Genomic DNA, 72,089 nt, shown 5'->3' on the forward strand with positions numbered 1-72,089 from the left:
ACATACAAGTATACAAGCTCAAGTATACAAAGCAATATTGAAATGCAATGCACCACATATAAGTATACACTTACAAGTATACTAAATAATATTGGAACAAGATATTTAATATACAAGTGTATATATATAAGTATATAATTAATATTGAAATACACGTAAATCAAGTATATAAGGCACAAACATGCTAAGCTAAAACGAAATAGGGACGAAACAAATATACAAGACACAAGTATACTAAATATAATCAAAATACAAGGAGCAGGTATACGAAGCACAAGTATACTAGATGGAATTTAATTACACGAAGCAAGTATACAAGTTCAAGTATCCTAAATGAGGTCTAAAAGAGACACCTTGCAATTAACTTTCAGTAATTGCACAAAGGGCCCTACACAAAAGGATAACTACACGAATGACCCCAAATGAAAATATCTTTTAAAAGATACTTTCTTAAAAACCCCAAGACAAAATATCTTCAAAGGATATTTACGAAAAAATCCCAAGAAACGAAAATGTTTCTGAAGAAACTCTTCATCCATGCTCCCGCGGGAAAAAGAAACAACGAACGAGCTTTTCTTCAAAAGTAAGGCTACGCATATCAAGGAAACCATATGGAATGAAAGCACTTGAGGTCAAAAATCAACTCCGAACATGAAAAGTGAGGTTACGCAAAAGAAAATATAAACGGAAAAGAAAATTCGTAAAAATGGGAAAAAGGAAAGGAAAGAAAATGATCGGGTCATTACAACTGACCCTCGTTAAAGAACTTTCGTCCCTGAAATCAGGAACATCCCAAGAAGAACCAAACAAGGATCGAACACATGGTCACACTAAAAAACAGAGCATAAAGTACTAAAGGATAACTCCAAAAGCCTCAAAATCAATGAAAAGACACAAAACCGCGAACCGTAAGACACCTCTCCAAATGAATTGACATACCAACCCAATGTCAACCACCCAAAGGAGACCAAGGCAACCACACGTCGAAACAAGGTACACGACCAAAAGCAACATAATAGCATGAATAGCGACTAGAACTCGCCCACAACATAACCAATGTGTGGCAGCATCGACAGCGTCTAATGCTCACCCACACTTACATTACTAGCTAGGTAACGTACGGTAGTATTGACGGCAATTAGCACTCGCCCACCCCACATAACTTGTACGGTAGCGTGATAGTTCAAGGCACCCATTTATCACCTACCCCCAACAAGTCTACTCGTGAAACCTTTTGATACAAATGACATCAATGTCTAAAAATGATCATTACCAAAAGCACCATAGAAACCAGGCATTCTGTGAGATTTAGGATATGGTCCAAATATGTCCGGCCAGACCATCCTGGCCAAATCCCAAAACTCTGACAATAATGTCATAGATACCGCTATGCTTAAGGCCTTAAATACTCAATACCAAAAAACTAACAACCCACAAGTCTCAAAACACCATTGTCAATAACACTAGTCACAAATCCAAAGCCTGACTAGTCTATACCCTTAAGTCAATAGATCAGACTTTACGAAATCAAATAACATCATCATCGCCCTAGTCACAATGACTCCCAACAAGACAATCCACCCAAAATCCTCCACGTCATCTTAAAGTTGACTTACTACAAGTTAACGCCTAGGAATCAAGACACCGGATCAAGCTCATAATCAGTGACAACTAAATCCTCAAAGGCATGAATCGACCACGTAGTTCACACAACACAATCTCGATAACCAAGGTCACACAGTGCAGGAATGACAAAAGGAATGAACTAAATAAAACAAATAGTGATAAAACATATATATATATGGTGACCATATCACGACTCGTAATAAATGAACATACTCGCAAAAATCAAATCAAATGAACCAGATCGCACCATACAACTAAACACATAATGTAAAAGGGCAATCAAATATGCTACCTATCATATAGGGGTCAAGCAACATAGACATGCTACACATCACTAATGACGCTAGCATGTTAAATAGATATAATATATATAATAAAAAAAGAAAAAAAAAAAAAAAAAGCATCATATACATCATCACATGAACTACCAGATAGTCACGTCCCCTAAATATGTTTCTAAAGCATGCTTCAAAAACACAAGGCATATAAACATGCAAGAGTGACTATACAAATAACAATCCCACAAAATCAAAAACAGGAAGGGATGAAATGCCTCTTAAAAAGACAATCTCACCAAAAGTGAATCCCTAAAACCCAGATGAGTCCAATCTCTCACCGTGAGGAAATGAATCATCTCCCAAAATGAACACTAAAGTTTCTGAAACATAGGGTCAATAAGTCTTTCCCAAGACTAGCTCATACCCAATATGGAATCCTAATGCCAAACAAAACAAAACAACGATGTAATGGGTAGTTCCAACACTAGCCATTACGAAACACCAACAAGAAAACACATCTTAAGATGTCGATGAGTTCGATGAGAACTCTATAGGATTCTATCGGAACCCTAACACACAACCCCAAGTCTTCCATAACAAGGGAGAGTGATGCAATTAATTACGAGAAACCAATCATACCCCAACCTTAGCTCATAAGAGTTATCCACGACAACACAAGAAGGATCTTAGGTCAACGCACCTATCAAATCCCTAACCATCACTTTAAGAAGATGAGACACGAGGACCTCGCTATTAAGTCTCATAAAAACAAACCTTCCAATCCCTAAGGAAAGACTCGAGTTAATCCCAACTCATTGTCCTATGACGTTAGAAACAAGACCCCAATGACGTCATCACATCAAGGTCACCACGAAACCCCAAGAGATGATACCAACACCTCAGACACTCTTTGACAACGTTGTGAAACCACAAAGGAAAGGAGATGAAACGGTGCCTTCCTGACCCATGTCTCATTCCACTAGACAAGGACTACGACTCTACGCTCACATGAGCTTTACTCACATCAACCGTCAGACCGAGGTCTCGAAGCACCCAACCAATAAAATAGAAAAAAGGTTCCGGACATAGGGTCCTTACAGAATGAATTTCTCTTACCCAAGGAAGAAACTTCGCAAGTGATAAGCGCCAAATATTGCATATTCAAGCACCCTTATTTGCATTAGTTAAGTCCATTATTTTGTTTTATTGTATAAATTATCTTCAGTTTCATGTCTTTGTGCACTTTCAGGTGTGTTCCTCAAAAAGAAATAAAATTGATGTTTTGGTGAGTTCTTGAAGATCAAAGCATGCTAGGCCAGGAATCTATAGTTTTGCCAAGTAAATATAGTCCAACGAACTCATGGACACATTCTGCAGAGCCCGAAAAGGAAGATGGAGTCATTGAGCCAAACCCAAGGCTAATTTCAAAAAAGTGTTTTGAGCCTAAATCATACCATAGCGGGCACCCACCAGCCTCACGCTAAAATCCTGCAGGCGCCAACCAAATTTCACTCGAGCATTGAATTGAAAAAAATGGGATTCCAGTAGCCTCCAAAATCCGTAGGGCCCCGCCAGTTCCTACGGGCACCTACGGGTTGCTGCCACAGCCCCAGGATGCTCCTTTGCCAGTGCGCGAAAGTCAGCCATGGCACCCTGCGCGCCCTCCATCCACTATAGGCGCCCGCCAAGCTGCAGACAACAGGTCGTGGGCTTCATTGTTTTACCCAATGTTGTCCCCTTAATTGAAGGGATGGGTGTGCACTCTTCTAGGGATTTCTAGCCACAAAATTAATAGAGATTGGTAGGATCTTTTGCTTATTTGAAGGGCTTGAATCATTATAAATCATTATCCAAGATTGGGAGGATTTTTTGAGAGAGAAATATTGTGTTCTTGAGAACTTTGTGTAGTATTTTGCTAAGAGGGGCGAAAATGGAAGGGCTAATCTTCTCAACCTCTTCGTCCCTTGCTTCTATGGGTAACTAACTCCCTTTCTAGGGAGTTGATGAAGCCCTTCTTTGTAAGCATGCTCTAGTTTTGTTTTAATTTGGGGAATGAAGTATGCATGTGATATTTTCATAATTTAGAGCTTTACACAAGTTGTAATGGATCTTAATTTCAATAGATGATTGTGTTGAACTTATTGTCTTGTCTCAGATTATATTTTCTTATGATTATATTGCTTACATCTTCATAGTGAGAATAGACATGAAATTATGAAATTATTTTTAATGGCATGATGTATGGAAAGTTTGATAATCCATAGCTTAGGGCCTCCCTTTGATGGATTATTCTTAGTTTTTAACTTCATGTGCTATTATCATATTGATTGAGGAGTTTGATAGTCCCTAGCTTAGTGAGCATGTCATAAGCTACACCCTAGTTTAGGCAGTTCAAGCATGTAAAACTTTGATAGATTATACTTACTTTTTAATTTTATGAATTTCTTGAAGATAATGTAGCAATCATGTATTGCTACATATCATGGTCATATACATAAGTTGTTCCCTAAGTTAATCGTAAGCAAGCATGTTTATATGGTCGGTGGTGGATTCACTTCCTTAGCTCTCTCTACATAAGTTCCTCTTATCTTAAATTCCTTCCATTTACCATTTTATGCAAATTTCATTTCCTAGTTCTAAGTGACAAACAAACCAAACCTTTTACACCTCTTCCCTCAAATAAAGTGATTTTAAAACCTTGATTGCCATAAACTTGCAGTCTCTGTGGTTGGACTTACCCTTATAATAGCCCTATTTTACAATAATTTGTGCTATTGCAAGTGTTGATTATTATTAGTAAATATATCGACCGACCAGCAAGACAAGAACGTATCCAAGGAATACGTTGGACTCCAGGAGATAATGCCGTACCATCAATCTCATCCAACCAAGATGGGACAACACGCAATGCCAAAACAAGACATAAAGATAAACAGTTACCAAGCAACACAACAACGGACTACGAACTCACACAAGTAATAAAGAACCACATAAGGCACGTTAGTGTATATAATCTAAAGTCATGCTAAGATAAACAAGCACATACAACATGCTAAAGCAGACAAACATATCCAACATGCTAAGCAGACAAGTATATCCAACATGCTAAGACAGACAAGCATATACAATGTACTAAAGTCGACAAGCATATACAGTATGCTAAGACAGACAAATACATACAACATGCTAAGACCGACAAGTATATACAACGTACTCAGGTAGATAAGCACAAACCACATGTTAAGACCGACAAGCATATACAATGTACTCAAGTAGACAAACACATACAACATGCTAAGGCAGTTAAAGTAAACTTCTAAACATACATCCACATATGTATGTAAACATGCGATCACATCTAACATGTTATCAAGAAGCAATTAAACACATAGAGGATGGCAACACAAGCATGATATGTACCAAAAACCTGTCGTCCTAAAGTTTTCGAACCTGGACACTCTGATACCACCTGTGACGACCTTGGATTTTACAACCCAGTGTGTCCTATGATGACCCGAAAGTTGACCCGATAACGAATCCGAAATGCAGAAGCAAAAATTAAAACAAGGTCTTTAGGGATATACAACATCCCTAAGACATAAAAGCGACCTTTCATGAAGTCATGGAACTCAACGAGAATGAAAACGGAAACAAGGGTTGAAAATAGACCAAGTACGGCCCCAAGGGAAAAATGGTCATTTTTGAAATGATATAGGTGCTACCGAGCACACCATTGGATAGACAACAAAAAATTAATAAAGATAGACTCAAGAATCGCCTGATTTGGAGTCCGGACGAAGGAGATATGATTATTTGAAAATGGAGCGTCAAGGCTGGCTAGACGGGGGCACCATGGGAGAACACTGCGTGCGTGCGCTGCAGCCCCCCTGGCATTGCCTATGGCCTACCTTGATTTTTAGGATTAAAATGCAAATTTAAGGGTCTAAACGACATTTTTTGGAAAAAAAAGTTGTGAAGTAACCCCCCCCCCCCCCCCCCCCAAAATCATGTTTTCTACATGACCATGCCAAGAAAAGTTTTTATTTTTCAAGTGAAATACTCAAAATGCCCTTTAAATTAGACTTTTCCTTGAAAAAGACTTAACAAGTGAGCGCCCTAGAAATCCAGATTTGCGACTGATTTCGGACACTCAAACAAATTTTTTTGAAAAAACACAAAGAAGAAACCCCCTTTAAAATCACATTTTCTATATGACCATGTCAAGGCCGGAATTTATTTTCCAAAGAAAAAACCCCAAAATGCCCCTAAACCAGATTTCACAAATAAAATGCAAAATGAGTCCATAGGAGGCACATTTCACCGAGGATGGAGTTTTGTGCAAAAATAAACATGCACGCAGACGTAATATGGATATTTAAGTGTGCTAGAATGGTCCACGATCTCAAAATACCCCCGATGCAAAATTTGACCTATCAAACCTTAAAAGCGTAAAAAATGCCATTTAAATGCAAAACTTGTAACCAACGGACATAGATGTATTCAAAAGACCGTTTGGCCCTTGGCCACACGTCATGCATATTAAAAGAGTCCTAAAGAGTGTGCTCATTCACACTTTACACAATCCGATTTGAATATGACACGCTAAAACCTCGAGTTTTGTAATATTACTTTTAAACGCAAAATACGATTCTAAAGTGCATAAATGAAGACAAAGTGGTGTTTGGCCCTTGGCCACACCTCATACATATAAAATGAACCTCAAAAAATAAATTTGCATACACAACGCATACCCCGAGGCAAAAACGACATATCAAAACCCTTGGTTTGATATTATTTCCTTTAAAGGTAAATTTCAACATTTAGTACATACATGAAATTCCAAATGAAGTTTGGCCCTTGGCCATATATCATACATATAAAATATGTGCAAAAAATGTACTTAGGTACACGTTATAAGTTTCAAGGCAAAAGTGACATTTTAGCCTAACTATGCATTACAACTTAAGAAAGCAAAATGATACATGATAACACTTGCATGCTCATTAAAATACATCAAAGTACTCCAAAATAAATAAGGTAACTTAGGGATGTTGCGCATCCCAAACTAAGGTATCCGTAACTGAAAAATATCCCAACAATTAGGGTGAGTAAACAAGTTACTCATAGGAAGAAGTTCATGCCTATACCCTAAAGTTTCAAGTATTATGCAAGTGTTCAATATAGATCATTACAATGGCTCATTCTTCCTAACGTGTATATTCCAAGGTGAACTAAGGGATCATCTCAAGCTACACAAGTAATTGAAATGAAAGACAACATACAAGTATACATGCTCAAGTAGACAAAGCAATATTGAAACGCAATGCACCACATATAAGTATACACTTACAAGTATACTAAACAATATTGGAACAAAATATTTAATATACAACTATACATACACAAGTATACAATTAATAGTGAAACACACACAAATCAAGTATACAAGACAGAAGTATACTAAGCTAAAACGATAGGGACGAAATAAATATGCATAACACAAGTATGCTAAATGAAATAAAAATACAAGAAGTAAGTATACGAAGCGCAAGTATACTAGATGGAATTTAATTACATGAAGCAAGTATACAAGTTCAAATATACTAAATGAGGTCTAAATGCATAAAGTAAGTATACAAATTCAAGTATATTAAATGAGTTTTAAATATATGATGCAAGTATACAATTTCAAGTATACTAAGTGAAATTTGAATACGCGAAACAAGCATCAAATCACAAGCTACAAGTAATCCATGATTAACAACTTGGAATTGAATGCGAAATTAAGTAATGGAAAAACTATGACATGTGGTCTCTAGACCAAGTTATTCTGGGTAATTACGACCCACGAGGTAATACCTAGTGCACACTTATGACATAGGGCGACTATTGTCTCCCTTACTAGAGCCAAAACCTAGCCATCACATATTTTATATCCTCACAAGCTTTCCAAAATCAACAAGTTCAAAACTTATATTTAAGTAAATAATACAAGAAACGACGTTCCGTGCACAAGTAAGGTTAAAGTCACAGAAACCATGTCCTAGAATTTCAAGTCTAAATAGCATACGAAATATCACAACTTCAATACGCGATTTATACATAAAACAAGAATATCATATAACAACTAACTTAAGTTACCATCATAAGCCACAAGTACTATATATGCTACAATTTAGTAACAAGTTTTCAAGGTAAACAATTGTGATATTCTAAATAAACAATATACCTATACAGGATAAGCTATAGAAGACTATGATATCATATATATATCATGCTAAGTCAAATTACCATTCTAGGAGGTCACAAGTACTAATTCCACAACAAGTTTATAACATGCTCACAAGGTAATTAAATGTATTATTTTACAAGAGATTGTCATTCCAACATGAAAAGTCTCTAGAATTAAGTAACCTAGTAAATGAAACAATTTACTTATGACAAGATATACATGCTTCCAAGGCCTTGAATTATTAAACATGTTATATAATGCATATAAGTTACAATTCCATAAGCCACTAATTATCATGATATCTCTACACAATATATATATATATATATATATAAGTTAGGCATGCTTTAAATCATGGAACAAGCTATACAATATACATATAATTTACAATTTAACAAGCTATACACATATATACACCAAACATGCTTTTAAATCATTAAACCCTAAGTCATTTCAAAGATTTTCCATCTATATACAAGACTATGATTTAACAAGCATATAAACAATATATATTAAGCCCCAAAAACACTATAACACTTAGGATATAAACATACAACAACCCCTACTTCAATTTGAGATGAAATCCCAAAAGCCACCAAAACGGAACCTTTCCAAATGCAACGCCACTTTAGGGTTATGACGAGGACAATGAGGGGAACTACAAGCCCTCTTACGGCAACACCAAAATCTAAACTTGAGCCAAATCTCAAACTAAAAAAATGGCCAAAATATGATTCCAATCGGTTGGAATCGAAGACCTTGTCAAGGCCGACACTTATGCCTTCAATGGCCAAGGAAGAATCAAAGGTTAAAGGGCTCAAATGGAGGAAAGAAGGAAGAAAAGAAATGGCAATAGTTGGCCAAGAGGGAAAAAAAATATGATTTTCTCTTCTTACCCCTCCTTTTATAGAATTCCAAAAAGTGCCTCGAATTGGTCCCGCACGTCCCCGAAAAGTGAAAACTATCCAGACGCGCTCAAATGGCAAAAGTCCGTGAACGAAAAAAGCACCTCCATGATAATAAAAAAATGCATAACGGAAGAAATGGCTTCAAAAACTGAGTCCTGTGTAGAAAGATATGCCCCAAGCAAGTTCGGCTGCAACCGGGGTCAAAAACCCTAAAACTAAGAAAAATGAATGGAAGACAATTCTAAGAGTACACGACTCGACGAAAAGTGAAAATGAATCCCGTATGAGGATCCAAGCTCAAAAGAGACACCTTGTAATTAACTTTCATTAATTGCACAAAGGCCCCTACATAAAAGGATAACTGCACAAGTGATCCCAAATGAAAATATCTTTCAAAAGATACTTTCTTTAAAACCCCCAAGACAAAATATCTTCAAAAGATATTTGCGAAAAACACCCCAAGAAATGAAAAATGTTTCTGAAGAAACTCTTCATCCACGTCCCCGTGGGAAAAAGAAACAACCAGCGAGCTTTTCTTCACAAGTAGAGCTACGCATATCAAGAAAACCACATGGAATGAAAGGACGTGAGGTCAAAAATCAACTCCGAAAACGAAAAGTGAGGTTACGCGAAAAAAAATATCAACAAAAAAAGAAAATCAGTAAAAATGCGAAAAAATAAAAGGAAGGAAAATGACTGGGTCATTACACACAGTCCTCACAAGGACGATACAACATCACGAAGGAGTAGTGTCGAAAACTATTTTCGAGCACTCAACACAACCCAAAGGGAAACAAAACCCGAACTCAAAAGAAACATCAATGGAAAAAGAAAATCCGTAAAAATAGGAAAAAAGAAAGGAAGGAAAATGACCGGGTCATTACACTAACATTGGTAACTAATTTATCTAAGCTCAACCACTCCAATACCACTAAAACACCACTGAAAATATTTTCATAACACCATTGTACATACATGTGTGTGTGTATATATATATATATATTTGAATATACACTTTTACACTTGTGTGAAAACATTCCAATAATTCCATTTTTTTTCTTACACACTCAACTCAACAATACAACATTAACATGGTTTTAGGACAATCCATAAACACGTTCTATAAAATACACAACTATATCATATGTGAGGTTTTAATAAAAATTAAATTTAATTATATTCCCAAAATATATAAAATATTCCAAAAGGCATGTAATTACAAATTTGAGACCTTTAAGGCCATAAATACAATGCTTTTCACAAAATAGATGAATTATAGTCACTTTACAAAAATAATTGTCACAACTAAGCATTGATTACAAAATATCTAAAAAAAAGGTACATCCGTTGACCCTAGCTACACATGTGAGGGTTCATCATCAACCACGTCCTTGCCGTGACCTGAAAAATAATAAAGGAAGGGGTGAGCACTGAGGCTCGGTAGAAGTTGCCTAAGGCATCAATTCTAGACTCCCTTGAGCCACAAAACATATAATAGGAATAAATAAGGAAACCGGGATCATGCATTGGGAATTCTTTTCACATTTATAACGTAAATACAAATTCCATCAACCACATAACATATTTCAATATAATCGCGCATAGGATGAAATGTAATATGCTATGTCTCCCACACTTGGTCTCTACCAACCCTAACTCACACCGAAAACTACTAACTGACTTTACTGAGTCGAGGTTGATTAGTTATCCTTGGCCTCTAAATTGATGACCATTTAGGGCCTATTAATCAACTTTACGCGTCCTAAATCGGCACGCATTCCCTCTAGGTCAAAGGTAGCACCGGACTCGTGAAATCCAGTTCGTTTTTATAAAAATCATTTCAAAACCCTTTTTCTCATTTCCTTTTTCCCACCATGCCATATAAATGCTTCATAAGTTGTCAACTTAACTTTAAACTCATCATATAACAATAATTGCACAACCATGGCATTTCCAATACAATGGTATAAACATGGCATTTCTTTACAAATTAACCACAACATGGTATTAATCATAGAAATCAACTACACACATATCATTTTCCGACACTATTAACTACATGCTCATCATATGAACCATATCAAGTTAACACTTAGCACTTTACATAGAATAACACATTTTTCAACACATATAAACATACTTTTCCATTCATTAACATGGTAACATCATCATATTCATAACCTTGCATAGAGAATGAAAATTAGAGAATTCAAAGTATAATACTCAATGAAAGACAAAGTACAAGGTCTTAGAAAACCCCTACGTCAAGATGCTTAGCCAAACAAACCCTTATGAAAAACTCTAATTTTGAAATCCTCCAAGTGGTAACAAGATTGGTCTCAAAACGTAGCCTTTGATGAGTAGAACAAATCTCTCTTCTTGGTCTAAGCATAAATCTCACTTCAAACCTATCAAATTATGGCTTGAAATGTGTTTGTATATAGTTGTAGAAAGAGAAACCAAAATGTTAGAGAGAGAAAGACGTAGTAGAGATTGAGAGAAAGAAGAGATGGTTGGCAAATCAAAGAAAAGGTGGTGTGGTCCACATCTTGCCAAGTGCTACTCTCTAGCTGATTACTACTTTAGGCCAAGTTACTATTTTGCCCACCTTTTTCTATCACAATGCCATGCAAGTCCCACAAAATATCTTCACTAATAAATAGATACATGCATATATATATGTGTGTAAAATGTCTACAATGCCCTTCTACACAAACGGCAAAATCGGGAGAGGTTTTCGAGCCCAAAAATTGTCTTGACTTTCAAAAAATTCTAAAATTAATCCTATTATTTATAATTGGTTTAAAATAATTAGAAATACACTTATAAAACTCTTGGCTCAAGAAAAAGACGTAAACAAACCTCAGGGTCTGCGTGGCATGCAAAAAGAATTGAATTAAAATTCAAAAAAATCCAAAAAATCTGGAATATTACAACCAACCGATCACGAGGATGAGAATCCTTGTGTAGCAAAGCCACGCTAACAATTTCCAAGAAGGAAATGAACACCATAGTCACGGTGCTCACCATATAACTGTCTCACAAAATCAACTATAATCACTCACAGTTATCCAACCAGACACGCTTTTCAAGGTAACCTACATACTAAACCAAGAAATCCCACGTTTTAGCATTAACACCATTACGTTTCATTCTGCAAATCCCTAGAACGCTATTGGCCCCAAACAAAGAATCAAACGTGGCAATCCACTAAGCCTAGGAGACCATCATTATCCTGAATCATTTCGATCAATAACTCACTTTCCTGGATCCCCAAGTAATAGGTATCATACTCTCACACCTTAGATACACTCAAAACCCCGTTCAATCTATAGTGTTATGCCAAAAAAAAAAAAAAAAATGTAATCCACGAATGACGTTGTATTCGTTATCATCAACAAACTCCAAGAAAGAAGTTTATACATCATCTGCCTTATTTGTGACTAACCACACACCTTTATAGCCACATACTACATGTATTACATAACTCTTTATCATCTAGCTCCAACTAGCCACTAAGCAAACCTATAGGCACACTTGCCAACTGAGCCATTCACCCAACTCAACGAGAGGTATACATAAATAACATATCCCTATCGTCTCAAAGATGGGAATCACTCCCTAATCAATCTCTAAAACAAGCCTTTACAAAAGAACAATAAAGGAATCCAATTCACAAAATGGTCACCCGACATTGATGCGACTCTATTCACTACCTAAGTCAATCCTCAAGCACTAGGATCAAACGAGTCTCTTTAATAGCCATAGCCAACATGCTTCATCAAACCACGTCAAGGTACACAAAACCTACATCCATAATCTCAATACCGCACTCATGACTCCATTTGTCTCAATCATGTCTAGTATAAACCTGCTCAGAGAAAATCGTCACATCAATTCCTGGCCACAAGTCTAGTATCCAATCCCCAAAATAATAGATCTGTCGCAAAATCTTATACGTCAATCCTAACTCCCACGATCACAAGACCTCACACACTAACGCATGAAACACGCACACAACATAAACATCATGCTATATAATACGCACTCATTCTAAGGTTATGCCCAATGCACCACACAATAAAAGCAACAAGAGGATCAAAATAACAGCACATCAAATATCTCAATCCACAAGCTAGGGAACCCATACTGTTTGTTTGATAAGAACCAGCTCATATACTAACTCGAGAACAACCAAACTTCCTACCTACTCAGGTCACAACCAACACAAGGTCAACATCACAAGTACCCTGCCATAATAGTAACTATTACATGCTCGTCCATACATATGTATCAATCATAACATATATCTTGATACAACTTTGTAGTGACGACCCTGGATTTTTTAACCCAATGTGTCCTGTGATGACCCGAACTGGATCCAAGATGCGGAAGTTAGAAATAAGACAACGGTCTCCCAAGGCACAACACACTTCTAAGACCCTAAGATGACCTTCCCTGAAGTCACAGAACCCAAAGGGATAAGTGCGGAAGCAAGAGATCGGAAAGATAACAATTAAGCCCCCAGGGGCAAAATAGTCATTTATGAGAATATAGATTCAGGTGCCACCAAGTGCACTGCTGGAAAGAAAATGAAAAACCAATCAAGATGGACTTAAGAATCGCATGATTCGGAGTCTGGACGAAGGAGAAACTACAAGGCGAAGAAAAATGAACACTTAAGGCTAAAAGGGTAAAATGGTAATTCTAAACTGAAATGAGTACCCCTGTGTGCACCATTGGATAGAAAATGAAAAATTAACAAAAATGGACTCAAGAATCACATGATTCGGAGTCCGGATGACAAAGATATCAAATCCTGAAGTCGAAAGAAGGGAAACCCTATCCCGGTTCGAACCAAACTCTGACACTACCACACTAAAACTTGAATAACTTGAGTTACAAATGGAATCTAAGGCTCTAATTGGTACCATTGGAAACTTATTTTGACGCGGTCAATTTAGACTTAAGAACGGACTAATTTGGAGTTGAAATGAGTGAGATAGGACGATCCGAAGTTGGAGGTACAGGGTCCTGAAGCAAGGCGGGCGCCTGCCCAGAACCCGCGAGCGCCCGCCCAAATGGGCAGAAGAGACCTGGGTAGCAGAAATAGTGTTTTAGCAGAAAAATGAGTTTGTAACATAGTTTTTGAGGTCAAGATGACATTTTTCGAAAGAATGTCGTGAAGAAACTCCCCCTAAAATAACATTTTCTATGTGACGAAGTTGAGAACGGAATTTGTTTCCCGAAGGAAATCCTGAAAATTCCCTTAAGCTAGATTTTTCAAAACTAATGTGAAATAAGTCCATAGGAGGCTCAAAACACAACCGAAAGGGTTTTTCATGGAAACGATCAAGCACGTAAACGTAAATGATGATTTTGAGCGCGCGCGAATGGTCCGTGGCTCCCTGAAATGGCTGAGTCAAAATTTGACCCCCCAAACAAATGATTTCAAATGACCGTTTGGCCTTTGGCCACACTTTATACAAGATAAATAAGACCTAGTAGAGGTGCCAGAACACACTTTACACAACCTGATTTGAAAATGAACCCTTAAAGACTCGGTTTCCACTATTTTAGCCCAAAAATGCAATACATGAACTAAAATGCAAAAATGAAAACTAAATGGTATTTGGCCCTTGGCCACACTTCACATATGGCAAATGAATGCTAAAGGATGGATTACATACACAATACACGCACCGGTGCAAAAATGACATATTGAAACCCAAGTTTTCATGCTTTTCTCATTAAAGGCAAAATTCATCATTTTTCAATATAAAAGGATTACAAATGAAGTTTAGCCCTTTGCCACATATCATACACATAGAATGAGTATCAAAAAGTGTGTTTAAGCACGTATTACAAGTCAAAGGCGAAAAATGACATTTTGGCCTAATTACACAATACAACTAGGGAAGTGAACTCAAGGATGCTAACACTTGCGTGTGAACAAGAATACACTCAAATGAACTTCAATCCATCGAAACGATCCAGGGATATTGTGCAGCATCTGTACCTGACAAATCACCCAATAACTTCAGGGTGAGTAAACAAGTTTACTCGTAGAGAATGAGCATGCATCGACTCGATTTCTTTAGAGATTTTTACATTAACTTGAACAATTCAAAAGGGGTCATGCCACCTAACGTCTATGTCAAAGGTTAGACTCCCGGAGCACCCTAAGCAACCATAGAGTATAAACAACAAGAATCATAATACATGTACATATATGAAATAAATCAAGGTTGGGATAATCCAAGGAACTTGATAGGGAGAATACTTGAATATTGATCAACATGAATTGCAATATTAACACAATTAAGCAAGGTTTGGAATAATCCATACAACACGACAAGAAGGGCACTTGGATATAAGTTAACAAAAATTATATTATCTTTGCAATTAACATGATTAGAGCAATCCAATTAACACGATAGGACTAATACATGAAATCCAGGACATGGCATAATATCTATGCAATTAAACAAGATTGGAGCATTCTAATTAACAAGACAAGAAAAATACATGAAATCAAGGATAATACATAATATCTATGCAATGAAAAAAGTTGGAGCATTTCACATAACACGATAAATTTAAATCTTCAAGGAATAACAACTTGAAATTTAAAGAGTGAAAACAACCAATGTGAAAAACTCGGATAGCGCCCGGATTAAAACCGTACTCTTAAGATCACTTTAGGGCTACTAACCCATGGGTACATTTCCCCTGGTGCGCACTATAGTTGTAGAGGGACAATCCCCCCGTACTAAAACCAAGTCCTAGCCATGTCAATTCTTGATTGATATCCCAAGTCCCAAAATCAACAAGTTGTGCAAGTCAAGGTTGTATCAAAATACAAGAAATGCATTAACCACATTTCATGGACAACCAAGATTTTGGAACACACAAGTCATGCCCTAAGTTCTCAACTATGATGGCATGTGAAATGTTAAGAAATCACAGTGTGCATCTATATAGACTAGAACTAAGATATATAGCACAAGAAATCCATTGAAGTAAATATACCACAAGTATAAGATACGTGATTCAATTACTTACTAAGCAACACGTGTGTAATTAAACCATTCCAAGACAAATGTGCAAGTCTATGAAGTACACTAATAAAACTAAGATACAGGGGGTCTAGATACATGACAAAAATCTAGAAGCTTCATGAAATACAAGTTACGAACATGTGAGCTAAGTTCCATGCAAGGGAAATAATGAAATATAAGCTTCAAAACTTATCCGATTATTCTCAATTTGATACACGTGAAGGAGCTCATCAAGGGAATCATGAATACAAGGTTAGAAACTTAATCAAGTGTATAGAACCATTGAATGGATTTTAATTATTTCATTTAACTAAAATCTCTAGATTTTAAAATTGGTCCAAATGATCTTAATTTAATGTATATTATTAAACATGTCATAACTTGATTTAAGAGCCTATTACAAGTGAATTCCATGCAAGGTACGACTATGAGTATTAAACTTTAATAATAGAAAATAATTAAATGGAAGGTTTCAAAACCAAACCAAATATTCTAGATTTAATATATATGAAAGTACATGGCATGCACATCAATAATATCAAGTCAGAATTCAAATCTAGTGAATAGTGTACATGGAATAAATTAATTAATCAATTAATTAAATATTCTCTATATTTTAAAACATCTCCGATTACTCTCGAATTCACCTATGTTAAGAGCATGCTAGGGCCTAATATAATATACTAACACATATTTATTTCAAGCTAGTTAAGGCGACATGAATTAATCTTTTATTCAAGATAAATATTAAATAAAATCTTCGTTACTTATCCAAATGATCTAAATTTAATAAATGTCAATGATCATGTCAAGGGGTAATTTAATATTATGGTACATGTTTAAACAAAGCTATGAGTAACCGGGGAAATTAAATCTTACACAAAGAAATAATTAATCAAGGTTTCTAGATTTGATACAAGAACATGTAAATGAGTTGTAATAGCATCAAAATCATACAATATAATAAGAATATATACTATAACACCCCCTACCTCGATTTGAGATGAAAATATCAAAAGCCACCAAATGAAAACCATTCCGAATCCGACGAAATCGCGAAGTTTTGTCGGGGACAACACGATGAACATAACCCCCAAGGAAGCCCCACGAAAATCACAACTTGACTTCAAACCCAACTCACAAAATGGTCAGAAATGGGTTCTAACAAGGGTGAAAGGTGCGCGTCGTTAAGGCGAACACAAAATACTAATGCACGACAACATTTCACTCAAGGGAAATGGTTGGAAAAGAAGAAAGAAGGGCAGCAGCCATGGCTGCCATGGAGGGCCGGCCAAAAGAGGGAGGAAGATGAGAAAATTTTGACTTTTTCTCTTTAAGTCCCCTATTTACAGAAAAACCCTAAAAGCGCCCCGAAAGGGTCCCGCCGGGTCTGGAAAAGTGGATTTTAAGCAGACGTGCTCAAATGGCAAAACCCCGTGAACAAAAAAGATTTAAAATGAGAAAATACGAATAACAGAAAAAACGGCGTTGAAAAATGAGTCCCGAGTAGAGAGATATGCCCCGAACAAGTTCGGCGACAACTAAAGCCAAAAACCCTGAAACTGGAGAAAAATGGCCAGAAGGAAATTCTAAGAGTACACGACTCGACGAAATATGAAAATGAATCCTGTATGATGATCCAGGCTCCAGACGAGGTATTTTGCAATAATTTTCGTTAATTGCACAATGGCCCTCCAAAAAGGGTTAACTGCACTAATGACCCATAATGAAAATATCTTCCAAAAATATTTTCTTAAAAACCCCTAAAATAAAATATCTTTAAAAGATATTTACGAAAAAAACCCCAAGAATGAAAAAGATTGTGAAGAGTTGTGCATCCATGCCACTATGGACACCGAGAGCAACCAGAGTACTTTCTTACAAAAGTAAAGATACGTATTTCGTGGAAACCACTCAAGATGAAGGTACGTGAAGTCAAAAACTAACTTCGAGCACGAAAAGTGAGGTTATGCCAAAAACTGACAAAAGGAGATAAGACAGAATAGGGAAAAGGACGAAATAGTGAATAGTGTCCGAAAGTGAAAATACGGAAATGACTCGGTCTTTAAAGGAAGTTGTTAATCCGAACGAAAGAGTCTCAGAAACCATTTTTGAGCACTCGAGATGACACGATATAACAAAAAACAGAACTTGAAAAAGAAAATTAAACGGAAAAAATTTATCCGTAAAATTTCAAGAAAAAGGAAAGGGAGGAAAATGACCGGGTCATTACAACCTACCCTCCTTAAAGGAATTTCGTCCCTAAAATTCGGAACATACCGGAAAGAACAAAACAGGGACCGAACAAAAGGTCAAACCAATGACAGCTCATAAAGCACTGAAGGACTAGAGATTTCAAAATCAACTAGAATAACGTGAAACCACGAACTGAGACAATACCTCATACGAATCGGCACGTTAACTCAATGTCAACCACCGAGAGAATCCCAAGACAACGAAACATTGGAACACGATAAAAGAAAAGAGTGACAAGGCAGTACGAACAACAACCAGAACCCGCCTACACTTACTCGTCAGTAAGTGGTGTCTTCCCGGGCGTTCGCGCAAAACAATGCACAAAACTTTGAGTTTGGAAATTAGTGTCAAGTGAGCACCATAATTTAAATTTATAAACCTCTTAACACCTATACTATGTAGTATGAGTGAGAAGGGATCATCCCAAGAGATTGAGTTATCGTACTAGCTTAAGGAATCAAATTTAGGGTTAGTAGGTCAAGTGATCAAAATAATGGTTGGTTGGTTGAATTATGCTAGATGCAAATTAAACTAGAGTAAGTAATAATGCAATAGAGGGAATAAAAGATAGAGAGAGATCTTGGGGTTTAGAGATCACCACTAAGTATAGCTTTTCTACACCTTTAATGAACGATTAACGAGGGGAAGAACATATATTGCAATATAGTCTGTGTGTGTGGTTGTTTCAACAAGCATGGATGACGAATTAAGCATATATTATCTAAACAACATGGTGGATAACACAACATATCAAATTAAGCCTTTCTTTAAGCTCACAATCCAAACACATCACAAGGTTAGAGATACATGTTACTTGCTTTTCATAAGTATGGAACATCAACAACAAGCATGGATTGTCCTCCCATTTAACAACTACACTACAACTAAGTTAATGACATGAAATTAAACTAATTAAACTAAGGGAGAGGCACAATCCATCAAACAATGAGTATGAACCATCAAATAAACCACAAGAACATGACATTAAGCACTATGTCTTGACAATTATTAGATCTATAGCATCAACACACATAGACATGTATCAATAACACAAGAAATAGAGACAAACACATTAACATCTATTCTAGCATACATAGACATATGGATAGAATGAAATGATCAATTGGAATCATTAAACCATATAAATCATTGAAGAAACAAAATCTATATATATAAAAGTGTCAAGACATGAATCACAATACAAATCCCCTCAAAAATACATAAATCAAGAATTAGAAAGCATGCTTAGGGCTAACTCTAGCCCCAAGAGGATGTCTAGTCACTCATAGATGATGTCCTCCAACCTTCAAGGGCAAGCTCCATGGAAGAAATTTGCTCCTTGGTTGATGACGAATCTCTAATGGTGTCTCTAGCCTCCTCCGCTTCTTTACTTCCTCCCTAAGAGTTTTCTAAGGTATGGTATGATATGAGATAATACAATATGATCCTCTATGTTCTATGTTACAAAAAGTAATTCTTATCCTTATATAGGTAGGTCAAATGACACCCAAAATGAGCTGGGGTCGTACAGTAAATATTCCCCAATGATTGGATAAAGGACAACTTTTGTGAGCTGGAAATTAAACTTTTTCGCACTGGAGAAAGTTCGATCGATCGAACCTTGGACTTGGATCAATCGAACATGGCTGAGATCTATCGAACTGAAGTTGGATCAATCCTCAATGGCAACGCCTTTTTAGATAAAAACAAATCTGAGATATTTTGAAGATATTTTTGGGAAAAGGACAAAAGTGGTTGGTAGGGTGGTACAACTGGATAAGATCAATCATTTGGATAAGGACAAGAATGTTCGATCGATCGAAGAAGGAAGTTAGATCGATCGAACTTTTGAGATCTTTGAACAAGGACAAACATGTCTCAGATCTATCTTGAAGTGCTAAGATCGATGAAAGTTGGATCGATCGAACTTTTCATGAGATCGATCAAAGTTGCTGAAATTCCACCATTTGCTTCCTTTTGCTCTACTTTGCTCCTTTCTTTGATTAATCCCAGAAGTGCTTCAATTATGCTCTTATTTGATTGAGTTAGCTTATTTTAGGGATAAGTACCTAAAAATGGAAATAACACGAAATCAATACAAAACGGTAAAATAAGATAGATAAAGGTTCTAGAATACCTAAGCTTAATGGGTTTAAATACGCACTTTTCAACGCTCATCACACCCCCAAACTTAAATATTGCTAGTCCCTAGCCATGAACTACAAAGTAAAAGATTGAAATGAACAACTATAAAACTATGAACTAGAAAGTAATAAATGGATAACGCCACTTTCGTAGGGAACACGATTGCCCTTAGCATATGCAACAAGCCTTTTAAACCCCTAGGTTACCCCCAGTGGACGAGTGAAGTCTCGTGAGGGTTTCCAAAAATGATGCCCACAAACATTAAGCTCATTCTTTCTAAAGAGGCACAAACATCAAGCATTGAGAGAAAACTATCTCAAGTATGCAATTTTTCAAACATTTTCAAGCAATCTCCCAAAATTTCAACATTAAGCAAGCAAATATGGTCCTCCACACATCAAGAAAATAATCATACAAATCAAAACAACTCTAGAATCCTTTTTGAATGGACCGGCATCAAATATGTTGTTATCTAAGCCAACTAAAGAATTAATCACATCTTTACCCTCAAACTAGCACACAAATTTAGTACCGATTATCAAGACAAAAAGTGGACCTTTTATTAAAGCTTTATCGTTCTAGGTGCGCTTATTCTTTTCACTCGATATATATATATATATATATATATATATATATATATATATATATATATTTTATAGGATCAAAGATGGAAGCATAGTGCAATGTGTTGATCTATTAAGCTTTTTAGCAATTCATGAGCTCGAGCGTTAGGTCAATGACTCCCAAACCAGACGGCTTTAGGGCATTAGGCGTTCAAATTTAGTACTGATTATCAAGACAAAAAGTGGACCTTTTATTAAAGCTTTATTGTTCTAGGTGCGCTTATTCTTTTCACTCGATATATATATGCATATATATATATATATATATATATATATATATATATATATATATATATATATATATATATTATAGGATCAAAGATGGAAGCATGGTGCAATGTGTTGATCTATTCCCAAACCAGACGGCTTTAGGGCATTAGGCCTTTAAACACCCCTACGGACTTACAAGCTCAAATTAACTAGGCTACAAATCAAGACAACCTCCATCTAATCATTTCCCACTTCTCACCTTTTAGGAGAAGTCCTCACTTTTTATTACTTTTGCAACTTCTTTGCTTTTCTTTTCTTTTCTTTTTTTTTTTTTTTTTTTTCAAGTTCAATTATTAACCTAGAGTTTGGGCCCTCCACTTTTCGGTGCGAGAAATTCAGTGTTTGATGAGGCTAGAATCCCGGCTACTTAGTGAAAAGGGGTTGTTATCCACCCTTATCAAGAATGAAAGCTTCCAATGCACTACTAGCTCAATTGGGATATAACCAATTCAATAATCAACAAAGCATGTACCCCACAAACGAATGCTAGTGTGCGCCTGTGCTAGTGTAGAAGACTAGAGTGAATCTCAAAACAATCACAAAATTAGGATGATGTGGACCACAAGTGCAAGCAAGATATCAATCTTTCGAAAAATTTACTCATAAATGGCATCCGCAAGGCATAAAAAGAGTATTAAACTCTCAAGTCAAGCAATTTTTAAATTTTAAGCAATATAGTTCTCAAAAGATCAAAATCATAGCTAGAATGGATCTCCAATCTCAATCATGTATTTAAAGTTTAACTTAAGTAGAATGCAGTAAAAACACCTTACCCCCAAACTTAAACCGCACATTATCCTCAATGTGCAATGAGAACAATGAAAAAAATAGAAAGAGTATACCGTAGTGATGTAGACATGAAGCCCGATAGCAATCTAATTCGAAAGACGTCTCCCCCAAACTTGGAATCAACAACCTTCTTGAATAACCACACTAGCAAACTCACATCAAATATCAAATGGGATAAGAATAATCAAATCATGCATTCTAAGGAAATGTAGCACAAGGTGAAATAGAGATATGAGATCAAGCCCGATAGAAAAGTAGCATGACTACACATAAGGGCACAAGAGATTTTTTTTTTTTTTTTTTTTGAAACAAAATGGAATTCAAGAAAGTATGAACAATGATTGCTAAGTTTAACATCTCTAGCTAGACATAAAGTTGCTTTGAATAGATAAGCTTGAAATTCAAAAAGGGAAGAAAAAGGTCAAACCAAAAATTCTCAGATCGATCTAGGCAGATCGATCTCAAAAGATCTTTCAATCGATCGAATATACATGAACCTATAGAAAAGTTCGAACGATGAGACAGAGAGGTCTTTGGATGCAGGTGGATGCAGGCTCAAAATTTTTCTAAGTGTTGGAATTGAAGATCGATCGAACTTGAAGTTTGGATCAATCTAGGAACTTTTGATCAATTTAGAGAAAAAATCTGATCGATAGGACAGAGAGGTGATTTGGATGCAGGTGGATGCAGGTCCAAAATTTTCTAAGTGTTGAATGCAGGCATGATGTTCGATCGATCAAACTTTTCTTGAGATCGATCGAACAGACAAAAATTCTTCCATTTGCATTGCATCCCTAGATATCTTCATATACAGGGTCTATTAGATGTGCAACTTCCAAATGTCTTTGGAAGACCTGTCCCTCAATGTAGGGTTTTAGTCTCTGTCCATTAACTTTAAAAATGTTCCCCTTTTTCAAATTTTGAATTTCAACCGCCCCATGCGGTGTAACAGAGATGACTTCATAGGACCCTCCCATTTGGTTCTCAACTTCCCCGGAAAGAGTTTAAGTCTAGAGTTGAAGAACCAAACTTTTTGACTGGGTTCGAAAGACTTCTTCACAATATGCTTATCATGAAAGGCTTTAGTTCTTTCTTTGTAGAGTTTGGCATTGTCATAACCATTATGTCTCAACTCCTCCAACTCACTCAATTGTAACAACCGGTTCTCTCTGGCCTTATTAAGGTCAAGATTAAGCTTCTTAACCACTTACAAGGCTTTATGTTCCAACTCAACCGGAAAATGGCAAGGCTTTCCATATACAAGTCTATAGGGAGACATGCCAATGGGAGTCTTATATGCCATCCGGTAAGCCCACAAAACATCATTTAACTTTTGTGACCAATCTTTCCGGGTGGTGTTAACCATCTTCTGAATACGCTTAATTTCCCGGTTAGACACTTCTACTTGCCCACTTGTTTGAGGATGGTAAGGAGTGGCCACTTTATAAGTAACGGAGTACTTAAGAAATAAATACCTTAGGAATTGATTACAAAAATACTTTCCTCCGTCACTTATCATAGCCCTAGGCTTACCAAAAAGAGCAAAGATATTGGACTTGATGAATTGAATAACCACGGAGTGGTCATTTGTTTTGGTAGCACATGCTTCCACCCACTTAGAGACATAATCAACGGCAAGAAGAATGTATTGAAAACCATAGGACATAGGAAATAGACCCATAAAATCAATGCCCCATACGTAAAAAATTTCTACAACAAGAATGTTGGTCAAAGGCATCATATCTTTTTTCGACATTGAACCCATCTTTTGACATCTTTCACATGACATGCAAAAATTATAGGCATCTCTATGGATAGTGGGCCACAAGAGCCCACTTTGAAGAACCTTCAAGGCGGTCTTCTTTGCACTAAAATGCCCACTACATGCAAGTGTATGACAAAACACAAGGACACTTGGAATTTCGCTCTCCGAAATGCATTTCCTCACAATTTGATCCGGACAATAACGGTACAAGACAAGATCTTCCCAATAGTAATTCCGGATGTTGGCAAAGAAATGATTCTTTTCGTTCTTTGACCACGAAGTTGGAAGTTTGCCAATTGCCAAATAATTCACAATGTCGGTAAACCAGGGCATTTGTCCATTAGAAACTTGGAAAAGTTGTTCATCCGGAAAAGAATCACGAATTGGTGGACTAGGGAAAGGTTCTATTGATAACCTAGAGAGATGATCGGCAACCACATTCTTGGTGCCTTTCTTGTCCTTGATTTCAAAATTGAATTCCTGAAGAAGCAAAATCCTTCTAATCAGTCTAGGTTTTGTTTCTCTCTTTGTCAAAAGATGTCTCAAGGCAGCATGATCGGAGTAAACAACCACCTTAGAGCCTAAAAGATAGGATCGAAATTTATCAAGAGCATACACTACGGCAAGTAATTCAATTGAGCTCCCGAGAAAGTTTTACTTGCATAGTAGATGGCACAAAGAAGCTTTCCTACTCTTTGGCCCAAAACCACTCTCATGGCATAATCAGAAGCATCACACATAATTTCGAATGGCAATGACCAATTGGGAGGTTGCATGATAGGAGCAGAAGACAATAAATCACGCAATTTATGAAAAGCATCTAGGGATGCTTGATCAAAGACAAAAGGAGTTTCATTGGCAAGGAGATTGCACAAGGGTCGAGTAATTTTGCTAAAGTCTTTTATGAATCGGCGATAAAAGCTGGCATGACCTAGAAAGGAGCGAACCTTTCTCACCATTGAAGGTGGTGGCAATTCAGCAATAAGCTCCACTTTCACTTTATCTACCTCAATCCCTCTCTTTGAGATGGCGTGACCCAAAACAATACCCTCTTAAACCATAAAATGGCTCTTTTCTCAACTAAGAATAAGGTTTGTTTCACGACATCTCTTAAGCACTAGATCCAAATTTTTGAGGCATACATCAAATGAAGACCCAAAGACAGAAAAATCATCCATGAACACTTCTAGATAGTCTTCCACTATGTCCGAGAAAATTAATATCATACACCTTTGGAATGTGGCGGGGGCATTGCACAAACCAAAAGGCATCCGTCTATAAGCAAATGTGCCGAATGGACAAGTAAAGGTGGTTTTCTCTTGGTCCAATGGGTCAAGGGCTACTTGGTTGTACCCCGAATAGCCATCAAGGAAGCAATAGTACTGTTGTTCGGCCAATTTTTCGAGAATTTGATCAATGAATGGCAAAGGGAAGTGATCTTTTCTAGTGGCAGCATTTAATTTAAGGTAATCAATGCATACATGCCATGAATTGGTGATACGCTTAGAGATTTCCTCACCCTTTGCATTCTCAACCACGGTAATCCCCGATTTCTTGGGAACTACTTGAGTTGGACTCACCCATTTGCTATCGAAGATTGGGTAAATGATTCTTGCATCTAAGAGTTTGACAACTTCCTTTTTTACTACCTCTTTCATGTTGGGGTTAAGTCGCCTTTGAGCATCCCAAAAGGGTTTTGCATTATCTTCCATAAGTATGCGATGCATACAAATAGAAGGGTCAATTCCCTTAAGATCTGCCACACTCCATCATATAGCTTCCTTATTTTCTTTAAGCACATTTAAAAGAGCATCTTCTTGGTCTTTTTCAAGATTTGAAGAAATGATAACTGGAAGAGTCTCTTTTGGTCCTAAGAATGCATACTTAAGATTGGAAGGTAGAGTTTTAAGCTCAAGAGTTGGTGGAGAAACGAAAAATGAGACCGGTAGAGTGCTAGAGAGTGGAGGAAGAGATTCTATTAGAGTTTTTCAAGATAGAAAATCTAAGCTTGCAACAGATTCCATGAGATTGCTTACTTCATCCATTAATTTTTCATCATCAAACCCACAATTTCCATACAGTTCAAGAAGACAAGAAGCAAGAGGATTATCGGATAGAAGAGATGAAAGGTTATCCTCAATTGGTTGTTTCATGACCATGGTAGGAATTGATCCCTCAACAATCTCATCCAACACATCTACAAGACAACACTCGTCTTCATCCACGGGATGTCGACTTAAGTTAAAAACATTAAGCTTGACCATCATGTTTCCAAACGAAAGGTCCATAACCCCGGATCTACAATTGATTGTTGCATTTACAGTGGCAAGGAATGGTCTTCCCAAGATGATTGGGATGTGATTAGTGGGGTTGGCAACCGGTTAAGTATTAAGAACTACAAAATCAACTGGGAAGTAGAACTTATCAACTTTGATGAGGATGTCCTCAACCATGCCCCGATGTGTTTTGATGGATCTATCTGCCAATTGAAGCACCACCGAGGTTGGCTTCAACTCATTCAAACCTAGTTGGACATACACGGAGTAAGGAATCAAATTAACACTTGCACCTAAGTCAAGAAGAGCTTTACGAACTTCATGGTTCCCAATCACACATGAGATGGTCGGAGCACCAGGATCTTTGAACTTAGGTGGAGTGTTTTGTTGAATAATGGAGCTCACTTGCTCCGTGAGAAACACTTTTTTAGGGCTTGGTCCCTTACTTTTCCTCTTTTGTGTGCAAAGATCTTTCAAGAATTTTGCATAAGGTGGAATTTTCTTAATGGCATCCAAAAGAGGAAGTTTGATGTTTACTTGCTTAAAAACTTTCATCATATCATGTATTTTCCCTTCTTACCTCCCATAAGGCGAAGTTTCTTTTAGAGCATAAGGGAACGGAGCTTTTGGCTCATGAGACTTTGCAATTTAGGGAGATGATGGAGATAATTGAGAATTTTGGTTAGGAACATTTTCATTTAAGAAAGTAGGAGTGGAATTGGGAATTGGATGGGTGACAACTTTAAGTTGCACCGATTCACTATCTTCCTTTGGTAGTTCAACCCTATTGTCCACTTGCTTACCACTTCTTAAGGTGGTGATGGCTTGCACTTGAGGTTGGGAAGAACACCCCGATGTAGGGTTTGCTTCCACACAAAATTGGACTTTTGGATTCCTCTCGGGTTGACTAGGTAATTTCCCAATTTCTCTTGCATTCAATGCATTAGCTATGGTCCCAATTTGGGATTCTAGCTTTAATATGGATTGAGAGTGGGAATGCAACAAGTTGGTATTCCTTTCTAAGCTACCCAAGGCCACCAAAACCTTATCTTCAAATGTAGAATTGCTAGAAAGCGCATGAGGATAATAAGAGCAAATTTGCGAATCATATATTTGAGGATGTGAAAAGTGATTGGATCTTTGATGAGATGAAAAAGAAACAAATCCTTGGGAACCTCCTTCCCTTTTATGAGGTGGAATATATTTGCCTTGAAATTTTTTAGCTTGATGGAAATTCAAATTTTCATTCCACATTGGAACATATGCACTTGAGTAAGGGTAAGCGAATGTAGCATTGACTTATTCAAAGTGCTCATTGAATGCATGTCCATGGGGACAAGCGAAAGTGGTATGTAAAACACTTGAACATGTTATGCATGGCTCACTTAGATGAGCAGTATGATGAAAAGAAGGTGACTTTATAACTGGTTTTTGACTCAACAAGAATTGATCAAGTTTTTAAGAGAGAGTCTTAACCTCGGCTACAATTTCTAATGGATTCTCTATTTGACATACTTGCAAGCCTCTCTTCTTTTCTTTTGAATTATGGTCAAAATGAGAAGTATAATATTTTTGTAAAGAGTTTTTGCTCATTTTCTCAAAGAGATGCCATATGTCATCCTCATGTTTTCCAAAATATGATCCTCCACATGATGTATCGACTATGTCTTTATGAATGTCAAATAGGCTCTCATAGAAATATTGAACCACTTGCCATTTTGGAATGCCATGATGTGGACATTTGCTTAGCAAGTCATTCAATCTTTCCCAAGCCTCATGCAACCACTCCCCTTCCTTTTGAGAAAATTCTCTAATTGAAGCACGCATTACATTAGTCAAACTTATGGGGTAAATTTTTTTCAAAAATTCATTTTGTATTTGTGCCCAAGATGTTATTGAATTTGCCCCCAAAGTATTGAACCAATGTTTTGCTTTATTTTTTAGTGTAAAAGGGAAGAGAAGTAGCCTAAGAATTTCCTCCGGAACATCCATATATCTTACGGTGGAACATATTTCAAAGAATTCATTTAGATGTTTATAGGGTTCCTTATCATCTAAGCCATAAAAGAGTGGATACATTTGAATAGTCTCAGGCTTGATTTTATATTGATTCGCTTCAAAATTAGGCAACACAATACAAGTAGGTACATGATACGCATGAAGATTGTAATGATCACGAAGGACCATTGGAGGAATTGGAGCTTGAACTCCAGGGCCATGTTGATTGAGAAGGGGGTTTCGTATGAAACGTGGGTCTAAGTAGAAGCGCTGGTGTTGAGTATTAATTACCAGCACTTCATTAAAAAGCGCTGGTATTGGCGTAACGTACCAGCGCCTTTTAGAAAAGCGCTGGTATAGGGGTAATAATACCAGCGCTTAAAATCGAAGCGCTGGTATTAGGGTAATAGTACCAGCGCTTAACTTCTAAGCACTGGTATTGGAGTACTAGTACCAGCGCTTAGAAGAGAAGCGCTGGTATTGCCCTTCCCTCTAATTTTTTCCTTTCCCCCTTCCCTCCAATTTTTTCTCTTCCCTCCACTTTTTCCCTCCCCTTATTTATATATATTTCGTGCCTGAACTACGTCGTTTTTTGGGTCCACTATTACAGATTAGTCCACTTTCCCTTTTCATTCAATTTCATTTTGGCTACTTCATCCGCTGCTCTCTGCTCTATCTCTATCTCTATCTCGATCTCTCAGCTGCAAGACACTGCTCTTTCTCGATCCATTTAGCAAGACCTTGATTGATGATTGCCCTTGATTGATGTTTGCCCCCATCATCATCTGATAAAGCCCTTTGACACACACACAATCAAACGATCAGCATAAACCCTCACACACACAATCAGACGATCAAACATAAACCCTAGCGCACACAATCAGATGATTCTTGACTAAGGAGAAAGACCGTGTCTCGCCGCCGATTCGCCTCTTCTGGTTTTCTTCTCCGGCTGATTCTCTGGCCGAAGTTCGGTCTCTCTCTCTCTCGGATTCTCCTCTTTTTCCTCTCTTCTCCCTCGGGTAAGTCGTCTCCCTCTTCTCATCCTATATATCTATATATATAAATATATGAGTTCATGTTTGAAAATCAAAAATTGAAGGAGGTTTTGATACTTGTTGATTTGGGGATTTTAGTGTTTATATAAATATATGTTATTTTAGTGTTTTATTTGAAACACAAAAAAAAATATATATAAGGCTTTTAATACAAGCGAATTACTTAATCAGTGATTCAAAATGGGTGTAATATAAATTCCTCAAGAAAATAGAAAAATAAAAAAAATTATAAGGCTTATAATATAAGCGAATGAGACTAACAAGAAAAGAAAAGAAAAGAAAAGAAAGGTGTAATATATACTCAAGGCGGCTGTAAGTGTATTTCCTTACACGTTCACATTTATTTCCATTATCTTTTTATAATTTTTTTTTTCATTTTTCGGCAAATTCCAAATGCATGCGTCCTTCTTGAATCAGAGACCTAAATGGAGTTTTGACTTCTTAAAGGTCTTACTAGATGAACTGGTAAGAGATCAGAGACCAAAACAGAGTTTCCACTTCATAGAGGTCTTATTAGTTGAACCGGTAAGACATGGTTTTTTTCATAAAGGCCTTACTAGTTGAACTAATAAGACATTTAATATTTCTCTATGATTTTTTATATTATTATTTTTTTATTTCATGAATAATTATTGTTTCCACACTGAACGTGGCTTTATGTGATTCCACAGTTTACAAGTAAATGAACCCTTGAATTATGTTTTTTCTTATTTTGATTTATTTATTTATTTATAAGTAGATGAGCATTTGGAAAATTGGAAACCAAGTTTTAGTCAAAGAAATAGGGTCCAACTTAGGGCGAGCGAATCTGAATTCAGCCCAAATCCAACAAGTATAATGTGTTTATAAAAACTAATTTGCCACAATTTTGCTTCTAATAAACCAAAGTAACATTTGAACAAATTATTGAACATTATTGGCTTATATTTATCTCAAAAGTAGTACAATGTTCAAGTAAGAGTAGCAAGAAAAGACTTTCACTAGGTTTTTCCCTCTAAACTTGTTACCTAAATTTTGAAGCATGGAGGTAGCCAGAGTTCCTCTAAACTGTTTGTACATAGGCTGGCCTTTTTCCATCTCTAATGTATTTTAATGTATAAGAATTGAATATATATATATATATATATATATATATATATATATTAAAGCTGTATTAATTCTGGTATCAACTTCCACAGAAATGACAGCTTCCTTTGTGAGAACTGTGGTTTGGCTTCAATTTGAATCTGCTCCAACCCCTCCAAAAGTATCATCTCTCCTTCATCCACCACCTCCGATGGCTTAATCATGTTGGTAACAGCCTCTGTAATTTCCTGAACCAAATCAACAATCACGTCATCCACACCCATTAGATGCTGCAAGTAGACTGCTTCCGCCACATTACTACAAGCAAACATCATTTTCCTAGTCAGTACCCTAAAATTAATGATTCAACTACACAAATTATCTTTCTAATATGAGTGAGACAAACAACTTACTTCAATTTGCTTAATGTTAGGAGAGAAAGCTTAGACGCTTTAATCTTGGTTATTTCTGCTGGATTCCGAAAGATTCCTTTAACTTCTGAAACAATGCCTTGCAAACCACCTTCTAAGCACACCTTTATTGCTTCCTCCAACGAATTCCTTCTCACATCACTGTAAATCTCAGTTCCTCCATTTGTAAGAAAGAGCACGTGCTCGGAATAAGTAGAAATAGTTTCATATATGTGCTTTTAACTGTGCCACAGTAAAATTTTCAAAATTAGATATTTGAGAATTGCACTTACAGGGTAGGTACTCTGCAATTTCTTGAAAATGATTACATATTAACGAGATAACTAACAAGATGCAAATGAATTCTAAACTTGTATGAAACAGGATTGGAAAATAGGATTTACTTAATTGACTTAGTTGAGAAATGTTTGTTAAGTTGAGTAAATGTCTTCTCTGTATTCACTAAATATATAACTTCAAAAGCAAAATTTAGCAAATGTTAAATGTATCTTTTATTTAATATAGAATTCTATTTGAGCTCCAAGATAATCTTCAGAGACCTTTTCTTTTTTAGGGGTTAAAATAGACCGAGTGTATCAATCTCTTGTAATGCAATTATCCACCTCTATATACCATATTAATCAAGGTCTATTATAGAAATTTCTAGAATAATGGTCCAGAAAATTGATTTCTTTTTGCAAAAATGTTTACTTCTTCTTTTCTTTTTTTTTTTTTAACGTATTTTTGTCCTCCATTGTACTTGATGGAATTACTTGATTGATGTTTGCTAACCCATCTCTCTTTCGGCATTATCTCATCTGAGATTACAAAGTTGAAGCCCTAGGCTTCAACTTTGTTTTACTTTGTCTCTCTTTCGGCATTACTTTTTTTTTTAATGTTTTTTTTTTTTTCTTTTATGAAATGAATTTTTGGTTTGAATTTTATTTTTCTTTTATTTCCAAACGAATTTTTTGTACTTAGTATATATATGTATATATATAGTTGATCTTTTACTGTACATAAGATTTTTTATAATACAGACTTTGGTTAGGATTATTTTAGTTTCTCTCTGCAAGACTATTTTGATGTTTGGTTGCTTTGGTTAGGATTGCTTTTTATATCTATATTCATATTTGTATTAGCATTGATGTTTGACTTAACAATTGGGTTTAGAAAAATAATTAAAAACCACAGAACGGTCTAATTTTAATTAGAATGGTTTTATATAATTTCCATTGGACAACCATAAATACCCTAAAGTTTTGAGGTATTTGTTATTTCTTTTTATTGGTTTTTCCTGGACCACCTTTTTTTAACAATTTGATTGCATTCTCTTAATTGAATTCTCACTTTTTTGTTTGCTTTTCCAAGAAGGATAAATAATAAGTTGACTTTGTTGATCTTGCTCAACTATATATCTATCGTCCATTAGCTATTTTATTCATCGATTCTCGATGGCATTACAGATTGGCTTGTAATCGGTTGCATTGGATCCAACTTAATACTTTGACCTGGAACAAGAGTCAATAATTACCACTGTGTCATAGTTATTAAATTGCCCGTGCTGATGTTTAGATGTTGTGTTGAATTACAATTTTATTGTCTTTTTTCAACAATTTGATTACATTCTCTTAACTGAATTCTCACTTTTTTGTTTGTTTTTTTAGGAAGGATAAATAATAAGTTGACAATGAAACGAACGGTTAGTGAAATGGAAAAAGTGAGTGAACAAAATACTGAAGCTTCAACTTCAAAATCATCCCAACCACCGCCGAAGAAGAGACGGGGTCCGACACGATGCAAGAATGTCATAGACGCGAAAACCTTATTACCTTTAAGGTACATATAGATATATATAGATCATCTTATATAGTTTACATAATTAGACTATATTCAATATGAAGGAGAAAAAAGGATTTCTATCTTTATTTTTGTACTAAACATCTATAATTGTTAATTTTTGTTTAGAGTTAATAAGTTTGGACAGCCGATCGGTCTTGGGAGTGGTACATATACTAATTATCTGGGAACACTTGCCTGGAAGGGTGAATTAGCTCCTTTGTGCTACAAAACTTGGTGGGAGATGCCTAAACGGCTGAAGGAGGATATGTGGAACATTATAAAGGTAAAACCCTTCAATAACATTAAAATAATTTTTATGGAAAAAGTGGACTAACATACAACAATTATCACATTTTTAGGGAAAATATGATGTGGGAATCATGACAAAACAGTGGACAATATCCTCCATCGGAAAAAAATGGAGGGGGTACAAGTGTGAGTTGAAAAATGAATACTACTCAGTTAAGGATACAGATGAAGAAAGATTGGCAAACCCACCACCTAATGTTGAAAAGGAGCATTGGGAATTTTTGGTTAGGCATTGGGGTACGCCTATGGCGAAGATAATCCTCCATCTATCACAATATTTTTTGAAGTCAATGAGTTGAATTTATAGTTTACTTGCTTTCAGTCATTATTTTAGGTGGAATGTTCTTTACTCAAAGAACTTTTACTTTTTCTCACTTTTTGTAGGAGGTCAGCAAAAAAAATAAAGAACGTCGTGGGAAGCAAACAATGATGCATACTACAGGGACAAAAAGCTTTGCACGTGTTTCTGCCGAGGTTAGTTGAAGTTTTTATAGAAAATATAAATTATTTCAATTCTTATGTCGTTGAATGATTATAAATGTTAGTGGTAAATAATATATATCACAATGTATTCTTTTATAGATTGAGGAAGACGAAGGTATTCAGCTTTCTCGTGCAGATTTATTCATCTGCACACATGTAAATAAGGATGGCAAAGCTACTGATGCTGTTGCTTCGGAGATGATTGTAAGTTTTCATGCTTCCATTTTGCAAAAAGGGGGTTCTGATACTCCCGGATTTTCAGATGCGGTTTGGCCAGGCCCACGCCCAACTACCTGAGGATATCAAACAAATTAGCAATAATCGAACACAGAATATAATTAAGATAAACATGAGTAAATGAAATTCGTTGGAAAGAAACTAAATGAAAATCCTTTATTGAAAACTTCAGAATAAATCTGATAAATAAGAACTAGTCTGTTACATCCTACTTCTCCATTTCTATTACAACTCGGGAATTCATCTAGTGGACCCTTAATATATCTCACTGAACTCAAAAGATTGGAAACGAAACCCAAGTCTAAAATATGAAATAAAACCCTGGTCATCGGTGGAGTGAATAACTGTATCTGCTCAGCACGATCCAGCTCCAAGTCTGGAACTAACAAACACCTGTAAAAATAAGAGTGGGTCAGGCCCACATGCAAATTCTTCTCTAACTACAATCCAAATAGTGACTCGATATGCAGATACACCCTAGATATCTCAACAATAGCCATCTAGTCCATACATATATATATCCACATTAAGGGACATTCACTGGACTACAGTAGGGGTCTCAACCTGAATAGAAGGCAACATGCGAAAACGCACCCAAAGGTGGGCATGAATACCTAGACCTAACAAGGTACGCCTCAACCTACTATAGCCAGCTACGCATCCACTGCATATACGCACCCTAACCAATGAGTCTGAGGCTCAAGCTCATCTCGTGGTACCATAAACATATATATAAAGTCCGTCCAAAACCAGGGTATGTAGTTCAAATATTTATTAAACTGATTACAATAAACCAACTAGTTAGTCACTAAACCTATTCAGTTGATATGACATAACTACCATCCATTAATCCAGGAAGTCATCCAACTTAGTTGCAGTTGATCTGACTTAGTCACAATTAGGATTCAATATCTTTCAATCCATTCCATTAATCCATTAAGTTAGGTTTATGCGTTTTGAGCTAAACCGTCCCCAGTATGTCATCTTCCCATACCGGTGCATACAATCCTCCATATCCATGTAAATTACAAAACATAAATAATGGACTAGTAATTTACAGTCTAAAACCAATATCCAAATCATTGCAGAAATATGTTTAAAATTTCAGCAATTTATATCCGAGCACTTAACCATATAGTTGTCAGAAATGCTTTAATAAATCAACAACTAATATCCAGAGCATGCATAGATCCAATTTAATATATCAATGACTCTATCATGTATTTAAATAAATTCTATAATCATATCATAGTCCGATACATTGCTAAAATAACTGCAGAAGATTGATTAATGCTTTAGCAATTTTAAACCAAGCATTAATCCATATAGTTGCATAACGGATTTAATACTTCAACAATTAGCCTCCAAAGCATGTATAGATCAACTTCAATACATCAACGACCCTATATTGCATTTAGAACAATTTTCCAACATAATAGATCCCACTGGAAAAATCCAAAAAATAAGCTTAAGCATTTAAATCATCATCCATCCATTAACCGTATACAATGTGCATAAATTTTATACGGTTTGTTCCGTTAATTTAGAATTAAACTTTAATCAATTTAGGGTCTTAATAACACTCAAAATTCATTCCTTAATCCCTCTGTATAGTTCTAGATTCACTCAAATAGTCTCCATGCTCTAACAGTGTTAACAGTACGCAAAAAAAACACTAAAACAAATAACAAAAAAAAATAAAAATTGAAGATGGAGCCTGCTCCAAATTTTGGTAGCAGGCTCTTTCAGCCCAGAGCCGGCTCTAGGAGTCCTTAGAGCCGGCTCTACTTGTTGTGGGAGCCGGCTCCCACATCCATGGAGCCGGCTCTCACCTCCTTTGAGAGCCTTCGTCCCCGTTCTGCTCCGTTTCAGTCCGTCTGCTCCCTCTCTGATCAATTCCTACAACTCTGCTGGGTTCTAAAACTAATCTTAGGAGTCTTAATTGAGTTTAGAAGCATCCCCAAGGTTGTTCACAATAACTGGGACCAATTACAGAGGTTAGATTTAGCCATTAAACTAGCATGTTTACAGTACGAAACTTAAGCTAACTTACAACGTCCATTCCATTCTAACCCCTCTGTTCCTCTTTACCCCTGAACCTAAAGATCTTATATCATCATAGTAACATCCCCATGATTTATTTACAGAGGTTAAAGGCAATTACAGAGACTAAAATTGCTTAACAACATAACATACTTAAAACAGAAAACTGATCAAGGCTTGAAACAAGCTTGCACGCATTATATCATAATCAAATTTAACACGTAAAGATCATCAATATATTATATAGCAAGCATGTAAGTTCCGATTTAAAAATTAATTAAACCCTAGAGATTATCTAGGTGCACAGAACACAAGCCAGAGGGAAGGAGGAAGTGAACTTGCCTGTGATTTCAATAATGAAATCTCGGTGTCGTCTCTAAGTTTCCGGCAACTGCTAACTTCCTTCAAGCCTCCTATGGGTTTGACTTAATCCACCACAACCCTCCCTTGATCCTCTCTATTCTTCTCCTTGGTAGCTCTTACGATTTCCTCTGTTCTCTCAACTCTCTCTTTGTTCTGTTTTATTTCCACTGTGCCGTGAATAAGGTTCTCCCAACCCTCAGTAAAAACTCATACACGTATATATATAGGCACTTAGAAAACCCTAATTAAACTAGAGCCAAGACAGAAACCCTAATCAAACTAGAGTCGGCCGATAAAACCCTAATCATATACATATATAACAGATACCTATATGACGTCCCAAATAAAACCCTAATCTTAAATAAAGAAATGAAAACAAATAATTAAATTAAAATAGTAAATCAAAGAATTAAAACTACATCATTTAAATCAACTTACCAAATAAACCAATTCAATTAAATCAAATAACTAATTAAATTACACAATTAAATCAAATAATGAAAGAAAACAATTAAACACCCAAGCAACTAGTCACATAAAAATGAAATAAAAATAATTAAATTCCAATTTTATCCTTTTTAAAACTAGGGGTATTACATTCTTCCCCCCTAACAAACGGAATTTCGTCTTCGGAATTCACGAAACCTTGAATTATTTTAAAATTCATTTCCGTTTCGTTGTGGACTCTGCCTCTGTGTATAGGCTCCCCCACATTCCAAATCTTCCAAGAACAATTTATGGGTCCAATATAAAGGAAACACAAAAATTATTCAACACTTAAATTGTATGTAGCAACTACGCATTCTGACCCAAATTTTGATATAGGGTGAATATCCATATTCTTCCAAATTCCATAGCATAGATGTGTAAAACTTCTATGCAGCCCATCCCAATGTTTGAAAACACTAATCAATAGGCTACCGCCTAAATGAAGAAAAACCATCCATGAGAAGTCAATTTAATTAATACATAAGAACTGACCTTCCTTAATAACGCTCCTTGCTTTCGATATGGAAGACATTCCAAATCAACTGTTTCCTGATAGGAAACACTATAGTGTACAAGCGGAACTAGTTACCACATCCTACTACTGCCTCCAAACTGCGCGCAATCCAACATAAAGAAGCATATATCTCTTAAACGTATCATTAAATAAAGTTAGGGTCTAATTGTATAACCCCCGCTTCCATGTCAAACCAATAGGTAAGTGGTCTGCACCATATAAAATACAAAACCTTCTACGTTGTCATACTATCCTCCTTGTGCCAACAATATGAGAAGTGAAATAAGCACTTCCAACTTCCCATAAAAACCTAGGATACCTATCCCAAAATTCTCCTCCATGATCGAATATACATTCCCGATTCAATCCCTCGTCGAGAGATATGAAGCACAGCTATACCTCCGTTATAAATGCAATGTAGAACTAATGCGAAATACCAAAGTGAACATTACGAGAATTAGGTCTAGCAGCAAACTTGCTCAATCCGCCACTCTTAATCCGTATGGAATTAAAATTCCAATAGATATCGACAAGTTCTACCAACCTTCCACTTCTGATTAGTCCTACTCCCATTTTAATTTAGGCAATGGCAAAAATCACTAATGAGATTTGGTTATCCATTTACTAGAACTGACATTTGATGTCTTGATGTTCCTTATAACCGTCCGTGTGCATCGAGAAAATTTCTACGAATTTTACACCTCAGTCACTCCCGATAACACTCACCGAATCAACGAATCCTCCCCTAGTACCTTAAGCTCTTTTCTGAATAAGGTAACACTGCCTCCAGGGTCAGCTCCGACATTGGAGGTTGACCCCCCTTAATTTCCTTGATAAAAGCAAATGTCATTAATTCACAAACTAAGACCCCTAACTCCTAATGTAACAACTAACGAAAAACTCCTATCGGTTGTTACAAGCGTCCTCATCCATGTTCCTTTCCACTAGACAGAACTTAACGCAAAGTGCGAATCACCACGTTGATGCATCTAAGTCATCTTGTAATCCCCTCTATTCATATGAACTGATAGTTCACTAGTTCGAAATAAACAAGATCTGAGCTGATTTAATTTATAACTCAACCCTCAACTAAATCTGTAATGATGTTCTATCATTTCCTCCTCAGTATAGAAAATAACTGCAAGGATTTTGTGATCTCTGATGATCCATCTCGACCATCTAATTTTGTTAGACTAGAAGAAAACCACTTTGTCCCTCCTCCTGACCTTTAAAAATTGCTTCAGACCGTGAGTGCATCATATTATCCGCCAGAATGAAGAAAGAACTAAGTGTTGTAACCCTCAGTCCTTGCATCCTCCTCCTATCCTGCCTACCGAAAGTAGCATTAGTTTGGTACCACCAGTTTCCGTCTGCACCCATTGTATAAATCAGAGCATATACCAAACTAACTCTGCAAACAAACATGTAGATACGGATCCGTGATAACCTTACCGATATAGAAAATCAATCGGTAATTCTGTTCACTGATAGTCAACTAACTATGACTTTTTCACGCACATCGTGTACCACTCCCTTATGATAGGTGACCGGTCTCACCATCCTATCTTCGACACACCCTACCTTGGTACCATAAGTAGTGTCAATTTGACTCCTTGTCCCGCTTCTAAAACTTATGAAACTTTTTCCATCCTCCATATAGTCATCAATGTCCTAGCAACAACTAATTGTTGCCAATTATGACCCTAAAAATTTCTACATTTTATATAGTGTAGAAACTTTGGTTCCTCCTCCAAGTGCAACACCAACAACTCCTCCAAATAACGCCCTCATGAATAGTGTCATAACTACGAATAGGCTGATGAAGATTTAATCAATCCACTATCCTTTCTCGGCGTCATTCTAATAAGTACCTACCAGCACAAAATCCTCCATCCGAACCATAATAGCATTACAGTGATCTTCACCTACCACATCCTCACGAATCCCCAAAGCATTAACAATCACCATTATTATAGCGTTGTAAAAACGAATCCCTACCTAGCATAGAACATATCAACCTAATCATTGTAGATTATTTAACTCATATTAGTAGTGTAACCATCCCTTCCTAAGTAGCATATCGTATTAATGCATATCCAGGTCTAATAGATGGGCTAGAAGTTTGTATCTTTACCCAATCCTATGACCCTATATCCACCAATCCTAGCGCATATAGCGCTATTACTCCATGTTATTATAATAATAGTTGGCTGACATACTTGTGCCCCAACTAAATCCTATTCCAAATCTTGAACCAATTAACAAAAATGAAACACGTAACAACAAAATGCAACATAAAATAACAAATTCAAACACATAGATACACACAATACAACAAAACAACCAAAATGTAATTCTACTTAAGACATACTCCATTCCAGAGAAGAAAAACCTCCTTTGACATCAAGTTGCCAAACTAGGTCACAAAAGGTCATTTCGTAGTTTCGTTTGTAATTATCTAACCTTGAAACCTATCCATTAACCATAGCTTAACAGCAACATTCTTTTGCCTAAGCAAATACCAAAGGCTTACTCCTTATCCTCCTTATACTCGGAATGCCAACCATCTATCGTGGCTTTACAATGCAACGTAGAACGTCATAACCTAATCCCCATTCGCTCCAAAATATGATATAAAATCACATCTTTGTTCTGATAAGAACTCCATTCGATTCCCAAACGCCTAAAGAGTACTTTTCAATTAACTCTCTGAGAGACGACACGAAAATTCATCCATATGTAGATTGGGTCACACTAACGCTACCAGTATCATTCACTATACTGCTGGTGAATGAGAGCACCCTCGTGCGATCCTTCATCTTCAAGCTTCAATATCCCCTTTCTTAAGGACGCTAATATCTCCCCTCTTAGGATCCTCTTCAGAATCCTACTATTCACTTGTCTCCTTTTTGAGAACAACTAAAGTTATGTTAGTCCCGATAAGCGGTGACCTAACACCTACACCGTAATCCTTCCATGGTGTATACTTTCTAAGTAATACCAACCTTGGAACTAAACCTTCGATTCCAAGTTCTGCTTCTCGCAAAGAACTTGACAACCTACTCCTTTACTCCTTTAGGTCCGTATCGCTTTCGCCTTGAACCCCATCATCCTCTTAGTGTCAACCATTTATGGAAATTGGCATCAACTCCTTCGAACGATCCGTAAAGAGAGTACAACGAATCCTAATATGGCTCTAAGTTTTAAGAGACACAACGCGGAAGTCTTATAATGAAAACACTCCTAAGGACACCAGAACCTGGAGTGCTCTGATACCAACAGTGATACCCCCGGATTTCCGGATGCGGGTTGGCCAGGCCAACGCCCGACTACCCGAGGATATCAAACAAATTAGCAATAATCGAACACAGAATATAATTAAGATAAACATGAGTAAATGAAATTCGTTGGAAAGAAACTAAATGAAAATCTTTTATTGAAAACTTCAGAATAAATCTGATAAATAAGAACTAGTCTGTTACATCCTACTTCTCCATTTCTATTACAACTCGGGAATCCATCTAGTGGACCCCTAATATATCTCACTGAACTCAAAAGATTGGAAACAAAACCCAAGTCTAAAATATGAAATAAAACCCTGGTCATCGGTGGAGTGAATAACTGTATCTGCTCAGCACGATCCAGCTCCAAGTCTGGAACTAACAAACACCTGTAAAAATAAGAGTGGGTCAGACCCACATGCAAATTCTTCTCTAACTACAATCCAAACAGTGACTCGATACGCAGATACACCTTAGATATCTCAACAATAGCTATCTAGTCCATACATATATATATCCACACTAAGGGACATTCACTGGACTACAGTAGGGGTCTCAACCTGAATAGAAGTTAACATGCGAAAACGCACCCAAAGGTGGGCATGAATACCTAGACCTAACAGGGTATACCTCAACCTACTATAGCCAGCTACACATCCACTGCATATACGCACCCTAACCGACGAGTCTGAGGCTCAAGCTCATCTCGTGGTACCATAAACATATATATAAAATCCGTCCAAAACCAGGGTATGTAGTTCAAATATTTATTAAACTGACTACAATAAACCAACTAGTTAGTGACTAAACTTATTCAGTTGATATGACATAACTACTATCCATTAATCCAGGAAGTCATCCAACTTAGTTGCAGTTGATCTGACTTAGTCACAATTAGGATTCAATATCTTTCAATCCATTCCATTAATCCATTAGGTTAGGTTTATGCGTTTTGAGCTAAACCGTCCCCAGTATGTCACCGTCCCATACCGGTCCATACAATCCTCCATATCCATGTAAATTACAAAACATAAATAATGGACTAGTAATTTACAGTCTAAAACCAATATCCAAATCATTGCAGAAATATGTTTAAAATTTCAGCAATTTATATCCGAGCACTTAACCATATAGTTGTCAGAAATGCTTTAATAAATCAACAACTAATATCCAGAGCATGCATAGATCCAATTTAATATATCAATGACTCTATCATGTATTTAAATAAATTCTATAATCATATCATAGTCCGATACATTGCTAAAATAACTGCAGAAGGTTGATTAATGCTTTAGCAATTTTAAACCAAGCATTAATCCATATAGTTGCATAACGGATTTAATACTTCAACAATTAGCCTCCAAAACATGTATAGATCAACTTCAATACATCAATGACCCTATATTGCATTTAGAACAATTTTCCAACATAATAGATCCCACTGGAAAAATCCAAAAAATAAGCTTAAGCATTTAAATCATCATCCATCCATTGACCGTATACAATGTGCATAAATTTTATACGGTTTGTTCCGTTAATTTAGAATTAAACTTTAATCAATTTAGGGTCTTAATAACACTCAAAATTCATTCATTAATCCCTCTGTATAGTTCCAGATTCACTCAAATAGTCTCCATGCTCTAATAGTGTTAACAGTACGCAAAAAAAACTAAAACAAATAACAAAAAAAAACAAAAATTGAAGATGGAGCCTGCTCCAAATTTTGGGAGCAGACTCTTTCAGCCTAGAGCCGGCTCTAGGAGTCCTTAGAGCCGGCTCTACTTGTTGTGGGAGCCGGCTCCCACATCCATGGAGCCGGCTCTCACCTCCTTTGAAAGCCTTCGTCCCCGTTCTGCTTCGTTTCAGTCCGTCTGCTCCTCTCTGATCAATTCCTACCACTCTGTTGGGTTCTAAAACTAATCTTAGGAGTCTTAATTGAGTTTAGAAGCATCCCCAAGGTTGTTTACAATAACTGGGACCAGTTACAGAGGTTAGATTTAGCCATTAAACTAGCATGTTTACAGTACGAAACTTAAGCTAACTTGCAACGTCCATTCCATTCTAACCCCTCTGTTCCTCTTTACCCCTGAACCTAAAGATCTTACATCATCATAGTAACATCCCCATGATTTATTTACAGAGGTTAAAGGCAATTACAGAGACTAAAATTGCTCAACAACATAACATACTTAAAGCAGAAAACTGATCAAGGCTTGAAACAAGCTTGCACGCATTATACCATAATCAAATTTAACACGTAAAGATCATCAATATATTAGCAAGCATGTAAGTTCCGATTTAAAAATTAATTAAACCCTAGAGATTATCTAGGTGCACAGAACACAAGCCAGAGGGAAGGAAAAAGAGAAGAACTTGCCTGTGATTTCAGTAATGAAATCTCGGCGTCGTCTCTAAGTTTCCGGCAACTGCTAACTTCCTTCAAGCCTCCTATGGGTTTGACTTAATCCACCACAACCCTCCCTTGATCCTCTCTATTCTTCTCCTTGGTAGCTCTTATGATTTCTTCTGTTCTCTCAACTCTCTCTTTGTTCTGTTTTATTTCCACTGTGCCGTGAATAAGGTTCTCCCAACCCTCAGTAAAAACTCATACACGTATATATATAGGCACTTAGAAAACCCTAATTAAACTAGAGCCAAGACAGAAACCCTAATCAAACTAGAGTCAGCCGATAAAACCCTAATCATATACATATATAACAGATACCTATATGACGTCCCAAATAAAACCATAATCTTAAATAAAGAAATGAAAACAAATAATTAAATTAAAATAGTAAATCAAAGAATTAAATTAACATCATTTAAATCAACTTACCAAATAAACTAATTCAATTAAATCAAATAACCAATTAAATTACACAATTAAATCAAATAATGAAAGAAAACAATTAAACACCCAAGCAACTAGTCACATAAAAATGAAATAAAAATAATTAAATTTAAATTTTATCCTTTTTAAAACTACGGGTATTACAGGGGTCACGTGCCTTGAAGTGACCAATCTTTAAATCATCGGCCCGTGTGGAGGCAATTTACTTTCTTGTATTTGTTGAAAAGCATGGGAGTATGGGATCATTGTATATGGAGGCTTCTTATTGATTGATTTATGTTGTGGAGAAGAAGTATTTGCTATTTTTTGTTTGTTGTTTGTTGTTTGAGATAGGTTGGTTAGGGTTGGATCATACCACATGTTAGCGATCTTCACTTTATGTATTGCATGTGGTGGTGATACAATTTCTTTGCTCGATCCTTAACTTTTCTCTGTCTCAACAATTCATCATCACTACCTTTTCAACTGGTTCTTGTTTAATTCATGCATGTGTGTGACATCCATGCATATACAATTTCACATCAATACATTGAGGGGTATATTTTCATTTAGAAAAATCCTTTCCCGAACGAATTTGGTCGAGGCCGATTAACACAAAGTGGGTGGAATCCATCATGTTGTGATGGGTCCCACCCTACATTACGTGTGTATCACGTTCAATGAACACATACAATTCATTCATATTTATGTATTCATATACACGTTCTTATTTTCATTTCAAGTTATGATATAGTGATATTTTTTTGAATTTTTTGTAAAGTAAGTACCCCCCCCCCCCCCCCCCCCCCCCCCCCAACACACACACACACACACACACACAATACACATATAGTATATATACATGTTATGTAAGGTTAGTTTATATGTCTATTTTGACGAAGGTAGAGAAAGGTGTTCAAGCAAATGTACATCCTTATCAATATTAATGTGATCATAAATATCACTTTAACGACAACAAAATGATAGGAATCCATAATATTGTTAACAGTGAAAGGTCTTCAAGTATGAGAGCTATCTATATATTTACATATGAGCAAAAGTACCTGCTAAATTATTAGGCTTTGATCATGAGTGAGCAAATATCATACAATAATTAAAGTGGCCATAGTTGAAGAATGCATGTACAGGTTACTATCTATTTTTACCTTCAGATTAAAGATGGGGTGTGTGTAAGAGAGAGAGAGAGAGACAGATATATATATATATATATATATATATATATATATATATATATATATATTGTAATATATATATAGAGAGATATGAATGCTAAAATAGGGCAATGTTGAACAATGCCAAGGTACATTCATGTATACCAAACTTAAATTAGTAGTTCTCTCTCACACACACACACGAATCATGATCATTGAGAAATTATGCTGATTTACATCAAAGTATACCAAACTTGAAGGCAGAAAGAAACATAATTGCAGAAGAGGTTTCACATCTCCTTAGTAAATTACTCAAATTCAATTTCACCCTTCACCTCTTTTTCCTTCTTTCTATGGATAGTGAGTGTTTGGAAGAATAAATGCATCCAGAGAAATTATTCTGCTAACAATTTTACTTGCTTTTTCTTCTATTGCATTATAGATATCTTATACTAATTATTTTCTACTAAATCAGGAAGCACATTTGGTTTCTACATTTTTGCCCATTTGAGGATAGAAAATGCTTAGGAAAATACAAATGATAACCTAAGGAAAAAGTAAAATATAATATTAGGTGCAAAAACTTTTGCCTTGTGAATCTAATTAAATAAAAGACATAGAATTATGTGTCCTATAATAATAATTGCACACCAAGTCTTTTGTCCAATTACCTATATAAGATTCTTTAATTAGATGGGACATTCAAATTTAGACATAAACAACAGTACTCCTAAGTTGGCAATTTCTTTAATCATATTGTATACTTTAGCACAATGTCTGGTACCTCAAAAGACTATTAATTTGATTTTTCCTCTTCTATAACGACTCAATTACATTTTTTATTAAGTGTATACTTTAGCACAATGTATTAAAAGAACTACTAATTTGATAAAAAATTCATTTTTTTTTTCCTCTATTTACTTCATTTAAATCCTTTTGTTTTTGTCATGAAAGCTTAGGTATATATATATATATATATATATATATATATATATATATATATATTATACATGCACATGTATATTTAAGCATTACATGTTCATAGCTTGTTGGGATTTCAGTTCTTTTGTCCTTTATTTAGAATCTAGGGTTTTTAGTTTTGGATGTTTCATGGTAGTATGTTATGGTAGTTCAAACTTTTTTTTTTTTTTGGCAGGAAAACATAAAAGAATTTCAAAAAAGTTACTCTGACTCGCCTATTGGCAGCTCCAATGATTTGTTCTCCATTGTGAGGGGAGAAGAGAGAACTGGTCGTGTGCGGATGCTTGGCTTCGGGCCTACACCAAGTGATGTTTGGGGGCCCTCTCCTAGTAAAGCTGAATTGATTAATAATACTAAAAAATCTCGGGAGGAGGCACGTGCTACACGTGTAGAGTTGCAGTAGATAATTTCAAAAATGCAAGCTGACTATGACAACAAGTTGAAAAATTTACGAGCCAGCTACGACGACAAGTTGGAAAATTTACAACAACAGGTGGCTATGCTAATGCAGATGTAACAACAAAATTGTAGTGGACAGGTATATTTATTATTAGTTTTACTCTTTACTAAATATATGTTTACTTATGCCAAGATTTCATGTATTTTGTTTTGTTATTTTGAAGGATTCTGATTCTTTAAATGCTCCTCCTAGAGTATCCCCAAATCTATTTTCTAGTCGTGATGCCAATTCAGTTAAGGTTATGAACTTTTAATTTCTCTTATATATATGTTAAATTTTCATTTATTATAATGTGCGCTTAATGAATTTATAAAAAACGTAGGGTAATTCAAATCAAATGGGCAAGAAGACTTTTTGAAGTTGAAGTTAAAGTTGAAGATGGGGTCGTGGCTATGCTTTTTGAATTTCCTTCACCTTGGATGGGTTCTTTTTGAAAAACTTGTACTACATTTGTTAGAAATTCTTAATTTTTTTTGTGTGACATTTAGTACCCTTATCTAGACAATTTGGATGGTATTTTCATATTGGCAAGTTAACTTGTGGTTATATTAGTATACATTTTTTACTAGCTTAATTTGTGGTGGTATTAGTAGTCAATTTTAATGGTATTTTTCATATTGGCAGGATTAACTTGTGGTTGTTTGTAAAAACAATTTGAATGGTATTTTTATATTGACTTGTGTTAGGATGCATTTAGTAGCTGTGAAGAATTTTTTTTCCACAAACAATAATGGAAAAAAAAAAATGTAAATAATTTTACCAACGCTCTTTTAAGAAGCGCTGGCATAGGGAAAAAAAAAATATTAAAAAAAAAAAAAAAATTTCAAATAACCCTTTACCAGTGCTTTTTCAAAAAGCGCTGGCATAGGGGGAAAAAATATATATAAAAAAAAAAAATTTCAAATAATCCTTTACTAGCGCTTTTCCAAAAAGCGCTGATAAATACCTTATGCCAGCGCTTTTGGAGAAGCGCGGGTAAAGAGCCTTTACCAGCGCTCTTTGAAAAAGCGCTGGTAAAGGCTCTTTACCAGCGCTTCTCCAGAAGCGCTGGTAAAGGCCTACCGACACTGGATTTACCAGCGCTTTTGAAGAAGCGCTGGTAATTCAATTACCAGCGCTTTTTAAGGCTTTTACCAGCACTTTTGAGCGCTGGTAAAAACCAAAACTGTTGTAGTGCAAACACTACTCTTTCACAACAAATCAACAATCAACAAACTTTCTCCACATACAATGTTCCCATACTCCCATGCTTTAACAATATGCAAGAAAAGTAAATTGCCTCTACGTGGGTTCACGATTTATCTAAGGATTGAAATACAAGCCTCCACGCGGGCTGACGATTTAACTAAGAGTTTAAGTAAGAAAAAACTCATAAACGTCCTTTAGCACTTCAACTCCAAATTTATAACTTAGCTTAGCAATTTTTTTAGATTTTTACCATTTTTCCTTGCTGGCTTAACTCCTTTGCTTGAATATCCTTTACTTGTTTCTTAGCTCAATGCTCCTTGTCAATCAAGAACAAACACAATAAGTAACAAAAATTGAAAACAAAGTAAAGACACGATCAAAAGAGTACTAATTCCTAATTGATTCCACAAATACGACGTTGCCAATCAATCAATCCCCGGCAACGGCGCCAAAAACTAAGGTGTCTTCCCGGGCGTTCGCGCAAAACAATGCATAAAACTTTGAGTTTGGAAATTAATGTCAAGTGGGCACCATAATTTAAATTTATAAACCACTTAACACCTATACTATGTAGTATGAGTGAGAAGGGATCGTCCAAAGGGATTGAGTTGTCGTATTAGCTTGAGGAATCAAATTTAGGGTTAGTAGGTCGAGTGATCAAAATAATGGTTGGTTGGTTGAATTAAGCTAGATGCAAATTAAACTAAAGGAAGCAATAATGCAATAGAGAGAATAAAAGATAGAGAGAGATCTTGGGGTTTAGAGATCAACACTAAGCATAGCTTTTCTACACCTTTAATGAATGATTAATGAGGAGAAGAACATGTATTGCAATATAGTGTGTGTGTGTGGTTGTTTCAACAAGCATGGATGACGAATTAAGCATATATTGTCTAAACAACATGGTGAATAGCACAACATATCAAATTCAGCCATTAATCCTTTCTTTAAGCTCACAATCCAAACACATCACAAGGTTAGAGATACATGTTACTTGTTTTTCATAAGTATGGAACATCAACAACAAGCATGGATTGTCCTCCCATTTAACAACTACACTACAACTAAGCTAATGACATGAAATTAAACTAATTAAACCAAGGGAGAGGCACAATCCATCAAGCAATGAGTATGAACCATCAAATAAACCACAAGAACATGACATTAAGTACTATGTCTTGACAATCTCTAGATCTATAGTATCAACACACATAGACATGCATCAATAACACAAGAAATAGAGACAAACACATGAACATCTATTCTAGCATACATAGACATATGGATAGAATGAAATGATCAATTGGATGCATTAAACCATATAAATCATTGAAGAAACAAGATTTATATATATAAAAGTGTCAAGACATGAATCACAATACAAATCCCCACAAAAATACATAAATCAAGAAGTAGAAAGTATGCTTAGGGCTAACTCTAGCCCCAAGAGGATGTCTAGCCACTTATGGATGATGTCCTCCAATCCTCAAGGGTAAGCTCCATAGAAGAAATTTGCTCCTTGGTTGATGAAGAGTCTCCAATGGTGTCTCTAGCCCCTTCCTCTTCTTTGCTTCCTCCCTAAGAGTTCTCTAAGGTATGGTATGATATGAGATAATACAATATGATCCTCTATGTTTAATGTTACAAAAAGTAATCCTTATCCTTATATAGGTAGGTCAAATGACACCCAAAATGAGCTGAGGTCGTACAGTAAATATTCCCCAATGATTGGATAAAGGACAACTTTTGTGAGCTGGAAATTAAACTTTTTCGCACTGGAGGAAGTTCGATCGATCGAACCTTGGACTTGGATCGATCGAACTGAAGTTAGATCAATCCTCAATGGCGGCGCCTTTTTAAATAAAAACAAATCTGAGATATTTTGAAGATATTTTTGGGAAAATGACAAAAGTGGCTGGTAAGGTGTTACAACTGGATAAGATCAATCATTTGGATAAGGATAAGAATGTTCGATCGATCAAAGAAGGAAGTTGGATCGATCGAACTTTTGAGATCTTTGAACAGGGATAAACATGGCTCAGATCTATCTTGAAGTGCTGAGATCGATGAAAGTTGGATCGATCGAACTTTTCTTGAGATCGATCGAAGTTGCTGAAATTCCACCCTTTGCTTCTTTTTGTTCTACTTTGCTCATTTCTTTGATTAATCCCAGAATTGCTTCAATTATATTCTTATTTGGCTGAGTTAGCTTATTTTGGGGATAAGTACCTGAAAATGGAAATAACACGAAATCAATACAAAACGGTAAAATAAGATAGATAAAGGTTCTAGAATACCTAAGCTTAAGGGGTTTAAATACGCATTTTTCAGCGCTCATCATTAAGGTAGCATGACAGTATAAGGCACTAGTTCATAACATGCCCCCAACCAGGGCGACTCTGAAAAACCTATCGATACGGATGACATCAATGTCGAGAATGATCATTACCAAAAGCACCACGGGAACCAGGCGTTTTGTGAGAGTTGGGGTAACTAATCCTAAAACTCTGACAACAATGACACTAGCACCATTACGCTTAAGGCCTTATATCTAGAAGCCACGAAGGAAAAGGAAATGAAACGATGCCGCCCTAGCACGCGTCTCACTCCACCGGACAAGGACTGCGATTCTATGCTCACATAAGCGTTACTCGCATCAACCGTCAGAACAGACAAGAAGGATCCCGACATGGGTCCTTACTGTAACACCCCCACATTTTCCACGCATAAGTTGATCAGGCTTATGCACGAAAAACGAGGGATATCAAAAACAATTGGCAATATACAAGCATGGAATACAAAATGATGATAATAAAAGAATTTAGACAGGAAAGGAACACTAAATAATACAACATCCATCCATCCTTTATTTAATACCGTACTTCATTACAACTTGGAAATCCTATGTCAAGGATCCCTAAATATAATCCCGAGAGTTCAACGTCAAAAGTAAATAAAAACTGAAACTGAAGTAATACATAAAACTTCTACCTTGAACTGGATCGTAAGAGTAGATGAGTTCGGATGGTGGTCCCACACTGCTAACCTCAACCTTGGAACGGGTACTGACCGTATCCTGAAATAACAACAATGGTGGGTCAGCCCCACGAGCAAGTCCTTTCTACTATGACCCAAATCAGAGAATCAAATAAATTAATCATTATGAATCGGTTGAGTACTATATCTGTATACATCCTAAGGGAACTATCCCATGTATAACATGACCTCAACCAGAATAGACGGTGATCACTTAGACTCACACTAGGTGGTTAAGTGTCGCCTTTCCCCACCCGGGAAATCAGCTATTATACATGGTGCACGGTACTGACAACACAGACTATAACGAACTACACAGTGATAACACCTCGCAAAGTACTGATGAATATACTGAGCATATAAGTTAGGCAACACATGCCAGCAATATTAATAAATATACTAAGTATGTTAATTAGGCAACACATGCCAATAATATTAAACCACATACCCCGACAGCCACACATCTGTCTATCGCAACGAATGCATAAGGTATAAATGAGTCTAAACTTATTAGCCAGCTCATATGGTTCTATATGGCAACACATCCATATAATATAAATGCGACATAATTAAACAGTCCATTTATTTCCTGAAATGCACACAGCATAATTATCATGGTTTATATATCATTTTACAGTATAAACACCCTATAATATCTAATGGCTAATATATATGACGATAATCGTGACATTATTAACAGTACTACTGAATACCATTTAATAAAACAATAACAGCATCTATAATAATGTTGATAAATGAATCACCTTCATATTCGTGCAGTAAATGTGTCATTTAAGGTTTAGAAATATTAATCGGCCATAAGAATAAGTAACGGGTATTAAAATAATAATTTCGTGGCCCGTTAAACCCGTAAATACCAACACAGTACCTAAAAATCCACGTTTAAGGTTCTGGAATTTACAAAACAGGCCCTAGGGGTATTCTGGTAATTTCTAGCAGCTGACCGGGCCCTTCACGCACCGCCCTAAGCTTCCCCACGCGCAGCCCTATGTTTTCCACTCTCTCACGCGCTCACACGCGCCTCCACGCGCGTCTGGCATCAGCCACGCGCGCGCACGCGCTCCCACGTGCTTCTGGAGAGTTCCACGCGCGCCACGCGCGTCTGGCATCAGCCACGCGCGCGCACGCGCTCCCACGCGCGTCTGGAGAGTTCCACGCGCGCGCATGCTCTCCCACGCGCGCGTTGATGGCTTCCTGCTGACGTGGCGTCCTCCGGTTGGTTGGCTGCATCACCTTTCCTACATGCGCGCCACACCGGATCAATCCACCTATGCTCCTTTCATCCTACGGCTGATGATTAGCGCACACCATCATATGGTGTCCCGCGTTACACCGAATCAATCTAAGGATTCACAACCCATCTAACGGCTGCTGATCCATGCGCATGCTTGTTACAATACACCGCAACACACCAGATAACTCCGGTCACCTTCCTCACTGCCGGTGGCCGGAAAACTCGCCGGAGTCTCGCCGGAAATTACAGAAAATGCCCGAAAAATTCCTAAAAATTCTAAAAAAATCCCTAATGGCTTAAGGAAATAATTTTAGATATTTTGAACATCATAGGATAATAACTAATTATATACCATCCTAAATAATTAAAAATTCATTAATTTAATAAACTAAAAAAAATCATTTAATCAAATTTAAGCATGCTCTCAATGCCCTATCATAATCTAAATAATTTAAACAATTAATTTATGGATTCAAAGGGGAAAAATAGATAATAACTTGCCTTTTTGGATTTAAAATAAATCCGCCGGTTGCGCGTAGTCGGGTAAATTCCCTACACCGGTCCAAGCTCCTTTCTTTCTCTCTCTTCCTTTCCACACTTTTACAATGGCTCTCTAGAATTTATAATTTGTTTCTAACTCCCTTTCTTTCATTCTAAGGTAGGCTAGCTAATTTATATACAAATTATATAATATAAATATTACAAATATCTAATTTTTACATTTACTAACCACCTTCCCAACCATAAGGCTTCAAGTCCACCCATAAACATTGATGAAATCCTATCCTAATCTCTAATTTCATCATGACATTGGTTTAATACTATTATTATTATTATAACTATTATTATTATTAATAAACTTTTATAATTATTATGATTATATTATTATTATTATTATTATTATTATTATTATTACATAAGAATACATTATATCATTATAATACTTTATAACACAAATATAATACTTTAATTAACTAATAATGATTAATATAAGCATAACCCACAAATAAAATTATTAATAATAGTACATGCATAATTAAATGAATAAACTTACTATTTTAACATACACAATTAATTTACATGCACATTTAAATGAACTTAATATAATAATGTAGCATGCACAATAATAAGTAAAGAAATCCTCACATAAATGAATTTTTTTAAATAAACTAAACTCTGAAATAAAATACGGGGTATTACATTCTCCCCCCCCTAATAACGGAATTTCGTCCCCGAAATTCACTACATACCTGTATTAAAAAGCTCTGGATACTTGGCACGGATAATATCTTCCCGTTCCCAAGTAGACTCTGTAGCATTATGATGACTCCACTGTACACGTACTAATGGAATAGTCTTCGTGCGCAGTATCTGATTCCTACGATCAAGAATACAGTAAGGTTGTTCCAAATAGGTTGCATCAGGTTGCAACTCAATCTCACCCACATCAATGTGTTGATATCGATCTTCTTCCCGTAGAAATTTTCGCAGCATAGATACATGAAAAACATTATGTACCCTATGAAGATTATCTGGTAGAGCCAGACGATAAGCTACTGCCCCAATCCGATCTGTAATCATAAAAGGACCCACAAAACGAGGCGATAACTTACCCTTTGACCCAAACCGCATTACTCCCTTCATAGAAGAAACCTTAAGCAAAACCTAATCACCAACCTTAAACTCCAAAGCACGAGTTCGACGGTCAGCATAACTTTTCTGTCTGCTTTGAGCTGTATGCATCCGATCACTAATGATAGCGATCTTTTCTGACGTGTCCTTAATAAATTCAGGACCCAAAAAGCTATTCTCACCAACTCCAAGCCAACAGACAGGAGACCTACACGGTCTACCGTACAGAGCCTCAAATGGTGCCATACCAATAGTTTTCTGATAACTATTGTTATAAGCAAACTCTGAAAGCGGCAAATATTCCTCCCAATTGCCCTTAAAATCAAGAACACATGCCCGCAACATGTCTTTTAAAATCTGATTAACTCGCTCAGTCTGTCCATCTGTTTGAGGATGATAAGCAGTGCTAAGATAAAGTTCTGTACCCAAAGCCTGCTGAAAGCTCCTCCAAAATCCTGATACAAACTTCGGATCTCTATCTGATACGATGGACAATGGTACTCCATGAAGTTTCACCATTTCTGCAATATACAGCTTAGCATACTGTTCTGACGTAAAGTTTGACCGAACAGGCAGAAAGTGAGCGGACTTGGTCAATCTATCAACAATGACCCAAATAGAGTTGTGATTATGCTGTGAAGTTGGTAATCCCTCTATAAAGTCCATGGAAATACTCTCCCATTTCCACTCTGGTATGGGAAGTGGCTGTAACGATCCTGGCGGTCTCTGATGATCAATCTTAATCATCTGATAGGTGCTACATTTAGAGACAAAGATAGCTATATCTCTTTTCATGCCGGCCCACCAAAACTGGCGTTTCATGTCCTGATACATCTTGTCTCCCCCTGGATGTACAGAGAACTGAGAAGTGTGTGTCTCTCTCATCACAACATTTCTCAAATTGTCAGCTGAAGGCACAATTAAACGTCCCTTGTACCTCAATCCTCCATCAGTCCCTATAGAATAAAAAGGAACATCTCCGGAGGCTAACTCCGAAACCCGATCAATACACTGTTGATCTGAAAGTTGCGCTTGAATGACCTGATGAATGATAGAAGGAGTTACTACCACACATGCCATAAAAGCGTCTGCTAACTCATCAACTGTCTTCAAAGCATCCCACTCTGTTGCAAACAAAGCTGAAAGGCTGACATAGGGTCGGCGGCTGAGTGCGTCTGCTACAACATTCGCTTTCCCTGGATGATACTGTATAGAGAAGTGATAGTCTTTCACGAACTCCAACCATCTGCGCTGTCTCATATTCAGTTCCCTCTGTGTGAACAAATACTGTAGACTTTTATGATCGCTAAACAATCGAAAAGTCTCCCCCAAAAGATAATGTCTCCAAATACGCAAGGCAAAAACCACTGCTGCGAGCTCTAGATCGTGAGTCGGGTAATTAAGCTCATGAGGCTTAAGCTTCCTAGACCCATAAGAAACTGGTCGCTCTTCTTGCATCAACACACAACCCAAACCCTTCAGAGAAGCGTCGGTAAATACTAAATACTCGATTCCACTCTGAGGTGTGGCTAAGACAGGTGCAGAAGTTAACTTACTTTTCAATTCAGCAAAAGCAGTCTGACAAGAATCATCCCATACAAATGGTACATTCTTCTTAGTCAGATGAGTAAGTGGACCCGCAATTTTGGAAAATCCCTGGATGAACCTGCGATAATACCCTGCCAATCCCAGAAAACTGCGAATCTCTGTCGGTGAGGTAGGCTGTCCCCACTCCATAACGGCCGCAACCTTGGCTGGATCAACTGCTAACCCTTCTTCTGACACTACATGACCCAGAAATTTGACCTCTTTCTGCCAAAATTCACACTTCTCAAACTTCGCAAACAACTGATGTTCTCGAAGTGTCTGCAATACTGTGCGTAAATGTCTGGCATGGTCCTTCTCCGACTTAGAGTAAACCAGAATATCATCAATGAAAACAATGACAAACTGATCTAAGTATTCTCTGAATACTCTATTCATCAAGTCCATAAAGACAGCTGGAGCGTTCGTTAAACCGAAAGGCATAACACGAAACTCATAAGATCCGTACCTTGTGAGAAATGCTGTCTTTGGAACATCTTGTTCTCTGACTCGTAGCTGATGATAACCAGACCTCAAATCGATCTTTGAGAAGTAAGTAGCTCCCTTCAACTGATCAAACAGGTCATCAATTCTGGGCAACGGGTACTTGTTGCGAACAGTGACCTTGTTCAGTTCTCTGTAATCAATACAAAGACGAAGAGATCCATCCTTCTTCTTTACAAACAGTACTGGTGCTCCCCATGGTGAAGTACTCCTATGAATAAATCCCTGGCTGAGCAACTGCTGAATTTGATCCTTCAACCCTCGCATCTCCACTGGTGCCATTCTGTACGGCGCCTTAGCAATAGGCGTAGTGCCTGGAGCTAAATCAATAACGAAGTCTATCTCTCGACTCGGTGGCAAGCCTGGAATTTCCTGGAATACATCCTGGAATTCCTGTACTACCGGGATGCTGTCAAGAGATACCGCAGTCGCTTCCTGTGAGTCCTCCTCAAGAACGAATAAATAAGTGCTAGGCCCTCTATCAGGTTGTGATACAACAAGAAGATACATCTCCTGTCCTGGTATAGAAAATACAATAGACTTTTCGTAACAGTTAACCTGAGCATGGTACTGAGATAACCAGTCCATCCCAAGTATAACATCATACGAATGCATATCTAACACTAACAAATTTGCAAGAAATCGAAGCCGGCCCATATCTATAAGGATATCACCGCTACACTCTCGTAAAATTGCGCCAACTCCCAATGGTGTATAAATATTAAGAGGTTGGTCACATAACTGAGTCGTCATACCAGATAAGATAACAAAAGATCTAGACACAAAAGAATGTGATGCACCAGTGTCAAACAGTATACGAGCAGTTCTACCATATATAGAAAACATACCCTCAATAGCCTGAGGAGCCTGCGCATTATATGGCATGAAGTTATAAAATCTGCCATGATGCAACTGCTGTGGAGGTTGTCCCGGAGGAAATGGTGGTGCTGGAAGTGCCGGAAAATTCCGAACTTGCCCACGTGGCATCGGTGGGGCCAGTAGAGGTAACGGCTGATTAGGTCTCGGCTGCCCATACTGTCCCTGCTTAGCTTTGGGACACATCTTGGCCGGATGCCCAATCTCTCTACAGTGATAACAACGTCCCGTAAAAGGACCTGCCTGCCTCCTCTGTTGACTTCCCGACCACTGTTCCTGTCCGGTCTGAGGTATCCCACCTTGTCTACCCTGATTAGGGACTCCATCCCTCTGCATATCTGGGTTTCCTTTGTTTTTCTTCCAAGGTTGATGTCCTTGAAATCTGCCCCGTTCATTGGACTTGGTACCACTGCTGCTTCCTTTCTCCACTGTCTGGGAGTCTCGGTTAGCCCGCTTATCTCCCTTGGACTTCCGGTAATCACTCCTCATCTGGCAGTGCTGTAAGGCGGCATTAACCACCTGGATATAAGTAGTATATGCAGGACTACCTATGATCACCACTTTAATCGGCCATATCAACCCCTTCACAAAGCGGTCTCGCTTCTTTTCTTCCGTATTGACCTCCTCTGGTGCAAATAATGACAAATTAATGAACTTCTGTTCATACTCAGCCACAGTCATATCCTCCTGTTGTAGATCCAGAAATTCAGTCTTCATCGCTGATCTTACTGACATAGGAAAATACTTGTCGTCAAAGCGAGTCTGAAATTCAGCATACGTCAATCTGGTCCTCTCATCGACAGTAGTAATAGACTCCCACCACTGCAATGCATTGCCTATCAGCATAAACGTAGCTAGCATCTGTTTCTGCACTTCGGTACAGATTACCATCCGAAGATGACGCTCGCTCTCCTGTTTCCACTGATATGCTAACAAGACATCTGTGGACCCCGCAAATGTCGGTGGATTCCCTCTGATAAACGAGTGACGAGTTTTGTCCCATGACATTGGCTGTGCCACTGGTTCAGGAACAGGTACTATCGGAGGAGGTTGCTGGTTTCGTAGAGCAGATGCTACTCCTGCTGCCACAGCTCGTGCAATGATATCAGCAACTTGAGGGGAAAATTCCTGATTCTCATTTTGAGTTGGGGAAATACTGCGATGCTGGTTCGCATTCCTTGTCCCACGCCGAGACATCCTTCTTTTAAATTCAGAAAAATCTAACGTCAGTACATTATAATGGACCAACTAAAAGAATACAAAGAACCCTAATACTTAGGCTCTAATTATCAGAATACACAACGCGGAAGTATAGTAATCACAGATCCCTAAGACACTCGAACCTGGAATGCTCTGATACCAACCGTAACACCCCCACATTTTCCACGCATAAGTTGATCAGGCTTATACACGAAAAATGAGGGATATCAAAAACAATTGGCAATATACAAGCATGGAATACAAAATGATGATAATAAAAGAATTTAGACAGGAAAGGAACACTAAATAATACAACATCCATCCATCCTTTATTTAATACCGTACTTCATTACAACTTGGAAATCCTATGTCAAGGATCCCTAAATATAATCCCGAGAGTTCAACGTCAAAAGTAAATAAAAACTGAAACTGAAGTAATACATAAAACTTCTACCCTGAACTGGATCGTAAGAGTAGATGAGTTCGGATGGTGGTCCCACACTGCTAACCTCAACCTTGGAACGGGTACTGACCGTATCCTGAAATAACAACAATGGTGGGTCAGCCCCACGAGCAAGTCCTCTCTACTATGACCCAAATCAGAGAATCAAATAAATTAATCATTATGAATCGGTTGAGTACTATATCTGTATACATCCTAAGGGAACTATCCCATGTATAACATGACCTCAACCAGAATAGACGGTGATCACTTAGACTCACACTAGGTGGTTAAGTGTCGCCTTTCCCCACCCGGGAAATCAGCTATTATACATGGTGCACGGTACTGACAACACAGACTATAACGAATTACACAGTGATAACACCTCGCAAAGTACTGATGAATATACTGAGCATATAAGTTAGGCAACACATGCCAGTAATATTAATAAATATACTAAGTATGTTAATTAGGCAACACATGCCAATAATATTAAACCACATACCCCGACAGCCACACATCTGTCTATCGCAACGAATGCATAAGGTATAAATGAGTCTAAACTTATTAGCCAGCTCATATGGTTCTATATGGCAACACATCCATATAATATAAATGCGACATAATTAAACAGTCCATTTATTTCCTGAAATGCACACAGCATAATTATCATGGTTTATATATCATTTTACAGTATAAACACCCCATAATATCTAATGGCTAATATATATGACGATAACCGTGACATTATTAACAGTACTACTGAATACCATTTAATAAAACAATAACAGCATCTATAATAATGTTGATAAATGAATCACCTTCATATTCGTGCAGTAAATGTGTCATTTAAGGTTTAGAAATATTAATCGGCCATAAGAATAAGTAACGGGTATTAAAATAATAATTTCGTGGCCCGTTAAACCCGTAAATACCAACACAGTACCTAAAAATCCACGTTTAAGGTTCTGGAATTTACAAAATAGGCCCTAGGGGTATTCTGGTAATTTCTAGCAGCTGACCGGGCCCTTCACGCACCGCCCTAAGCTTCCCCACGCGCAGCCCTATGTTTTCCACTCTCTCACGCGCTAACACGCGCCTCCACGCGCGTCTGGCATCAGCCACGCGCGCGCACGCACTCCCACGCGCGTCTGGAGAGTTCCACGCGCGCGCACGCGCTCCCACGCGCGCGTTGATGGCTTCCTGCTGACGTGGCGTCCTCCGGTTGGTTGGCTGCATCACCTTTCCTACATGCGCGCCACACCGGATCAATCCACCTATGCTCCTTTCATCCTACGGCTGATGATTAGCGCGCACCATCATATGGTGTCCCGCGCTACACCGAATCAATCTAAGGATTCACAACCCATCTAACGGCTGCTGATCCATGCGCATGCTTGTTACAATACACCGCAACACACCAGATAACTCCGGTCACCTTCCTCACTGCCGGTGGCCGGAAAACTCGCCGGAGTCTCGCCGGAAATTACAGAAAATGCCCGAAAAATTCCTAAAAATTCTAAAAAAATCCCTAATGCCTTAAGGAAATAATTTTAGATATTTTGAACATCATAGGATAATAACTAATTATATACCATCCTAAATAATTAAAAATTCATTAATTTAATAAACTAAAAAAAATCATTTAATCAAATTTAAGCATGCTCTCAATGCCCTATCATAATCTAAATAATTTAAACAATTAATTTATAGATTCAAAGGGGAAAAATAGATAATAACTTGCCTTTTTGGATTTAAAATAAATCCGCCGGTTGCGCGTAGTCGAGTAAATTCCCTACACCGGTCCAAGCTCCTTTCTTTCTCTCTCTTCCTTTCCACACTTTTACAATGGCTCTCTAGAATTTATAATTTGTTTCTAACTCCCTTTCTTTCATTCTAAGGTAGGCTAGCTAATTTATATACAAATTATATAATATAAATATTACAAATATCTAATTTTTACATTTACTAACCACCTTCCCAACCATAAGGCTTCAAGTCCACCCATAAACATTGATGAAATCCTATCCTAATCTCTAATTTCATCATGACATTGGTTTAATACTATTATTATTATTATAACTATTATTATTATTAATAAACTTTTATAATTATTATTATTATATTATGATTATATTATTATTATTATTATTATTATTATTATTATTATTATTATTATTATTACATAAGAATACATTATATCATTATAATACTTTATAACACAAATATAATACTTTAATTAACTAATAATGATTAATATAAGCATAACCCACAAATAAAATTATTAATAATAGTACATGCATAATTAAATGAATAAACTTACTATTTTAACATACACAATTAATTTACATGCACATTTAAATGAACTTAATATAATAATGTAGCATGCACAATAATAAGTAAAGAAATCCTCACATAAATGAATTTTTTTAAATAAACTAAACTCTGAAATAAAATACGGGGTATTACATTCTCCCCCCCCCCCCCCCCTAATAACGGTATTACAAGGTTAGAAACTTAATCAAGTGCATAGAACCATTGAATGGATTTTAATTATTTCATTTAATTAAAATCTCTAGATTTTGAAATTCGTCCAAATGATCTCAATTTAATGTATGTTATTAAACATGTCATAACTTGATTTAAGAGCCTATTACAAGCGAATTCCATGCAAGGTACGGCCATGAGTATTAAACTTTAATACTAGAAAATAATTAAATGGAAGGTTTCAAAACCAAACCAAATATTCTAGATTTAATATATATGAAAGTACATGGTATGCACATCAATAATATCAAGTCGGAATTAAAATGAAGTGAATAGTGTACATGGAATAAATTAATTAATCAATTAATAAAATATTCTCTACGATTACTCTCGAATTCACCTATGTTGAAGAGCATGCTAGGGCCTAATATAATATGCTAACACATATTGATTTCAAGCTAGTTAAGGCCATATGAATTAATCTTTTATTCAAGATAAATATTAAATAAAATCTTCGTTACTTGTCCAAAAGATATAGATTTAATAAATTTCAATGATCATGTCAAGGGGTAATTTAATATTATGCTACATGTTTAAACAAAGCTATGAGCAACCGGGAAAATTAAATCTTACACAAAGAAATAATTAATCAAGGTTTTTAGATTTGATACAAGAACATGTAAATGAGTTGTAATAGCATCAAAAACATGCAATATAACAAGAATATAAACTATAACACCCTTACCTCAATTTGAGATGAAAATCTCAAAAGCCACCAAATGAAAACCGTTCTGAATCCAACGATACCGCGAGGTTATGTCAGGGACAACATGATGAACATAACCCCCAAGGAAGCCCCATGAATATCACAACTTGACTTCAAACCCGAACTCAAAAAATGGTCAGAAATGGGTTCTAATAAGGGTGAAAGGTGCGCGTCGTCAAGGAGAACACAAAACACTAAGGCATGACAACATTTCACTCAAGGGAAGTGGCCGGAAAAGAAGAAAGAAGGGCAATAGCCATGGCTGCCATGGAGGGTAGGCCAAGAGAGGGAGGAAGATGAGAAAAATCTGACTTTTTCTCTTTAAGTCCCCTATTTATAGAAAAACCCTCAAAGTGCCCCGGAAGGGTCCCGCCAGGTCCGGAAAAGTGGATTTTGAGCAGACGCGCTCAAATAGCAAAACCCCGTGAATGAAAAAGATTCAAAATGAGAAAATACGAATAACGGAAGAAACGGCGTCAAAAATTGAATCCCGAGCAGAGAAATATGCCCCAAACAAATTCGGCGGCAATCGGAGCCAGAAATCCTAAAACTGGAGAAAAATGACCAGAAGGAAATTCTAAGAGTACATGATTCGACAAAATGTGAAAATGAATCCTGTACGAGGATCCAAGCTCCAGACGAGGTATTTTGCAATAACTTTCGTTAATTGCACAATGGCCCCACCAAAAAGGGTTAACTGTACTAATGACCCAAAATGAAAATATTTTCCAAAAATATTTTCTTAAAAACCCCTGAAATAAAATATCTTCAAAAGATATTTACGAAAAATACCCTAAGAAAGAAAAAGATTCTGAAGAGTTGTGCATCCATGTGACAGCCCAAGTTTTGTAAACCCGGTGCGTTAGTGATGACCAAAAGATGACCCGATAACGGATCCAAAATGCGGAAGCGAAGGGTGAAACAACGGTCTCTAGAGATACAATGCGTCTCTAAGACACCAATGTGACCCTCAATGAGGTCATGGTATCCAAAGGAAAACAAATGCGGAAGTGTCATTTCAAAAACGAACAAAAAGGAACCTAGGGGCAAAATGGTCATTTTTGCAAAAAATTGGATTCAAGTGCTATCGAGCACACCACTGGGAATACAATGAAAAACTAATCATGATGGACTCAAGAATTTCATTATTCGGATTCCGGATGAAGGAGAAACGACAAAACAAAGAAAAACGAGCAATAAAGCTAAAAGGGGTAAACTGGTAATTATTCAAAAATATTTGGGTGCAACCGGTCACACCGTTGGATAGATAATGAAAAATTAATCAATTTCAAAAAAAAATTCACTTGATTTGGAGTCCGGATGAGGGAGAAAAGTCAAAAACAAAATCGACGTTGCGGCGGCCCGACGAAGGCCGTAACAGCTACGGTGCCGTCAACCCACTACTGTTGTAACTAAGAGTAAAAACGGGCATCTAAATGGACTTTTCTGGAAAAACTCAAAGAAGAAACCACCCCTAAAATCAAGTTTACTACCCCTAACGCGAACGAAAACAAAAAAAAAAAAAAAAAAAAATGCATTATAAAATGCCCAGAATGCCCCCAAGAAAATCTGGTCAAGGGGGTAAAAATTTCTCTGAGCTGCTGCCCAAAGAAAGGAAATAGGGCTTCGGGAGGTTTTTAAATTGCCTAAATTGAAAATACAATCTTAAAATACACCCACAAAAGCCCCGGAAGTTTTGGATCGATCGTCACACTTTTCAAAAAAAAGTCGATGAATAGTACCAAGTACATTTGCACTAAAAATCTACAAAACCTGGCACCAAGGATTTTTCGGACAAATATGAATTTTTGAGGGCCAAGATGGCATTTTCTGGAAAAACACAAAGAAGAAACCCTCCTCAAAATTGAGTTTTCTACATGACTTTTGAGGAAAAATGAAAAAAACGAATTGTGAAATACCCAAAATGCCCTTGGAACAGAATAGGGTAAAACTCCCTAAAAATGCTACTTAGAGTTTTTGTTTCATCAAGGATGGTGTGGTTTGCCAAAGTGAGTATGCAAGTGCATGCAATATGATAAAATAGATGTACCAACATGGCCTAAAGCCTCTTTACATTCCATTAACAAGTTTTAGCATACAAATCCTCCATAGTTGATAAAAATACATTTTCAAGCAAAATATGGCACCAATTGAATACAAGTGCAAATATAAACTTGTTTGGCCCTTGGTCTCATATCCTACATGTCAAATGCATTAAAAGGAGTGTACTTATGTACACTTTACATACGTAGAATCAAAGAATATAAGTTTGATACATAAAGCTACCAAACGATCCAAGGCAATGAAATCTTCAAGTCTTGAGTCCTGTACCTGAAATATGCCCCAGTATCGTAGGGGTGAGTAACATAAAGCTACTCATAGGAGATGAGCATGCATCGACCTAGCATTTTACAATTTTATCACCTTAAGGTGAAACATATCAAAGAGGTTCATGCCACCTAACGTCTATGTCAAAATGAGACTCAGGAAGTATCCTAAGCTACGTTAAAACATTTCTGGCATAATCACATTGTTCATGCAATTCAAACAACATGGAAACATGTTATACAAAGTAACAAGATATAGATTCTCAAAGTCTTCAACTTGAAATCCAAGATACGAAAACAATAAAAGTGGGTCATGCCACCTAACGTCTATGTTTAAAGTGAATCTATAGGATTATTCCTAAACTATATTTGAACATAAAAACACAAATTATGATATCGATACAATTTAACCAACATTGGAACTTCCAATACAACGCTTAAAGCATGATTTCTCAAAGTTAACATCTTGCAACTTAAAATGGGAAATCAAACAAAGAACAACAAGTTACGATATCATCTAGTTATCAACTTGAAATGAAATACGAAATCAAACAAAGTAGATACTCGGACGTCACGCCGGATCAGACCGACAACATAGTTACTTTAGGGTTACTAGCCCATGAGTAACCTCCCTATGTGCGCACTAGACTATATAGAGGGACAATCCCCCGTACTAGAACCAAGTCCTAGCCGTAGCCAATAACGACATCCCCAAGTTTCCAAAATCAACAAATTGTGTAACAACGTATATATATCAACATGTATATACAAGATATTAACCATTTACTAAGCACAACCCAATTTTGGAAACATATATAATACATGCTCAAAGTCTACAACTACTATGACATGAAAGATGTCAAATACAAAGTGTGCAATTCCTTACACATAGCAACAATATATTCGATAAGGAAAAACATATTCTCATAAATATAAAAGTAACAACTATATTATCCAATACTCAAAAGTAATCAAGTGAACATACACTAAATCCAAATCCATGATTTAAATATAAAAACAACTTCCAAAATGCAATTAAATCCATAGAGTAATAAAATAGAATTTAATTAGACATAAATAGTTAAATTCTCTAAATTCTAAGTTAATCCCAAATAAACTTAATTTAATATATATTGAAGGACATGTCATGGTCATCACATATATAACATCAAATGACAATTTAAGTGATTAAAGCACTTAAAACAAAATTAATCAAGCTAATTAATTAATTTCCTCTAGATTTGTAAACAATTCCAAATGCCCTCAATTTAATCTATGTTAGAGAACATGCCAAGGCCTATTTAAATACCACATTATAACTTGATTTCATGCTTGATACAACCATGTGAATTAAACTTTCACTAAAGATAAATATTAAATAAAAGTTATAATTCTTAATCAAATGAACCAAATTTAATATATGTTAACCAACATACCCAAGCATAATTTCCTAACATGTTACAATTCAATTCCAAGTCATATATATCCTTGAGCATTAAATCCTTTACAAAGAAATTAATTAAAATTAAATTCCAAGATTTATACAAAACATGCATACAAGTTGTATAAGCATATATAATCATCAATACAACACAAATATAATCCTAAGACACCCCCTACCTCAATTTGAGATGAAAATCTCAAAAGCCATCAAAACGAAACGGCTCCGAATCCGACGAAACTCCTAGGTTTTGTCGGGGACAACACGATCTATATGAATCTCCAAGAAGCCCCATGAAAATCCAAAATTGGGTTGTGCTTAGTAAATGGTTGATATCTTGTATATACATGTTGATATATATACGTTGTTGCACAATTTGTTGATTTTGAAAACTTGGGGATGTCATTGTTGGCTACGGTTAGGACTTAGTTCTAGTACGGGGGATTGTCCCTCTATATGGTCTAGTGCGCACATAGGGAGGTTACCCATGGGCTAGTAACCCTAAAGTAACTATGTTGTCGGTCTGATCCAGCGTGACGTCCGAGTATCCACTTTGTTTGATTTCGTATTTCATTTCAAGTTGATAACTAGATGATATCGTAATTTGGTGTTCTTTGTTTGATTTCCCATTTTAAGTTGCAAGATGTTAACTTTGAGAAATCATGTTTTAATCGTTGTATTGGAAGTTCCAATGTTGGTTAAATTGCATCGATATCATAATTTGTGTTTTTATGTTCAAATATAGTTTAGGAATAATCCTATAGATTCACTTTGAACATAGACGTTAGGTGGCATGACCCACTTTTATTGTTTTCGTATCTTGGATTTCAAGTTGAAGACTTTGAGAATCTATATCTTGTTGCTTTGTATAACATGTTTCCATGTTGTTTGAATTGCATGAACAATGTGATTATGCTAGAAATGTTTTAAGGTAGCTTAGGATACTTCTTGAGTCTCATTTTGACATAGACGTTAGGTGGCATGAACCTCTTTGATATGTTTCACCTTAAGGTGATAAAATTGTAAAATGTTAGGTCGATGCATGCTCATCTCTTACGAGTAGTTTTATGTTACTCACCCCTACGATACTGGGGCATATTTCAGGTACAGGACTCAAGACTTGAAGATTTCATTGCCTTGGATCGTTTGGTAGCTTTATGTATCAAACTTGTATTATTTGATTCTATGTATGTAAAGTGTACATAAGTACACTCCTTTTAATGTATTTGACATATAGGACATGAGGCCAAGGGCCAAGCAAGTTTATATTTGCACTTGTATTCAATTGGTGCCATATTTTGCTTGAAAATGTATTTTTATCAACTATGGAGGCTTTGTATGCTAAAACTTATTAATGGAATGTAAAGAGGCTTTAGGCCATGTTGGTACATCTATTTTATCATATTGCATGTACTTGCATACTCACTTTGGCAAACCACACCATCCTTGATGAAACAAAAACTCTAAGTAGCATTTTTAAGGAGTTTTACCCTATTCTGTTCCAGGGGCATTCTGGGTATTTCACAATGCATTTTTTTGTAGAAAACTCAATTTTGAAGGAGGTTTATTCTTTGTGTTTTTTCAGAAAATGCCATCTTGGCCTTCAAAAATCCATATTTGTCCGAAAAATCCTTGCTGCCAGGTTTTACAGATTTTTAGTGCAAATGTACTTGGTACTATTCATCGATTTTTTTTTGAAAAGTGTGACGATCGATCCAAAACTTCCGAGGGTCTTGTGGGTATATTTTAAGATTACATTTTCAATTTAGGCAACTTAAAAACCTCCCGAAACTCTATTTCCTTTCTTTGGGCAGCAGCTCGGAGAAATTTTTACCCCCTTGACCAAATTTTCTTGGGGGCATTCTGGGCATTTTACAATTTATTTTTTTTTTTATTTATTTCCGTCCACACTAGGGGTAGGAAACTTGATTTTAGGGGGGGTTTCTTCTTTGATTTTTTCCAGAAAAGTCTGTTTAGATGCCCGTTTTTACTCTTAGTTGCAGCAGTAGTGGGTTGACGGCACTGTAGCTGTCACGGCCTTCATCGGGCCGCCACGACGTCAATTTTGTTTTTGACCTTTCTCCCTCATCCGGACTCCAAATCAAGTGAATTTTTTTTTGAAATTGATTAATTTTTCATTATGTATCCAACGTTGTACTCGGTTACAACCAAATATTTTTGAATAATTACCAGTTTACCCCTTTTAGCTTTATTGCTCGTTTTTCTTTGTTTTGTCGTTTCTCCTTCGTCCAGAATCCGAATAACGAAATTATTGAGTCCATCATGATTAGTTTTTCATTGTCTTCCTAGTGGTGTGCTCGATAGCACTTGAATCCACTTTTTTGAAAAATGAACATTTTGCCCCTAGATTCCTTTTTGTTCGTTTTTGAAACGACACTTCCGCATTTGTTTTCCTTTGGGTTCCATGACCTCATTGAGGATCACATTAGTGTCTTAGAGACGCATTGTATCTCTAGAGACCGTTGTTTTACCATTCGCTTCCGTATTTTGTATCCGTTATCAGGTCATCTTTTGGTCATCACTGACGCACCGGGTTTTCAAAACTTGGGCCGTCACATGTGGTATTAGAGCTCCCAGGTTTGAATACCTTGGGACGACGGGTTTTGGGTGCATATTACATTTCTGTTGCTTTGTTTAACGTGCTTATATGCTTCATGATAACATGTTTTGATTTGATAACATGTTTAGGTAGTTATGTGCTATACGTGGTATGTTATTTGTTTAACTTGTTTTGATTCCAATATAAAGAGCATGACATATGATGTATGCTAGATTAGATTCGCATATATATAATTGTGTTGCATATTTGGCATGACACGGGATTGGTCATTGAGGCATGAGTTGAGGTTGATGGTGATTGTAGTCACGGTTGTATTGTAGTTTAGGTTGTTGTTGACCTAGATTTGGTTTTGAGGTAGGTGGAGGGACACCTTTTGTTTAGGCTCTCATGGGGTGAGCCATTAGGCACAACCGTAGTACTGAATTTGTTGATTTTAGGCCATGGTTAGGTTTTGGACCTTTTGGGATCCTTGGTTGTTTTGGAAGGTTCCTCTGAGATTGCAATTTTCGTGGGCGAGTACGTTGTGGGCGGGTGCATAGCATTGTCATGCTACCGTACTAGCAAGTTACGAGTGCAGTTCGGATGGAATCAGCGTTAGGTTTTGTTCCGACAAGTGTAGTCCTTTTGGTCAGTGATTGATGGTCATCTTTTGGTCATCACTAACGCACCGAGTTTACAAAACTTGGGCCGTCACAATCCATACCCCTATGGACACCGGGAGCAACCAGAGTACTTTTTTGCAAAAGTAAAGATACGTATTTCGTGAAAACCACTCAAGATGAAGGTACGTAAAGTCAAAAACTAACTCCAAATACGAAAAGTGAGGTTATGCCAAAAACTGACAAACGGTGATAAGACAGAATAGGGAAAAGGACGAAATAGTGAATAGTTTCCGAAAAGTGAAAATGCGGAAATGACTCGGTCCTCAAAGGAAGTTGTTAATCTAAACGAAAGAATCTCAGAAACCATTTCTGAGCACTCAAGATGACACGATTTAACAAGAAACAGAACTCGGAAAAGAAAATGAAAAGGAAAAAATTTATCCCTAAAATTTTAGGAAAAAAAGAAAGGGAGGAAAATGACCGGGTCATTACATTTGTCCCATCACCTTAAATTAAATATCATGCTCCTTACGATTATCATGCTCTCCATATATAACTTCCTTGCATAGACTGTGCTCATTACTTATCACATCATATAACATGCTTTCATTTACAATTAGACAATTTGGTAAATAACCACATAGTCCATCGAACATGCTTAAAAAAAATTTAATTACTTCATTAATCAGATAACAAGTTCGCACATAACACCTAACAATTTGACATTCTTTTAAACTAAAAAAAATAATAAATACATAAGCATGCAATGTTGTCGAATCAAACTCCAATCCCATCTAGGTTAACCCTACCCGTCGTCCTTAGGTTTTCAAACCTAAAGCTCTGATACCAAATCTGTAACGACCCAAATCCACTGGATCCGAATAGCTAATCGGGTCCTTACCCGAACCCGAGGTCATGCAAGGGCACTATAGTCATTTCCCATCAAATTAATACTTTAAATACGTAATAAAGGGTCACATAGTATATACTTAGAAACATTAAATGTGTAATAAATGGTAAAAGAGGGAAATAAAATACAAACGGTAGAAGTAGGAACACGTCGACATGTGAACATTACACGTCGATTAGTTTGGGACATTTCATCGACGTGTGAATACTTCACGTCGACCGATAGGGGTTATCTACAGTACAATTGCTCACTGCTCAAAAATATGAGATACTGGTCGACGTGTGGGAACTTTACGTCGACCGAAAGTCCTCTATTATGGATACCCAGTTCCTTTAATTACTCAGCCAATCACACTTAAACCACCCCAAAACCCAACCACTGAATTACCACAATTACACAACTAAAATGTCACTAAAATACCATTGTACGTGTACGTATACATATACTTAAAATAACAAAATAAATCCCTACACTCAACAAAACCACGTTAATATAATTTTAGGCTTATCCCTTCACATATGTCGTGAAATACATAACATAAATTAAATTTAATTACATTCTCAAAATATACAAAATATATCCAAAAGAATAGTCACTCATCATCATGGTGACAATTTCAAAATAATACAAGTTTGCTCCAGTTATTACAAAAATAATGCATGGATTACTAATGATACAAAAATAATGGATTCTTCAACACCGACTACACACGTGGAGGAACATCGTCGAGTACCTCCTTGCCGTGACCTAAAAAAGTAAAGGAATGGGTGAACACTAAGGCTCAGTAAGAGATACTTAAGGGGCCAACTTTAGACTCCCTTGAGCCACGTAACACATAATAGGAATAAAAGATAACTGGGATCATACATTGGGGTTTTCATGGTATTTAATCACAAATCAAATTCACCAATGACATTTATACATTATAATACCATTGTGCATGAAAATGTAATGCAATGCATCATGTCCCCAAACTTGGTCTCTACCAATCCTAACTCACACCAAAAATCGCTAACCGACTTTACCTAGGCGAGATTGATTTACTATCATTGGTTCCAAATCTGGCAATTATTTGGAGCCTAGTAATCAACTTCACACGTCCAAAACTGGCACGCGCTCCTTCTAGGTCGAATTAGCACCAAACTCGTAAAATTTGATTTTTTTTATAAAATCCATTTCATGCCTTTTTCTCATTGTCCCTTCCCGCCATGCCATACACGCAAATCAAATTCATCAAGTTAGCTTCATCTCCATTCATGTGACAATAATGGGATAAATATGGCATTCTCTTGAAATTAAGCACAAGCATAGCATTTTCGTAAACCAACTACAAGCATATCATTCTTCATAAATAAACATAAGCATAATCTTCTGTAGAAATCAACTACAAGCATGCTCGTAATAGAATTCTCATCTTCACGATCATTTTATTCATAACTTGCATTCAATATAGAATAATTGAAGAATCAGCAAAGGTACTTAATAAAAGGCAAAGTTTGAGGCATTATAAATCCCTACCTCAAGTGTGTTATCCAAATAAGCCCTTAGCTATCCCTAATTTCAAAATTCTCCAAGTGTATGCAAGATTGGTCTAAAATGAAAGCCCTCTTCGAGTACTCCGACTTCTTCTCCTTGCTCTCCTCTCAAATCTCACCTTAAGGCTTTCAAATATGACTTCAAAGTATGTAGATGCATATATGTATATAGATATATAGAGAGAAAAGAAGAAGACTAGAAAGAGAAAGAATTCTTCCAAAAATGAAGAAGAATAAGAAGAAAAATGAGGTGAGAAATGTTAGTCCCATGTGGGCCCCACCTCCTTTGGGCTAAAGTCCCAAAATGCCCTCCCTTCTTATCCTAGCCTCTAACATGCTACCAAAATATCCTATCACATATTGTTGACACACAAAAATGGTAGCCTAAGTGGCAGCCACTTTGGCATCTACATGGACAAATGATGGAGAGACAAGTGAACCAAATTCATGATCAAACAATAGATTGACACGTGGGCTTCATTGAAGGAAAATAAAATTCTAACACTTGTGTGGTCCAGTAGATAACAAATGTGTAATATTTCAACTGACACTTGGAAGAATGTAGAAGTTCACATGTGGTAGAATTATATAGTAACAGCTGACTATATAATTCAGCCACAAAAGAGGTATAATTACTACTCCAAATAAGTCCTAAAAAAGAGGGATGATGGGTTACACTTGGGCTATTTAGGAAAGGCATAAATCTGATTAAATGGATAATTTATTAGTTTCTTAAATTCAAGGATAATGGGTGTTATAGTGAATTAGTGTAGTTCCTATAATTAAGAGTGTTAACTAGCTATATGGAGCATGTTTACAAAAAAGAAAGTGGGTCAACTCAATACCGCAAACAAGGAAGTGGGTTGGACACTTGGCAATCACGGAAATAAGGATAAAAGATGAAGGCCTATTTTGAAGGTAGTTGGCTAACAATCAGTTTGCAAGTTATGAAGACTATATATATATATATATATATCTTCTATTTGGATAATGGGTTTGCAGTTGAAGGATCATGGAATAACTCATAGGGACACATAGCATCGTTGGAAGAAGACTGCAGTTTGTGGGTCTGGAAGTTGAACTTCTGCCGCTAGCAATGGGAATTCTTGGATAGTTTGCTTCCTAAAATCAAGGAGGGGATTGGCCTAACAAGTTTGACACGTAGAAGAACTGCTATAAATTGCTTAACTTAGTTTAGAAGTTCCTATTTTTAAAGGATTTAAAACTAAGGAGTAGTTAAGGAAAGTGGTTCCTAAAATCTAGGGATAATGGGATCATGGTTAGGCAAGCGATCCATTTCAAAAGGAATGAAGCAACAGCAGTTGAAGGACGTGGTGTGTGTGTGTGTGTATATATATATATATATATATATATATATATATATATAAGTAGTTAAATAATATGGGACACATGGTAGCAGCGGGAGAAGGAAACAGTTCGTGGGTCTGGAAGTTAGGATTCTACCGCTAGACATGGGACAAGTGTCTTGTAAATAAGAAATAAGCAATTACTTTATAGGACGTGGGTCCTTCTTGTAAGGCTTGTAATGCCTATAAATAGTGTACTTAGGTCTACATCTCAAACTCTGTCAACGACATCAATCAATTCATGCAATTTCAATACAAGTCAATTTCAATTCCTTTACATTAATGCTACTTTTAGTATTGCATTTCAATTCATTAGATAGTATTGTAGTCTTAACTAAATGTCCTTTCATCGAAGGCAAATCCAAAACCTCACAATCGCTTGATCATTCCAAAAGGATCTTCCTTTTTGTTTGACCTCTCTGAATATTTCGAGATTCTGGCATGCCTGCACATTCCAAGTGTTCCAATTTTGTGGAAACACACACATATATATATATAGACACACACGCACACACATGTATACAACATGCGAATTACAATAATAACCTTTTATGAAAAATCAAAAAGAATTCTCGTGCACGAAAGTCAGTCC

At 36.5% G+C, this 72,089-nt stretch overlaps 2 protein-coding genes across 6 annotated transcripts; one reads left to right on the forward strand and one right to left on the reverse strand.

Annotated features, from left to right (window-relative positions):
• Nucleotides 1-28,861: 28,861 nt before the first annotated feature.
• LOC132273910 (uncharacterized) lies at nt 28,862-46,338 on the forward strand. Of its 5 annotated transcripts, none has more exons than XR_009470301.1 (8): nt 28,862-29,249; nt 32,428-32,599; nt 32,729-32,885; nt 33,296-33,385; nt 33,494-33,598; nt 45,480-45,842; nt 45,928-46,002; nt 46,087-46,338. XR_009470301.1 is itself a non-coding variant. In XM_059775015.1 (6 exons), the coding sequence occupies exons 2-6, from the start codon at nt 32,451-32,453 to the stop codon at nt 45,705-45,707; spliced, it is 729 nt and encodes a 242-aa protein (XP_059630998.1). In that variant the 5' UTR covers nt 28,862-29,249; nt 32,428-32,450; the 3' UTR covers nt 45,708-46,338. The 5 variants fall into 5 exon arrangements, 1 of the variants encoding a protein (XP_059630998.1); XR_009470302.1 differs by having other exon boundaries at nt 45,928-45,996; XR_009470300.1 differs by having other exon boundaries at nt 45,928-46,338.
• LOC132272609 (glycerophosphodiester phosphodiesterase GDPD1, chloroplastic-like) lies at nt 30,208-31,570 on the reverse strand. The gene is made up of 3 exons (XM_059773724.1): nt 31,553-31,570; nt 30,764-30,996; nt 30,208-30,668 (listed from the first exon to the last, which is right to left on the reverse strand). The coding sequence occupies exons 1-3, from the start codon at nt 31,568-31,570 to the stop codon at nt 30,428-30,430; spliced, it is 492 nt and encodes a 163-aa protein (XP_059629707.1). The 3' UTR covers nt 30,208-30,427.
• Nucleotides 46,339-72,089: the final 25,751 nt, after the last annotated feature.

The sequence above is a fragment of the Cornus florida genome, unplaced genomic scaffold (genome assembly GCF_030987335.1).
Source record: "Cornus florida cultivar Cherokee Brave unplaced genomic scaffold, ASM3098733v1 CherokeeBrave_3.0.0_Hap2_Chr09, whole genome shotgun sequence".
In the NCBI taxonomy this organism is placed as follows: domain Eukaryota; kingdom Viridiplantae; phylum Streptophyta; class Magnoliopsida; order Cornales; family Cornaceae; genus Cornus; species Cornus florida.

Coding starts and splice junctions, on each gene's coding strand:
- LOC132272609 (XM_059773724.1), bottom strand. Junction 30,669..30,763: donor CTAACATTAAGCAAATTGAA/GTAAGTTGTTTG, acceptor GTTTGCTTGTAG/TAATGTGGCGGAAGCAGTCT.
- LOC132273910 (XM_059775015.1), top strand. CDS start 32,451: ATGAAACGAACGGTTAGTGAAATGGAAAAAGTGAGTGAACAAAATACT. Junction 32,886..33,295: donor ATATGTGGAACATTATAAAG/GTAAAACCCTTC, acceptor CACTTTTTGTAG/GAGGTCAGCAAAAAAAATAA. Junction 33,599..45,479: donor CTGTTGCTTCGGAGATGATT/GTAAGTTTTCAT, acceptor TTTTTTTGGCAG/GAAAACATAAAAGAATTTCA.